Source organism: Solanum lycopersicum, chromosome 2 (genome assembly GCF_036512215.1).
Source record: "Solanum lycopersicum chromosome 2, SLM_r2.1".
NCBI classification, from domain to species: domain Eukaryota; kingdom Viridiplantae; phylum Streptophyta; class Magnoliopsida; order Solanales; family Solanaceae; genus Solanum; species Solanum lycopersicum.
The window spans coordinates 36,967,673-37,039,761 of NC_090801.1; the positions used below are offsets into that span (position 1 = coordinate 36,967,673).

At 33.9% G+C, this 72,089-nt stretch overlaps 2 protein-coding genes and 3 long non-coding RNA genes across 15 annotated transcripts; all 5 read right to left on the reverse strand.

Annotated features, from left to right (window-relative positions):
- Positions 1 to 1,856: 1,856 nt before the first annotated feature.
- On the reverse strand, positions 1,857 to 4,331 carry LOC138341681 (uncharacterized). Its single transcript, XR_011214477.1, has 2 exons — positions 3,606 to 4,331; positions 1,857 to 2,025 (listed from the first exon to the last, which is right to left on the reverse strand). It is a non-coding gene; the product is annotated as an uncharacterized lncRNA (long non-coding RNA).
- A 6,584-nt stretch (positions 4,332 to 10,915) lies between these two features.
- On the reverse strand, positions 10,916 to 13,428 carry LOC138341682 (uncharacterized). The gene is made up of 2 exons (XR_011214478.1): positions 12,780 to 13,428; positions 10,916 to 11,203 (listed from the first exon to the last, which is right to left on the reverse strand). It is a non-coding gene; the product is annotated as an uncharacterized lncRNA (long non-coding RNA).
- A 4,217-nt stretch (positions 13,429 to 17,645) lies between these two features.
- Positions 17,646 to 19,293, reverse strand: LOC101254143 (protein COFACTOR ASSEMBLY OF COMPLEX C SUBUNIT B CCB3, chloroplastic). Of its 2 annotated transcripts, XM_004231477.5 has the most exons (3): positions 19,156 to 19,293; positions 19,047 to 19,081; positions 17,646 to 18,330 (listed from the first exon to the last, which is right to left on the reverse strand). In XM_004231477.5, exons 1-3 carry the CDS (start codon positions 19,196 to 19,198, stop codon positions 17,857 to 17,859), a joined length of 552 nt encoding a protein of 183 aa, XP_004231525.1. In that variant the 5' UTR covers positions 19,199 to 19,293; the 3' UTR covers positions 17,646 to 17,856. The 2 variants fall into 2 exon arrangements, with proteins under 2 accessions (XP_004231525.1, XP_010315589.1); XM_010317287.4 differs by lacking the exon at positions 19,047 to 19,081 and having other exon boundaries at positions 19,156 to 19,286.
- Positions 19,294 to 29,826: 10,533 nt separating this feature from the next.
- Positions 29,827 to 35,360, reverse strand: LOC101254434 (uncharacterized). Of its 4 annotated transcripts, XR_011214480.1 has the most exons (5): positions 34,938 to 35,360; positions 34,307 to 34,381; positions 30,481 to 30,758; positions 30,276 to 30,393; positions 29,827 to 30,166 (listed from the first exon to the last, which is right to left on the reverse strand). It is a non-coding gene; the product is annotated as an uncharacterized lncRNA (long non-coding RNA). The 4 variants fall into 4 exon arrangements; XR_011214481.1 differs by having other exon boundaries at positions 29,827 to 30,185; positions 34,307 to 35,360; XR_011214482.1 differs by lacking the exon at positions 34,307 to 34,381 and having other exon boundaries at positions 34,938 to 35,359.
- Positions 35,361 to 59,179: 23,819 nt separating this feature from the next.
- Positions 59,180 to 64,504, reverse strand: LOC101254742 (pentatricopeptide repeat-containing protein At2g17140). 7 transcript variants are annotated; one of them, XR_011214488.1, is made up of 5 exons: positions 63,598 to 64,313; positions 61,896 to 63,496; positions 60,549 to 60,879; positions 59,978 to 60,091; positions 59,180 to 59,408 (listed from the first exon to the last, which is right to left on the reverse strand). XR_011214488.1 is itself a non-coding variant. In XM_069293264.1 (2 exons), the coding sequence occupies exons 1-2, from the start codon at positions 64,334 to 64,336 to the stop codon at positions 60,807 to 60,809; spliced, it is 2,514 nt and encodes an 837-aa protein (XP_069149365.1). In that variant the 5' UTR covers positions 64,337 to 64,474; the 3' UTR covers positions 60,475 to 60,806. The 7 variants fall into 7 exon arrangements, 1 of the variants encoding a protein (XP_069149365.1); XR_011214487.1 differs by having other exon boundaries at positions 61,896 to 64,504; XR_011214484.1 differs by having other exon boundaries at positions 60,709 to 60,879; positions 61,896 to 64,474.
- Between the last annotated feature and the right edge of the window lie 7,585 nt (positions 64,505 to 72,089).

The following is a 72,089-nucleotide window of genomic DNA, read 5'->3' on the forward strand; positions in this document are numbered from 1 at the left end:
GGTCAACGAGACAGAGATCAGGGTAAGGGTTCAAATACCTCGAAGGTAAGTTGTTAGGCATCCCTCGAGGTCCACAAATGTGGGTCCCGGACGTATCTCATGCAATCTAGGTGGGGGTTACAAGTAGCAAATAGGTCACTTCATTTATTAATTTATTTAAGCTTGCTAAATGATAACAAATATAAAACAATTAAGACTATTTTATTATTTTTTTTTTATTAAATAGATATGAAAGGCTAGGTGATAGCTTAAATAAATAATAAAATTTATTTTTTTATTTATTTTAAAATACGAGACTATGTTATAAACAAATCGAACAAATAGCTTATGTTATTATTTTAATTAATATTAAGCATGCTAGAAGGTGATAGAAATAATAAACACAACAAATACTAATCAATTAGATAAAGATAAGCGAGGAGACAAAAATAGACAAATAGATACGCCAATAAAATTTTGGTTTTTTTATTTTAATCTATCCCAAATAAATTATTAAACAATTAAGATTACTTCAATTATTTATTATTTGAGCATACGATCTATGTGATTAAAATATTGAGCAAATATTAAGCACTTTAATAAAGGGATAAACAAAGAGGCATAATATGCACACAAAAAATTCAATTTGATTTATTATGCACCACCAAACAAGAATAAAATGTGCAAAAAATAATTTTTTTTGAAAATTAGAATAAAATTGGATAGAATTTTTATTTTAAAAAAATGTTTTTTTATTCATAGAGATGATGCCATGATATTGTCAATCGCGCTCCTCCACCATAGATACAATTTTATTTTGAGGTCGGACTTAAAAAAAAATATTTTCGATAATGATTTAAAAGATTCAGTTTGCATATAGGTACATAAATATTTACATATAAATACACATAATTCCTTTAAAAATGGGTAGGTGGTACTTCCGAGTACGCGTCGGTTTAATTTAAAAATTTGAACTAGACCTCGTAATTCCTTTGACTTTCCCACTAAAGATAGGTTAGGAGATAGTGCTTATAATTTATTTTTAAAAGTAAACAGTGTCATAATCAATCCAAAGTTTTAACGGAGGATTGAACAATGACTTTTAAAAAAATGTTGCAAAACTTTGTAAAAAAAGAAAAAACTAGTAGAACATTAATGTAGTAAATTTATTAAATGCAAAGATTTTACTATAAAATATATTCAAAAGCCAAGTAATTTGTTAAATGCATCAAATGATTTTATTTTATTGTTATTATTATTTTAAGAAAACAACATATTGCATCATAAGTGCGGAAAACTTCAAGAGTACAAGTATGATTACTAATTAATAATATTAGCTAATTTAAAAGGGGCCAAAAATATGCACAACAAATTTTATTAGAGTTATTGATATGCTGAAAATTTACAAACCTATTGGCATGATCTCTAGGTGTTTAACATACAGAAATGACAAAGTAAAGAAACAAATCAATTATGAACATGCTAAAATTAGTTAAACATGATTTCTAAGTGTTTTAATAATAAACACATTTAAATAATACCTATAGGCATGATTACTAACTCCAAATGACATATGAATGCAATAAATTCTATAGACATGATTTATTGAATGAGTAACTAAAATGCACACAGATTATTTACTTAAGATTTTAGTGAGTTTAACACGCCAAATTGGATAAAATTAACTTCAAACATAAATTGGTCAAAATTAGCTAAATGATTGAGCGAATATGATTTGCTTTATTTTTTTTTACTTCATTTGGTTAGATCTAAATTTATTTTATCACATAAACATTTATCACCCAAATTATGCATTTAAGCATACTTTTAAACACAAAACAAGTTTGCAAATAAAAATGATTAACACATAATTCCCCTTCCTAGGCGATCCCCCAAACTGCTTCATATATAAAAGTTGCTTTAGAGATATACATATATTGTAATAAAAATAACAAATGAAAATATACACAAATTTAAAATAAACAAAGCTTTGTCCGAAAAGTTTTCTAGGCCACTCTTCATCATCTTAAACTTTAAGTCAAAAACCTGCTAGAATAAATGAGGTAACACGTATACAATGGAAGAATGATTGTAATGTAAAATATTCATAGTAACAAATTTTTCGTACATCATATGTAAACAACGCACATAAGAAATAAAAAGGACAAAACATAGGCATAGACATATCAACACACATAGGGAAAAAGATAAGGAGTGCTTCCTTTTATTTCGAACACACAACAACAACAAATATAAAAAATAGAAGGATGGCCAATACTAAAATGCTAATCAAAAATACTAACCGATTAAGTAGAAAATAGTAGCAACGAGAATAAGTTGATTCAAATCTTACTCGAACAAAAGCAAGGGCAAAGAGAACACTTGCAAGTTATCGGAGTCTTGTTTTGTTTGAAGAGAAGCAATAATATGAGTAGTAAGAGAGTGAGAGCTATTGTGTTAAGAGAGAGTGAATGAGTTGATGAGAGAACTTGTTATGAAAGATGAGTGAGTGTGAATGAATTGAGTATGAGGGAGTCCTATTTATATAGCAAAAGGAGAAAAAAAATAAGGCAAATAAATATTTTTTAGGAATCAAGTAAGTATACTATTTTCCTTATTCAAAAGGAGATTCAAATCGACCAAAATGTAAAATATATCATTTCCAAATATTACAAGTAAGAGTAATTAGGAAGATCAATATTATTTGTCCTTAAATAAATAAGAGTTAAAATCAGATTATATTATTTATTTATTTTTTCTAAATATATGAAATACTAAATATGACTAGAAAACAATTAAAGTTTCAATGAAAACTATTTTTCCTTAAATAAGAGCATGAAGTCAGGTTTATATAAGAATTAACAAATTTAAGCAAGTAAGAAATGAAAGTAGGAAGGGTAATATTTTCCTTAAATAATGAAGAACCAAATTAATATTTTTTTTTACCAAATATAAACAAATAAGCAATCAGTCCTATTTTTAAATAAGGTAAACAAATAAACTCAACAATACAACCAGGTAAAACAAGCATGGAAAGGATTATTTCCAACAATGAATTGATTTAGTTAAACCAATAGACGAGATTATTAAGGAAAGGGAGGAATTACATTTAGATTATAATTTGAAACAATCAAATAAATCACAAAATTGGTGCGAGATATCAATTCAAGTCCAACATCACAGTAATCTTGCCCAAATTTAATAACAAAAATCAATAAACATGTCAAAATCACCCAAAGTAGTAAAAAAATAGAGGTTGATAATCTTAATTTGTAAAAGCAAATTATCGATTATTCCCAGAATGAAGCTTCTATTATTGATCCAAATTAGTTCATATTATGCATGAACAGAAGTCATTCCAGAGCCTTCCAAGATTATATATCTAGATTTTCATTGAAATAACGAAAGGATAAACGTGCTGAAATTACTTCATAATTCAGAAGACATTGAAGAAAAATTCAAGATGTAAGTACATATAGCTAAGCAAAACAAATACAAACACAAATCAATATAATAACTGTACGAAATAAAATGAAACCAATCCAATCATGCAAAGCTTGAATGCCCACGATAATTGAAATCAAGAACAAAGAGTTGGAATGATGTACGAATTAATTAGAACGTACTTGGACGGGTCTTAACCAATCCATACTTAGCGAACTTGAAGAGCCTTAAAAGTTGTTGTGGGAGTTCACTATTGTTTTGTTGTTTCCGCTGCCGAAAAGCAAAGAGAGGAGGGAAATCACCTAGTTGTGCACCATCTTCGTGCAGTTGTTGGTCAGTTTCTCGCGTCTCTACTGCTTGTTGTTACAGGTGTCGGAGCTGCTTGTTACCTGCAGTTGCTGCTGGTTTGCTGCTACCTGGAAGCTCGCCTGAGCGCTGCCAGCAATGGAGAAAAGAAGGCGGGAAAGAAGGAAAGAGAGAAGAGAAAGAAGAGGCGAGGAGATACAGGAAGAGAGCGCCTCTCGCTGGTTGCTGCAGCTTCTTGCTGCTTTCTTTGGAAAAAGGAGACGAGTAGAGCGAGGGGGTTGCGCTGCCTCGCGCCGGTGGCTGCTGGCTGTAGGGTTCCTGCCAGTCAGGAAAATTAGAGAAAAGGGAGGGAGAAGAGAGGGGCGGATTGGAAGGCGAGAGGAGAGAGGCACCGCGGGAGAGGAAAGTGACCGCCTCCGGCGGCCTTCGTCGGAAAAAAGAGATGGAAGAGAGGGAGGGGCAGCTGCTGGAGATGGAGAAGGGAGAAGAAGAGAAAATTTTAGGTTTTGATTTTTTAGTGCATTGAAATCAAGAAGAAAATGGAATTTAATTACAACCGTTGATTTAATAAGAAATAAAGGGTTAGGATTTGATTTAGGAGTTATTTTTTTAAACGGACGAATGAGATTAAAAGATGACATTCAACAAGCAGATTTGGTTGGATATGAAATGGCTAAAATTGCAATAAAATTTGGCTAGAATTGGAATAAAATAGGGATTATGATTGAAATAAAATCAAATTGAAGTGGCTAGAATTGAAAGAAATTATAATAGAATAGGCTAGAATTTTAAATTTAAGAAAAGTGTAGGAATTACTATTTAATTAAAATACTATATGTATTAAAAGATTTTTATTTAACTGAAAATCATTTAGATTTTGAAACATTTGAAATTCATTAATAATTTTAAAATATTTTTAATAATATTTACGATAGTCTTATTAAGTAAACAAAACTAAAATATATAATTTTTGAGAAAAATCGACTAAAACTTCAAAACTTCAAGTAAATTTTAAAATACGTATTTAATCAAATATAATCATAAAAATGGTTAAAGGTCGATCAAAATTGGGTGTCAACAGCTGCACCTTGGTTGATTAAGAATGAAGAATGAATTGTCAGGCAACTAACGTTGACTTAGTAACCTATTTTGTCTGACCGACGAGAGATGTCAGTTGGATTAAGTCGCCTACATATCTCTGGTTATACGAGAATCAGGTCGTGTGTAATTCTAGATTCAAGATCAAATGAAACTCTTAATAATTGAAAGAGCCCTAAGGTATTTGAAAGGCACGATATCGGCTTGAATGGATAAGATTAGAGTAGCGAGAAAAGAGAGATTGAGAGGTTAGAAGAGCATGACAGAGAAGCAGGAAGAGCATGACAGAGTGATGTTATCAGCCTTTGAGCAAGGTTCGGATCAAAGAAATGATAAGATCTTTGATGTGATAGGTGATAGTATAATAATTGTAATCAAGGGGCAATCGATCATATCTGCAAATTTCTAGATAAAATGTTAGCTTATAATAAATAAAGTATGAACAATAATGATAAAATATGAGTTCTAAATAAATGACAAGAGGTGATAAGAAGCGTATCTGTTTTGATACGTAGTGCAGGCCTTGGTAGTCTTTTGCTTAACTTCTTGAAGAATTAAAACTCATCTTGGAAGAATAACGTCAAACTACAATAGATCTGATAGTATAACGATATAATAATATAAACGAAAATGTTTGGTTGTAAGGTGGATGTATGTAAGCATCCTGTTGTAAGGCAGAAGAGTCTAAATGTCATATTGTAAGGCAGACGAGCATAAACATCATATTTTAAGGCGGAAAATCCTAAACATCGTATTGTAAGGCAAACGAGCCTAAATATCGTATTGTAAGGCAGACGAGCCTAACATCGTATTGTATGGCAGAAGAGCCTAAATATCCTATTGTAAGGCGTAAGATCCTAAATGTCGTATTGTAAGACAGATGAGCCTAAATGTCGTATTGTAAGACAGACGAGCCTAAATGTCATATTGTAAGGCAGACGAGCCTAAATATCGTATTGTAAGGCATAAGAGCCTAAATATCCTATTGTAAGGCGGAAGAGCCTAAACATCCTATTGTAAGGCGGAAGAACCTGAACATCCTATTGTAAGGCGGAAGAACCTGAATGTCGTATTGTAAGGCAGACGAGCCTGAACATCATATTTTAAGGCGAAAAAGCTTAAACATCCTATTGTAAGACGAAAGAGCCTAAAAGTCGTATTATTATAAGGCGGGAGATCTTAAATATATATTCAGTCAGTCGTAGTAGAAAGTTGATAATAGCCTCTTCAAAAAATAATCTGAGGATAGTATGACTTACATAGTAGATCCTAAATATGACAGTACACTCATATATAATTTATTCCTACCTCCAAAGAAAAATCGTAAATTCAAATGGCGAGAGATGGTCATATCTTTGCTTGTTTTGTATTTAGAGTTGCATTCCGTTGTGGTGAAATTTTTGAGGATTTCTCAAAAATTTCTTCCCCACTTTAGAGTATAAGATATATACTCACTTTGTTAAATATCTCTATGAAAATTTTTGAGGTTTCCTCAAAAATTCTACCCCAGTTTTTTAGTGGGGAATTTTTTATCCTTTTTCACTCAAAGAAAAATTGTAAGTTCCAAAGAAAGTGATTGTCTTGTATTTGGACATTAAGGCTCGACTTTGAATTCAAGTGACAATTATGTTCATGGATTGTTAATTACCCTAGATTTGAATTTGTAAAGGAGTGTTTTGAATGACCATGGGAAAGAAAGAAAATTTATTTGATAGAGACTGGACCCATCTAGAATTGCCTACGTATCCAAAAAGGAAATCAGGTCAAACGTAGTTCAGAATTACAAGGAAAATGAAAGGAATGAGAAAGGCTTTGGGCATAAAGTCTGAGAACAATAAAGCCAACTTTGTTCATAAGAGTCTTCTCCTTATCAATTTCTCTGATGTGATTTACTCTTCCTTGTCAAGTGCCTAACGTACATCTTTGTAGGTTCTCCTTGAACGATGAATGTATTCGCCATAGAAGGATTGCAATTGTTATTTTGTGGTCCTTGTTGCACTATAATTTTGCTTTTTTCAATCATATTCTGAATCTCATTTCTCAATGCTGCACATTCTTCGGTGTCATGACCTTGAATGTTTGAATGATAGGCACAATTTTTGGATAGATCAAAGTTTGAAGTAGATTGTTTGGGAATCCAACCATTTATTGGTCTTAGAAGTCCTTTAGCCCATAATCTCTGGAAAATGTCGGTCAAAGTTTCCTTAAGGGAGTGAAGACACGAGGTTTCCTCACCTTATGTTGAGATACCTGAGGGTTGGAAGGCTCAAGAATAGCATGAATTTGCTCAATATTCTGATTTCTTTGTTTCGGAGGTATATAGGTAGATGCATCTTCGTTCCTTTCATCGAATAATTTTTTCAGGACTCAAAGAGAAATCTGTGTATCAGCAATTCTTCCAGATTGAATGCCATATTCTAACTCTTTTCCAATTCGAATAAAACTATCAAAACTTTGAATACCAGGGAAGAGCAGGGTTTTGTAGTATATACCCTCAAGTGACATGATGAGAGTTTGGACCAACTCCTCTTCATGCGGTAAGTGACTTGTCTTGGAGGATTCCATTCTCCACCATATGACATATTCCTCGAAAGACTCGTGACTTAATTTCTTCATTTTGAACAAATTGAACATTGTAGGGTCAACCTTCTTATTAAACTTGTATTGTTCCACAAAGTCTCGGGCCATGTCTTCCCATGCGAGCCATTTGTCAAAGTCTTGTTTGACGTACCAAGTGAAGGATATTCCTAATAAGCTTTGAATAAATAACCTCATTAGGAGAGGTTCATTGTTTTCTAAGCCAACTAGCCTGCTGCAAAAATCTTTCAGATGTGCCATTGGATCCCCATGTCTGTCGAACATGTTGAATTTTGAAATTTTAAATCCCGACGGCAATTCCACTCCTAGGTATAGACATAAATTTTTATACCTCAGGTCATGAGCAGGCATTGAGTTTAGTCCTCCATTCACCTTTTTCTCCAAGTCATGCATTTTTCGCTGTAGTGCATCTATCTTAGACTTCTCTATTTTGTCACCTATTCCCTCATATTGTGAAGCATCAAAGTTGAGGCGTGTGGGAGACCTTTGTTGTGAGAGGGTCTGAGTAGGATGAGGAGAGATGGTCCAAAAGGTACTTTGTGTTGGACGAGAAGAGGTGTGATTTTTTCAAAGGTTGAACATATTTGTCATATTGTAGGTTCTTAGTTGAGCCTAAAATCCAAATACTAGACAACCATTAGTCAAAGAAGTAAATCAAACACAAAACCGAGTTATTATATAGTGAGCCAAAATTATAATTTCAAATGAATGACACAATAACTCAAAGTGGGACAATTATAACAGTAAATAGAATAAGGTCACATAATCGATTCAAGTTATACTTTGCCAATTTGAACTTAAGAGTCAAAGAAAGATTTTAACTCCATTTTGACATAATGACTTGATTTAAAATATGATGATCAAATTGATACATAAGTATGCAATTTGTCTAAAGGGTGTTGGGACCATTTAGACAAATAGGATGGCTACTAATTATGTGGATCGACGCCAAGGGTCAAACCACCTAAGGTTTATGCAGCATGTATGACCTAACAAGGACTTTTAAGAGTAGCCTTGACGCGGACTTGAAAGGGATTCTATGCGAGAGGCTCGTGGTTTCGCGGTAGTAAAACTATTTGTTACGTCCACGCATATGCCGACTCTCTATAATGGGTGTCTGAATAGAATAGGAGTAGTTTTGAGAGGTGCAAAGGCACAACATCACGAGAACAAAAAAAAAGTAGATGGTCCCAATTGGGGGAATTTTGAACGGAATGCAGTTATCAAAGCAACACTTAGCATTTAAATTGAAAAGTGGCAACATATAGGCAGTTTATGAAACAATAAGTAAATAAGCATAAACAAGTAAAGGAAATTAAATATATAAATACATTAAAAAAATCACGTGAATAAGAAAAGAGGGTATGAGATTAAACATGTAAGTAAACAAACAAGGAAAAAAGGAAAAGGTGAAACGTGATAATAAAGAAATAAGGAAGAGGGCAAAGGGTGGAACATTGAAAGAACACAGTAAATAAGGCAACAAAAGGATAACTAAACATGATAAACATCTAGCAAAAAATGAAATAACCAAAATAAAGTAAATCCCACATAACTAAACATGAAACACGTAATGATAAGAGCCTAATATCTCCAGCAGAGTCGTCATTCTGTCGCGCCCCATTTTTCGTAAAAACGGATTTTGTGCACGACCTAACAAATCTTTTGGGATTTTGAGTTTGGAGTCGCCACCTAACGAATTAAGGCGTGCTAGGACACCTATCTAACCTAACTAAGTCTAGCTAAGGTCAACGAGCCAGAGATCAGGGTAAGGGTTCAAATTACCTCGAGGGGAAGGTGTTAGGCATCCCTCGAGGTCCACAAATGTTGGTTCCGGCCGTATCTCATGCGATCTAGTTGGAGGTTACAAGTAGCAAATAGGTCACTTCATTTATTAATTTATTTAAGCTTGCTAAGTGATAACGAATATAAAATAATTAAGACTATTTTATTATTATTATTTTTATTAATTTAGATATGAAAGGCTAGGTGATAGCATAAATAACTAATCAAATTTATTTTTTATTTATTTTAAAATACGAGACTATGTTATAAACAAATCGAACAAATAGCTTATGTTATTATTTTAATTAATATTAAGCATGCTAGAAGGTGATAGAAATATTAAACAGAACAAATACTAATGAATTAGATAAAGATAAGCGAGGAGACAAAAATAGACAAATAGATACGCCAATAAAATTTTGGTTTTTTTATTTTAATCTATCCCAAATAAATTACTAAACAATTAAGATTACTTCAATTATTTATTATTTGAGCATACGATTCATGTGATAAAAAAATATTGAGCAAATATTAAGCACTTTAATAAAGGGATAAACAAATAGGCATAAAATGCACACAAAAAATTCAATTTGATTTATTATGCACCACCAAACAAGAATAAAATGTGCAAAAAATAATTTTTTTTGAAAATTAGAATAAAATTGGATAGAATTTTTATTTTAAAAAAATGTTTTTTTCTTCATAGGGGATGATGCCACGATATTGTCAATCGCGCTCCTCCACCATAGAAACAATTTTGTTTTGAGGTCGGTCTTAAAAAAAATTACATTTTTGAAAATGATTTAAAAGATTCAGTTTGCATATAGGTAAATGAATATTTACATATAAATACACATAATTCCTTTAAAAATAGGTAGGTGGTACTTCCGAGTACGCGTCGGTTTAATTTAAAAATTTGAACTAGACCTCGTAATTTCTTTGACTTTCCCACTAAAGATAGGTTAGGAGATAGTGCTTATAATTTATTTTTAAAAGTAAACAGTGTCATAATCAATCCAAAGATTTAAAGGAGGATTGAACAATGACTTTTAAAAAAATGTTGCAAAACTTTGTAAAAAAAGAAAAAACTAGTAGAACATTAATGTAGTAAATTTATTAAATGCAAAGATTTTACTATAAAATATATTCAAAAGCCAAGTAATTTGTTAAAGGCATCAAATGATTTTATTTTATTATTATTATTATTTTAAGAAAATAACATATTGCATCATAAGTGCGGAAAACTTCAAGAGGACAAGTATGATTACTAATTAATAATATTAGCTAATTTAAAAGGGGCCAAAAATATGCACAACAAATTTTATTGGAGTTATTGATATGCTGAAAATTTACAAACCTATTGGCATGATCTCTAGGTGTTTAACATACTGAAATGACAAAGTAAAGAAACAAATCAATTGTGAACATGCTAAAATTAGTTAAACATAATTTTCAAATGATTTAATAATAAACACATTTAAATAATACCTATAGGCATGATTACTAACTCCAAATGACATATGAATGCAATAAATTCTATAGACATGATTTATTGAATGAGTAACTAAAATGCACACAGATTATTTACTTAAGATTTTAGTGAGTTTAACACGCCAAATTGGATAAAATTAACTTCAAACATAAATTGGTCAAAATTAGCTAAATGATTGAGCGAATATGATTTGCTTTATTTTTTTTTACTTCATTTGGTTAGATCTAAATTTATTTTATCACATAAACATTTATCACCCAAATTATGCATTTAAGCATACTTTTAAACACAAAACAAGTTTGCAAATAAAAATGATTAACACATAATTCCCCTTCCTAGGCGATCCCCCAAACTGCTTCATATATAAGAGTTGCTTTAGAGATATACATATATTGTAATAAAAATAACAAATGAAAATATACACAAATTTAAAATAAACAAAGCTTTGTCCGAAAAGTTTTCTAGGCCACTCTTCATCATCTTAAACTTTAAGTCCAAAACCTGCTAGAATAAATGAGGTAACACGTATACAATGGAAGAATGATTGTAATGTAAAATATTCATAGTAACAATTTTTTCGTACATCATATGTAAACAACGCACATAAGAAATAAAAAGGACAAAACATAGGCATAGACATATCAACACACATAGGGAAAAAGATAAGGAGTGCTTCCTTTTATTTCGAACACACAATAACAACAAATAAAAAAAATAGAAGGATGGCCAATACTAAAATGCTAATCAAAAATACTAACCGATTAAGTAGAAAATAGTAGCAACGAGAATAAGTTGATTCAAATCTTACTCGAACAAAAGCAAGGGCAAAGAGAACACTTGAAAGTTATCGGAGTCTTGTTTTGTTTGAAGAGAAGCAATAATATGAGTAGTAACAGAGTGAGAGCTATGTGTTAAGAGAGAGTGAATGAGTTGATGAGTGAACTTGTTATGAAAGATGAGTGTGTGTAAATGAATTGAGTATGAGGGAGTCCTATTTATATAGCAAAAGGAAAAAAAATAAGGCAAATAAATATTTTTTAGGAATCAAGTAAGTATACTATTTTCCTTATTCAAAAGGAGATTCAAATCGGCCAAAATGTAAAATATATCATTTCCAAATATTACAAGTAAGAGTAATTAGGAAGATCAATATTATTTGTCCTTAAATAAATAAGAGTTAAAATCAGATTATATTATTTATTTATTTTTTCTAAATATATGAAATACTAAATATGACAAGAAAACAATTAAAGTTTCAATTAACACTATTTTTCCTTAAATAAGAGCATGAAGTCAGGTTTATATAAGAATTAACAAATTTAAGCAAGTAAGAAATGAAAGTAGGAAGGGTAATATTTTCCTTAAATAATGAAGAACCAAATTAATATTTTTTTACTAAATATAAACAAATAAGCAATCAGTCCTATTTTTAAATAAGGTAAACAAATAAACTCAATAATACAACCAGGTAAAACAAGCATGAAAAGGATTATTTCCAACAATAAATTGATTTAGTTAAACCAATAGACGAGATTATTAAGGAAAGGGAGGAATTACATTTAGATTATAATTTGAAACAATCAAATAAATCACAAAATTGGTGCGAGATATCAATTCAAGTCCAACATCACAGTAATCTTGCCCAAATTTAATAACAAAAATCAATAAACATGTCAAAATCACCCAAAGTAGTAAAAAAAATAGAGGTTGATAGTCTTAATTCGTAAAAGCAAATTATCGATTATTCCCTGAATGAAGCTTCTATTATTGATCCAAATTAGTTCATATTATGCATGAACAGAAGTCATTCCAGAGCCTTCCAAGATTATATATCTAGATTTTCATTGAAATAACGAAGGGATAAACGTGCTGAAATTACTTCATAATTCAGAAGACATTGAAGAAAAATTCAAGATGTAAGTACATATATCTAAGCAAAACAAATACAAACACAAATCAATATAATAACTGTACGAAATAAAATGAAACCAATCCAATCATGCAAAGCTTGAATGCTCACGATAAATGAAATCAAGAACGAAGAGTTGGAATGATGTACGAATTAATTAGAACGTACTTGGACGGGTCTTAACCGATCCATACTTAGCGAACTTGAAGAGCCTTAAAAGTTGTTGTGGGAGTTCACTATTATTTTGTTGTTTCCGCTGTCGAAAAGCAAAGAGAGGAGGGAAATCACCTAGTTGTGCACCATCTTCGTGCAGCTGTTGGTCAGTTTCTCGCGTCTCTACTGCTTGTTGTTATAGGTGTCGGAGCTGCTGGTTACCTGCAGTTGCTGCTGGTTTGCTGCTGCCTGGAAGCTCACCTGAGCGCTGCCAGCAATGGAGAAAAGAAGGCGGGAAAGAAGGGAAGAGATAAGAGAAAGAAGAGGCGAGGAGAGACAGGAAGAGAGCGCCTCTCGCTGGTTGCTGCAGCTTCTTGCTGCTTTCTTTGGAAAAAGGAGAAGAGGAGAGCGAGGGGGTCGCGCTACCTCGCGCCGGTGGCTGCTGGCTGCGGGGTTCCTGCCGGTCAAGAAAATTAGAGAAAAGGGAGGGAGAAGAGAGGGGTGGATAGGAAGGCGAGAGGAGAGAGGCGCCGGGGCAGAGGAAAGTGACCGCCTCCGGCGGCCTTCGCCGGAAAAAATAGATGGAAGAGAGGGAGGGGCAGCTGCTGGAGATGGAGAAGGGAGAAGAAGAGAAAATTTTAGGTTTTGATTTTTTAGTGCATTGAAATCAAGAAGAAAATGGAATTTAATTACAACCGTTGATTTAATAAGAAATAAAGGGTTAGGATTTGATTTAGGATTTATTTATTTAAACGGACGAATGAGATTAAAAGATGACATTCAACAATCAGATTTGGTTGGATATGAAATGGCAAAAATTGCAATAAAATTTAGCTAGAATTGGAATAAAATAGGGATTATGATTGAAATAAAATCAAATTGAAGTGGCTAGAATTGAAAGAAATTGTAATAGAATAGGCTAGAATTTTAAATTTAAGAAAAGTGTAGGAATTACTATTTAATTAAAATACTATATGTATTAAAATATTTTTATATAACTGAAAATCATTTAGATTTTGAAACATTTGAAATTCATTAATAATTTTAAATATTTACGATAGTCTTATTAAGTAAACAATACTAGAATATATAATTTTTGAGAAAAATCGACTAAAACTTCAAAACTATAAGTAAATTTTAAAATACGTATTTAATCAAATATAATCATAAAAATGGTTAAAGGTCGATCAAAATTGGGTGTCAACAGCTGCACCTTGGCTGATTGAGAATGAAGAATGAATTGTCAGGCAACCAACGTTGACTTAGTAACCTATTTTGTCCGACCGACGAGAGATGTCAGTTGGATTAAGTCGCCTACATATCTCTGGTTATACGAGAATCAGGTCGTGTGTAATTCTAGATTAAAGAGCAAATGAAACTCTTAATAATTGAAAGAGCGCTAAGGTATTTGAAAGGCACGATATCGACTTGAATGGATAAGATTAGAGTAGCGAGAAAAGAGAGATTGAGAGGTTAGAAGAGCATGACAGAGAAGCAGGAAGAGCATGACAGAGTGATGTTATCAGCCTTTGAGCAAGGTTCGGATCAAAGAATTGATAAGATCTTTGCTGTGATAGGTGTTAGTATAATAATTGTAATCAAGGGGCAATCGATCATATCTTCAAATTCTAGATAAAATGTAAGCTTATAATAAATAAAGTATGAACAATAATGATAAAATATGAGTTCTAAATAAATGACAAGAGGTGATAAGAAGCGTATCTGTTTTGATACATAGTGCAGGCCTTGATAGTCTTTGGCTTAACTTCTTGAAGAATTGAAACTCATCTCGGAAGAATAACGTCAAACTCCAATAGATCTGATAGTATAGCGATATAATTATATAGACGAAAATGTTTGGTTGTAAGGTGGATGTATGTAAACATCCTGTTGTAAGGCAGAAGAGTCTAAATGTCATATTGTAAGGCAGACGAGCTTAAACATCATATTTTAAGGCGGAAAAGCCTAAACATCGTATTGTAAGGCAAATGACCCTAAATATCGTATTGTAAGGTAGACGAGCCTAACATCGTATTTTAAGGAAGAAGAGCCTAAATATCCTATTGTAAGGCGTAAGAGCCTAAATGTCGTATTGTAAGGCAGATGAGCCTAAATGTCGTATTGTAAGGCAGACGAGCCTAAATGTCATATTGTAAGGCAGACGAGCCTAAATATCGTATTGTAAGGCATAAGAGCCTAAATATCCTATTGTAAGGTGGAAGAGCCTAAACATCCTATTGTAAGGCGGAAGAACCTGAACATCCTATTGTAAGGCGGAAGAACCTGAATATCGTATTGTAAGGCAGACAAGCCTGAACATCATATTTTAAGGCAAAAAAGCTTAAACATCCTATTGTAAGACGAAAGAGACTAAATGTCGTATTATAATAAGGCGGGAGATCTTAAATATATATTCAGTCAGTCGTAGTAGAAAGTTGATAATAGCCTCTTCAAAAAATAATCTGAGGATAGTATGACTTACATAGTAGATCCTACATATGACAGTACACTCATATATAATTTATTCCTGCCTCCAGAGAAAAATCGTAAATTCAAATGGCGAGAGATGGTCATACCTTTGCTTGTTTTGTATTTAGAGTTGCATTTCGTTGTGGTAAAATTTTTGAGGATTTCTCAAAAATTTCTTCCCCACTTTAGAGTATAAGATATATACTCACTTTGTTAAATATCTCTATGAAAAATTTTGAGGTTTCCTCAAAAATTCTGCCCCAGTTTATTAGTGGGGAATTTTTTATCCTTTTTCACTCAAAGAAAAATTGTAAGTTCCAAAGAAAGTGATTGTCTTGTATTTGGACATTAAGACTCGACTTTGAATTCAAGTGTCAATTATGTTCATGGATTGTCAATTGTCTTGTTTTAGACATTTATGCACTGCTACATTCACTTTGGGGAATGGTCCTGCTTCAACGAGATATATTTCATGACTAATTTTATCAAAATCTCATTATTTCCCTTAGTCATCATTATATCATTAATATGGGTGCATTGAGACTCAAACCCAACATCTTATGCCATAAATCAATGAGAGACTTGAGCCCAACATCTTTCATCACAAAACATCAAGACTCCTGATATCTTACCCTCTTGGTGAGATCGGACGTAAATCCATCATCTTATTCTTTTGGTGAGATAAAACTTAAATTTATCGTCTTACCCACTTGATGTGATTGGACATAGATCCATTGTTTAACTGTTAATTGAAAAACATTCTAGAGTTCTTAATGATTATTTTTTTTCACTTTATAAGCTTTCATATTGATACCCTGAATCAATAAGCTTCTTGAAATTTAATGAGCAAATGAATTACATCACCAGCAAGTAACGGTAATAATAGTAAATGATTAACAAGCTAAAAAAACGATCCATACTACTTTACCTGTGTAAAGTTGACCATTTCAATTTTTTCCCATACATATATATTATCATATTTAATAAGCTACAAACCTCTTAAACAAAAATAATTATACTTGTAACATGAACTGGTTAATTTCGATTATGAGCAGGAGGAATTTTTTTTCTACTATAGTCATCTTAATTAACTAAGTAACATCTCCCAACAGATAAATGTGATACATACCTTCATTAACGTTGGCACCGTTAATCACACAAAGGGAACACTACGAGCTTAATTAAAAGATTAGAGACTCATGTTGATAACGTGTTATGAAATAATATAAATTATAATGAAGAATAAAGTAGGGAGAAGAGAAAAGATTTCTTATTCATCTTGAAGTATAATCACCATTCATTAATCTTTCACCAATCTTATTGACAATGAATTAAAAAACCTTTTATTTATAGGGAAAACCTTACTTGGTCTCAAGTAGGATTCCTAACCATGTCCTACAAGGACTCCACATAATTAGACATTCATTATAATACAAATTGTTTATAACAGTAAGAATAAATTCAATTAATTATTTGAATTATTTTCATAGTAGAAAGCCTCAGTAATTAATTTTGTGGTCCCTATAGTGCCCATATTTAACTAGAACTTGGAATCCTATTTCTATGGAAAAAGAAAGAATAAAATGGGTTTTTCTAGTCTTCAAGAAAAACTAGTTTTCTAGTCTTTTTTGGAATAGAAAGAAATCTTTATAAATAGGGATTCTCATAATTTAGAAAATAGATGAATTGTTTTCTATTCATGCTTGCCCACCCAAGTATTGAGAGAGTTCCAATGTGAACTTGGGATCACTGTAGAAGACCATAACTATTGTCTATCTTGTAGATTCACTTGAAGTTTGTCCAACTTGAATATTCGCTTGAACGTATTTGCTCACGCTACAAGAGTTATTTATCGAATTAAATTTGAGCAAGTTTATGTGTTCTAGCATGATTATGTGTTCTAACATAAACAATATTGCTTATCTATTATTCATGCAAATAGTAAAATCCTAATATGCTTTCACTGTTCATATATGTTTTCTAACATTAAATGCCCCCTTAAAATGTGATAACCAACCATCTGCCTTGTGGTGAGGCACACTTTACACGTGCATTTCACCAATTAAACTTTTGAAAAAAACTTTTTCTCCTTCTTCATCCTTTAAGAATTAAGGGAGAAAATTATTACACATATAAATATTTCAGGTGGGTGATAGAATTTTTGTAAAGTTAAAGTATAGTTGAAAATTTGAATATAGATTAGGGGGACTTTTGACCATTTCTTATATATGTATAAAAGGGATGGAGGAGGTTTCTCTCTTTTGCAACAATTGAAAACTTCTCCCTTCAAAACAGATTCTACCAAGACCTCACACTTTTCCATCCTCCATACCACAGATAACATATATATATAGAAGATAACTCACACTTTTCCACAGATATCATATTCACATTCACATACATAGAAGATAATTCACAGGGACAAGGGATCTTTTATTAAAATATGTTGTATGTGCTCAGGGAAATGTAAAAATTGTATGGATGAACCACAAGCTGCACAGACTCCAATTATACAAAATAGGGGTCCTAGTAGTTAATTTCATCTGGACAGATATTATGTGCAATTGAACAACTACAATACAAAAGGATTTCTTTCTCTAGGTGACAGAAAAATATGAAGGAGCTAAACCTGTTTTTGAGATAGGAGGACAAGAAGCCCTTGAGGGCCTAGTAAAATCTCATTAAGGAAACTAACTAATCCAAACCAAACGACAGGAGTCACGTCAACTCCAGCAAGCGGAGGAATCAATTTTCGTGTTGCGCCAAGAAAGGGCTCTGTGGGTGCATAAGCTATGACATATGGGAACTTGCCAACTGGAAGCTTAGGATACCAGGACATGACTATTCTCAAAATGAACAGAAAGGCAAATGCTGATAGGAATGGGCCAAGAAAGCTGATTGCCAGTTTTGCTGTGCCAGGGTCTAAATCTAACAGCACCAATCTTTGCTCCAGTGGTGAGGTATCTATTGCACCGTGTTTCAAGACATTAATAACTTCTTCTGAATTGAGAGGACCATTTGACTGAACGCCGTCCAGATAAGAACATGCTCTTAACCTTTGTAAATATCTTCTTCTCACGGGTATTAGGGAGTTTCCCTGTAAAGTTGATCAACTTATCAAATTACAGAAATAATATAATTGGCAATGTTTCGTATCACTATCTTTTCTTCTTATTCTATTGGAGAGCAATAGAAATTAAATGTGGTCGATCAAGTCTTGCCTCAGTTCCATGAATCGACTTGTAGAAATAATACTGTTTCATCATTCCATGAATCGACTTGGAACAAATTCAAGTAATAGAAACGAATTTCAGAACATTAAAATGAAAAATTACCTTGAGAAAGAAAGTTGAAGTAAGATATGACACTTATGATAATTCCATTTCAATGTGGAACAATAAAAGATGCAGAATTGCCCAAATGGATAGACAGTAAATTCAAGGTAGATATATGATAATTTCCCTGACTCTACTTGCAAACATATTGTCCCATCATTTGCGGAGCCAGAATATTTATAGAAGGGGTGTTAAAAAGTATTTGAATAAAGTTAAAAAGTGCTTATAAACACTTATTTCAAAGTCAAAATAATGAAAATTAGCCAAAAATCATAAGTTAAAAAATTCAAACTTAAAGTTAATATCCTAAAGCTTCAACTTGTATCAAGAATGTCAAATTTTGATCTATATAGAGAGAGCGTAATTATCGGACTGTCCAACATCAGTCGCTTACAGAGTCATGACTAATGGGTTTTGGATTGAACCGTTTTACCCTAATCTTTTCTGCTGAAATTATATATATACAGAGAGAACTTACATTGGTATGGGAGTGTAACAAAGCAGATGGGTATCCTAAATCAAAGATTCAAGAGTAAGTAGAAACCAAAAAACTCAACCAAAAAAAAATAAAAAAATAAAGAGATTACCATTCGATAGAGGTGGCCTGCAAATAAGGGAAGATATAGTCATTTCTCTCTCTCTCTCCTTCTGAGAAGCTCTTGAGGATATGAGAAAGATATTACACACTCAAATTTCTATATCCTCAACTTGGTCTGGTCCCTACCCTTTTCAAATCTTCCACTTTTTTATTTGATTTTTAATATTCTCGATTCCATTTTCTTTTTAATTTGTTTGAAAATGGATGACCTCATTCCTTTTCTGACAACACTTTATTTTTAAATTTTCATGTGATATGTTTAAGATTATAAAATTAAAAAACATTTTAGTATATTAGACATAACTTTAATTTTGAATCTCAAGATTAAAAAATGTTTTTTTCCTTAAACTCCATTTCAACTCAAACTAGGTTATTCTCTTTAAACAAATGGAATAGTTCAAAAGGATTTTTTTTTTGTTTAAAAATCAAAACTTACCTAAAATAAGGTGTACTTACATTGAGAAGAAATATTTTGAATGTTTTTTTGAACCAGTAAAATCTTAAAATTTCTTTTATAGCAACTAGTAAAACCTTATTTAAATTCTGCTCCCAAAAATGTAAAATTTTGAAATTTATTTTGAAATAGTAAAAATATGACATCTATTTATGAAATAGTAAAACTTCAAATTTACTCTAAAGAAGTAAAATTTCTACATTATTAATGAAATAATATTCTTATATTTGAGCAAAATAATAAATTATGATGAACGTTTAATATCAAGCATTTTTGAATGATCAAGTTTAATTCCAAAAGAGAAAAAAAATACCATAATTTACCTCCTTAAGAATTAAAATAATTAAAGATATATATGTTATTTTAATGTATGAAAGTCACTGCAACGCGTACAAGTATAACATCTAAGACAACTTTATTAGGTATCATTCTAAGGCCAAAAGAATCATATTTGTAAAATGCTTTCTACTTTAAAGTTTAACCATATTTTCATTTTTTAAAATTAATTTATTGTGTAAATAGGGTTCACATTGATATATTCTGATTAGTTATTTTTTTCAATGAAAATAACAAAAATCACATTTTTCTTTGAAGGATGTAATAATAGTATGATTTCGCGTTGATACAAAATATTCAGTTGTTAATAATAATTTAGGTCTCATTTGTTTTCATTAAGATTAAGAATCTTCAATCTGAATAAAAATATTTGAGTATTTTGATCTGAATACACATTTGAATATTAAGATGTGATCTCTAAATCTGAACACTCAATAATAATGTTGTTTTTTTTCAATATTTGAATGTGCAAGTGAATTAATAGAATATTATAAAAAAATCATTTCAATAAAATATATCACTTTTAATAAAAAAAAATTAAATTTTCTAATAATCATAATTTGGGTACTTTTTTTTAATTCAAAAACCTTGATAAACAACAATACACTAAAAACTTTATTGCAACCGTTCTTGACACACGTCAATACAAGAATATTATTAATATAAAAAAATACTTGAAAGAATTTATGAAAACGTACCAGTTCAAGAGGGAAAAATGGTGTTTGATTGAGAAAAGAGATAAAAAAAGTTTTTAGTTATGAGATAGTAAGGCAAAACCAAAGCAGAGAAGAAATGATTTATTATTTAATAGCTTATCAAATGAGTCTGAATTTGTTAAGAGTCTCCTACAGATTTGATCCATTCAGACCTCTTCAGACCCATTAAAAGTGTTTTTAAAAAATATTAAACAAACGAACTTAATGGGCCGAATCTGAATGATTCACATTCAGACTTAAAACCAAACGTACTTAATGGGTTGAATCTGAATGATTAAGATTCAGGCCTCTACTAAGTGCAAACAAATGAGGTCTTATTGTGTGAAGTTTAGAACTCAATATAACTTATTTATTTTATAATACCAGTATCTTCTATGCAATATATGATAGTATACAACAAATAATTAAAGGCTACAAAAAAAGCTAATTACTTTACGTATATTTACAAAGATCATGACACTAGTATTGTCTAAACAATATTGACTATGGAGGATAATTTGAAAGCTCTCAGAGAGGTTACATTCTCGAAGAGGTTAATTATACATTATCTAATTTATTTATTGGAAGTTGAAATTTTTTAAGGGTATTTTTTATTAATAAATATTTACGGGTGATCATAAAAAAAGAAGAAGATAAATTGATCGGTTACACTTTTTTACAATTTATTTTCTATAAATTTATTTTTAGGACTATCGAAAGTTATAAACACTATGTGATTGGTTGCACATTTTTTTTCCGAACAAGTGAAAAGTAACAAAATACACCTAAGACTGAGTGTCACAAATACAAAATCATCCAAGATCGAGTACATTTGTTTCAAAAGCTACAATATTGTCTAAAATGGTAAATGACAGGTAATTGAGAAAGTCAGACATCACTCTGAAAACCTAGTAGCTCATCAAGACTTTCGGAAGGCACAACCTCGGGCAAAGAATTAATTGGGACGATAGCACTAGATTCTACATCAAACTGTGAGAAGTATAGTATGAGCATGAGAACACATATACTTATTAGGCATCATAGACCAACCAAGCAAGAGTAAGACAATTATCTCATAATAAGCACAAAATATACATATCTTAGCTAAAACTTATTCCTCAAATCTACTATCTCATGAACAACGGGGAGAAGATAGCTAACCAGAATCACCTGATGAAAAAATACAATACCATCAATTAAGATAATAAGATAAGATAAAGTGCAAGATAATTCAATATGATGATATTCAATGCAATAGCCATATGATTTTACCGATAAACACCCATCACCCGCTCCATCAATTTCTTGCGGGGAACTGAAACTTGTAGGAGCTGATTCGCAAGATTCATATACTCGCAAAGAAATATTGTTCAAATTTCTGAGGAATCTTTTTCTTGTCCTCACATCAAAAGTGTCTCAGTCATAGGCACATGAGGTTCCTTTCTCTTGGTCATCCTCCCATTCCCTTCTCTCCATTCTGTTTCGCCTCTCGCCTCCTCTTCTAATCTCGTTAGCCGTCTCTCTTCTCTTTTTCAATCTTACTCACCAAATTTAGAAATATATATGTATATCATTTAGATATATATGGTTATCTCTGGTATACATATACAATTGGTGGAACTCATAAACAGTTCCTAAACTTGTTAGGTTTTTTTCCTCAGGCATATTCCTATTAAATCTTTGAACCATCCATAATTTGTTCCTTTTAAATATTGTTGGCTGATGTGGCACAAAATGTGATATCATGTCACTTGAGCGCGTGAAGATGTTTTGAAGGTGCTGATGTAAATCCATGAACCACCACCAACGATCTTCTTCCCCTTGTAACCGTAATTTATCCTTTTTTCTTTATTTCTCCTATTTTTTTTCTCTTCATCATTAAGTTGGAGCTACTCATCAGAATATATCTCTTCTTCATTGATTTTTTTCTTAATTATCAAGTTCCAATGTCTTAGTTATCTTGTTCAACGATTTCTTCTTCTTCAACAATAAAAATGATATAGAAATTAGGAATGAACTTACTCACTAGATTAAAATCCAAAATCGTGATTGAACTTTAAAATTATCTTCAATCTTTGATGATACTAGGGGTGTACAAAATTGAACCGAAAATCAAATCAAATCGCAAATCGAGTCAAATAAAAAAAACCTGACTAGTGGTTTGATTTGACTTGGTTTGGTGTTGAAAAAAAACCCGGTTATATTTGTGTTGATTGGTTTCAACTAAAAAAACAATCCGAGACCAAACCAACCCGACATTATATATATAATATTAAAAGTTTTATTCTCTATGTAAAAATATTTACTTTAATATATTTTTAAATATTTGTTATACTTTTTCATAGTTTTATCTTTTAATATATTTAATTTTTTGTTTGAATGTTAGAATTTTTAATGATCCAATAAAGATTATAGTCCATACATTTTGATAATTATAATATAATTTAAATCAAAATCAAATTAATAGTAATGCAAAAGGAGAAAATCAATTCAACTCTAAGAATGACAATAATATTGAATATTTATTTTTTGGTTTTACATTGGTTTACACAATTAAAATACATAATCTTGTAGACACACAAATTTTATTAGATTTAATTCATACAAAATTTGGGTTAAATCCATGTTTATTTGGGTTGAATGGTTAACTTGGGCTCTACAAATATGTAAGCCCATTTTTATTAAATTCAAGTCCAAGGTCCATTTCACCTTGAAGCCCAAACTCATGCCACATGTCACAGTGACTAAGCATCTAAGACCAACAAGGGGACGCCACGTGTCCAAATGAGGTGGTAGTCCCAGTCAAATGCAAGAATGAATCACAATGCCTCAAGTGTCAAAATGACATCCTTTGGCATATCACAAGCAACCTTGTCCACTCCTTACATATATAAATAGGGGATGACCATGACATTCAAGGGAGGAAGAAAACACTTCAACAAGCATTCTGCAATTGGAGAAAGTTACAACATCAATGACATAGCTCTTCGAAGGAGTGATCAACAGGGTTCTTTCCAGAGAACAGTTTGCAACGATGAAGCGCTTCCCGACGTTCTCAGAGATCAAATACATCTCAAGAAGGTTTACATAAGCTACAACATCAACTCCATAGCTCTTCAAAGAATTGATCAACAGAGTTCTTCCCGGAGATCAACTTGCAACGACGAAGTGCTTTCGGACATTCCTGGAGATCAAATACATCTCAAGGAGGTCTACATCATCCTACATTCGAAAAATACGCTATTGAAGGCCCTCAAATCACGGAGAAACATAAGAGAGAAGAATCAAGAGAACAACAGAATTGTACTCACGCGATTCATTAATAAAATCACATTTTTCTTTTATTTATTTTGGTTGCAGTGGATTTTTCGCGCTTACAAAAATTTGTTGCGAAAAAATTTGGCACGCCTAGTAAGACCAATTTATCTCTTCATCTGTTCCTCCTACAAAAAAAACAACTATTTCAACTCTGCAATGCCCTTAAAAAAGTTCAATCATATTTCATGCAAGGACTCTAGTGTTGCCACATTTGTTGATTTTAGTGATGTTGATCTAATCACTCGGCGCAAGTTCAAGACAAGCATCTTGAATGAATCTGAATATTTCACCTCTTTGGTGATGCCAAGAAAGACCAAGTCTCGAATGACACCGACAACTGCAATCCCTGGGAGCAACATTGCATCAAAATTGTTTGATGAACTTTCTCACTCTGGCTTCAACTCTGGGGAATCTAATATTTCAAAGATTCTTCAATTTCAACAACGGCTAACTCTTTTTCGGTTAACGCAGCTGATATGGTCGAGAAGTTTGCAATGATAGAGCAAACCATTGAAGCCTTGAAGAAGTCTATTGATGACAAAAGTTTTCAAATTGTGCAACTTATGAGCAAGTTAGATCTCTACAACTGTAGAGAGTCACATCACAATCTAAAAACTCAAGAAAAAGTTGATATTGATTTTCTAAACAAGTCAGTTGACTCTCAAATCGTAAAACAATCTGCTTCAATTGCCACTTTAACAGTTCAACAACTACAATGTATGATCACAAACACAATTAAAGCTCAATATGGTGGTTTGTCACAAAGTTTCTTAGGATATTCAAAGTCATATTCTAAGTGAATTGAGGGTTTACTTATGCCAAATGGATATCAACCACCATAATTGCAGCAATTTGATGGAAGGGGAATTCCAAGGCAACATATTTCCCATTTTGTCGAGACTTGTAGCAGTTCCGGTACACATGATGATCTTCTTGTTAAGTAGTTTGTCCGTTTTTTTAAAAGAAAACACCTTTGATTGGTGTAAGACCCCGAAAATGACTTAGGTAAACTAGAGACTAACATTTTGATCATGATGGTATAAGATCCTAAATAAGACCTATAATATGGTATTGAGGCAGTTTCTAAGAGTTTAGGTGCATTGGAAGTCAAACGTCAAGGGACGACCAAGACGTTTGAAATGTTTGCCTTGAAACGACCTTGTGTGTCTAAGCATGTTTTGTTGAGTTTTACGTGTTCAATTTGGATTAAATTCATGTGAGAGGTTCTAAAATCATATAAGATCATGTTTGGGTTGGAAATGTCTGGGAAAACATCCCCAAGGACCATCGAAGGGTCCTTGAGGAAGGACCCAAATTTGGTGTCAAGACTGCCAAAGACAGCCCAAACCACGGAGGCAATCGACGCTTAGTGGGTCAGTCGATGCTCCGTTGGTGGTGGCTCGTCTATTGGGTGTTATTTTGGGTAAAGGAGAGAACAAAGGTGGGTCTCTGAACCAAACAACGGGAGGAGAGGACGGTCTATTTGTGGACAAATGGTTCGTTGATTGCCAACCGTCGATGGTGTTGTGTCCCTGATACGTTCTTCATCAAGGAGCCCAACTTTCAAAGATGTTTTCCAAAGTTTTCAAAGTTGAACTTGACCAATTTTATGATCTACCATGCGTTCTTGCATTAATGATTTTTAAGCATTGAATATGAATTAAATTATTATTGTATTGATGATTTTAACTCAATTAACCTATGAACCCATGTAATTGATGAACCCTAGTTTTGACTAAGTTATGAGTTACTTGATATTGATCTAATAACTATGAATTATAGTGTAGTTTTCTATGGTCTATCTCATGATGTAATAATTGTATTCAATTGATATATAGGTTGTATTAGATTGATGAATTTACATTGAATTGACCTATTTTCATTGAGTCTGACAGTTTTTACATTGAATTGATGTTCTTGACCATTTGTAAGGGCTTTATGGTATTGAATTAGATGATTTAGCATCGAATTGAGGTGTTGAGGATGGAGTGGTGGTACGGTGCCCTAATTCCCTTATTTTTATTTATTTTAGAATTCAATTATATTATGATTGGTATGGTAAACTTATGGTGGTGGTTTTATGTACTTTACTTACAATTGATATGACCTTGTCGGGGTTACTTTATGTATTATAATGATCATGACCTTGTCGGCAACTACTTGAAGTAATGTGGGTATTTGTGTAGTTGATTATGTGAAGCATGAAAATATATATCTACATGTGAAGTCATATGAAAGTATATGTGTTCTTCTATTGATGCTACTTAGGTGATCATGTTACACAATGACTTTAACATTGTGCGTATAGTCTTAGGGTGATGCTTGGTTATTCCTAATTGACTATATGAGTCAATGATTAGTCACATTGATGATGGTATGATACTGTATAGGATGACTTAAAGAGGATATGGTTTATGTCTATATGTTTCTAGAATGACATATAATATGTGTTGATGTGAAGTATATGGTGTCTTGTCTTGGTTGACTTGTGTCCCTTACTTGATGCATATATGAATGTGAATATGTGATGTCTTGACTTATTATGCTACAACCTCTTAGTCTTGTATGTATGAATGACAAGAGACCTTAAATGATGTTAAGAGAGTCTTTTATGTGAAACCTTGAACCTAGTGGTAAGGTTATGAATGTTGAAGTAGAAAGCCATAATGGTATCCTTCAAGTAAATGAATAATGGACTTATGGTTAATTCGATGGAACGATGTCATATCAAACCTTAGGAAAGTCATCATGAGCCTCTTGTCGCCATTGTGAAGTAACCCTAGAATACCTCTTTGGTAGGGTAAATATAAATGGGTTATGAACTTGATATGGAACCTCTTTATATGAACCTTAATGTGAATTACTCTATGAGAACGAAGGCTAGCACCGAGTGAGTATGGTAAGGGAAGTAGTTCTAGTTAAAAAACGAGACTAGAATACAAAGCATGCCCTTCATATTCATTAACCATGTGCCTACATGGGATGTGTCCAAGTTCTACCATTGACAAGTAGGACACCCTCATCAGAGTAGGTTAGAACTTCGGATTCCATGTCTTGCTATCATGGTATATATCGGTTAATGCCTATTCTCATCATGTGGGATGCTTACTAGCATTACAGAAGTTTTATGAAGTTTAGATTGTGGTATGAGACGCTAACTAGAGATTGCACAATAGCTAGAGAAGTTCTTTGAAGGTGTTAGTTAGAATCTTGTCCAGGACCATTGCTTGAATGTCCTATATGTGATGAATGTCTCTTAATGAACTAATGTTGTATGTTATGAATCATGTAAACGAATGAGTACCTAATCTAAAGTGACTTAAGGTTTCCTTAGTTAAAGCGTGAAAAGGGCATAAGGGATGATCTCTTCATGTCTTACCTAGGTAAGTCTTGAGAATGAATCTAGTTAGGGAAGATAGTTGGTGTTGTGGACATGATCTAAGCCTTAGGAAGTCTTAAGAATTACTTAGGTAATCTTGAAGAGGTCAATCATGGACGTTATCTTCTTGATTTACTTAAGTAGGTCTTTTGATAGCCCTTGGAAACAGAAAGTCATATTATGTATGTGTTAATTTATTAAGTGAGAATGATTCTATCCTAGGGAGTCTATAGGATCTCTTGAGTGTGTGTAAGAGATTCTATGGGTGGTCGCTTCATAACTCACTCAAGTGAGACTTAGAATCACCTTTTGTAGATGAATCTTACATTGATGTGTATGATGTATTGTGAGTATGTATGTGACTTAATATAAGTAGTCTCGAGGGTAATTTAGGCATGCCTATAGAGGTTGTATGTGCGGTCTTTCTTTATGTTGCTTAAGTGAGTCTTAGAATAGCTTTTAGTGAGGGAATTAAATGCTAGAAAGTGTCTAAATAAATGGTAAGACACTTCACTGCACAGTGAAGGGGCTTCACTGTAACAGTGAAATGAGTTCACTTGTAAAGTGACTTGAAAAATGGGTTAATTAGTTTATATATTTTCTCATGTGTTTCTAAGTTGATAAATGTTTTTCTTATGATTACATTATGATTTTTATATAAAAAGATGCATACTTCCAATAAATGTTAGTTTTCATGATTTTTATGCATTATGTCATACTTTGTACATGTGATTGTATTAATCTATGTGTTTATCTGTCTCTACAGTTGTTTGCAGGTGAGGAGAATTTGGGAAGCAAGACTTAGACCATAGCATCGTTTAAGAGAAGTTGAAGTATGCCCTCATTTGACTATAGGGCATATATGTCTTTTATGTTTCTATTATGAAGTATTGTAATAGACTAAGTATTTCTATTTTCATATTGTGTATGGGCCGTGTCCCAAGTATTTTCGTGTCTAAGATTGATGAGATTGAGACTTAGTATTTTCTATGATTTTATATGAAAGAGTTTTTAAAGACTATGATGTTTTTTGTGAAAAGTTTTAATTCCGCACTACTTTTCACTATGTTTATGCGATGAACGATATGTAAGGGCTTGTACAAGACCTCAGAGAGGTCAAGTAGGCCAGTTGCAATCCGAAATTGACTCTAATTCCTAGGGTGTGATTTCGGGATGTGATAAGCTTGATATCAGAACATAGGATGTGAAAGTAGTTTTAGGAATCAAAAAGTCTCATCACGTCACGTCTAGTAGAGTCTCGATCATATGTGTGAGTCGCGACACATCTATGGGCGAGAGTCTATAAGACGATAGAGTTTCCATTCATTTCTACTCCTATTTCGTGTAGTAGAGTAAAAATTTATAAGTACTTTTTTCTTATGGTTTTCCTTGTGTTTCTAGGAAGATGAATACGTGGAGGACACTGACTAGGAGAGTTGAGGAGAATGATGTGCATGAGGAGATTCCTCCTCAAGTTGAGCAAGTTCCTCAATATCGGAAAGGAGTCCAAGATGCTCAAGGTGCTCAAGTGCCTACCGAAGGTGATCAAGTCCCTATTGTGGAAGGAGATAATAATGCCGCGGAGTTGAGCAATAGGGATCACTACTAAAAAAATAGTGAATACCGACCTAGAAATACCGACCTCCAGAGGTCAGTATTCCTGAAATACCGATCAAAAATCGACTTTCCAACTTAAGCCAGAAAAAGCTTGGTCGCTATTCAATTCCGACCTTTGGAGGTCAGTATTTACTAACTAGCGGAGGTCAATTTTAATTTATGTCGATAAAATTTTTTATTTATTTTTTGACTTCCGGAGGTTAGTTTAATATATTTGTTTATTTTTTATTTTTATTATTTCTATCTTCTAGAGGTCAAATTTTTAATTATCAAATTTTTGAATACCGACCTCCAAAAGTCGGTATTTTTATTTCCTATTTTTTAGATTCTGACCTCTGGAGGTCGGTATTTTCATTTCTTATTTTTTTGATTTCAACCTCTGGAGGTTGGTTTCTATTTCTTATTTTTTAGATTCCAACCTCCGGAGATCGGTATTTCTATTTCTTATTCTTTAGATTTCGACTTCTGGAGGTCTGTATTTATATTTCCTATTTTTTAGATTCTGATCTTCAGAGGTCGGTATTTTTATTTCTTATTTTTGAGATTCCGACCTCCAGAGGTCGGTATTTATATTTCTTATTTTTGAGATTCTGACCTCCGGAGGTCAGTATCTCTATTTCTTATTATTTAGATTCCGATCCTCGGAGGTCGGTATTTTTATTTTCTTATTTTTTAGATTCTAACCTTCGCAGGTCGGCATTTCCATTTCTTACTTTTTAGATTTCGACCTCCGGAGGTCGGTATTTCTACTACAAATATGGCAACAGCTGCAATTTGAGTATCCCACCTGTATATTTATATAAAAATAACCCAAATAATTTCAAATAAGCTATTTCAAAATAAACTTCATCCAACTCAAAGAATTTCAAATGAGCTATTTTAAAATAAACATCATCCAACCAAAACAACACAGTATTTTCAAAATATACATTAAACTATTTCAAAATAAACTTCATCCAACTTCAAATTAAACTAAAATGATCAAACAATCCAAAAATATAGCAGTCTAAAATGTCACACCAATACAACTATTCGTTATCACCGATACTCTCCTTATCACCCTTATCATTCTCATCACCCTCCTGATTAGCTCCATCATCACTACTTGCGGGACATGGAGGAAGAATATTTCACGATTCTCACTTTCTTCTTGTGTAAATGATCTATCCCGGCTCTCAAGAAGTAGAGTACTACGGTATTCCTGAGACATTCGTATAAACCTATCATGTATTTTAAACAAAGAACTTTACAAATAATAATGTAATATATAAAAGAAAAAGAAAAAAGATTAACTTGAATAGAGTTCTTACATATATCTCTTGCACGTGGCTCAATCCATCTTTCTTCTTCTTCGGGATTCGTACTCTTCTTGACATGAGTAACCTTGAGCATCTCTTCTACAACTACCGACCTACCCAACTCTTTTTCCTGCAAATGAAACAAGTATAATTTCATCTCCAAAAACTACTTAACAGAAAATAAAAACAAATATTTTACAAAATTAATAAAGTTTACCATTCTTTCCTTCCTAGAAATTAGGCTAATAGCTCCACCGCTGTGCAAAGAGCCTTTTCTGATGCGCGAGCCATCTTCCCAATCACACTCCTCTTTATAAAGTTTTCATCAATATCACAATGTTCCATTAATAGATCCCATCGGTTTGGTACCATAAAGTAAGAAATTCTATTATTTTTTCGACATTCACTAAATGTGCTAGACAACAGCTTTGAAGCTTTAACCTTAAAGTTTGCTTGAACTTCTTCCTCACGATCGGGAGCCCAGACATAATATTTCTGAAATGAAAATGACTAAATTCAAACACTATATTCACCAACTAAATCACATTAACTTATTTGAAGAACTTAACAATTTTTCTTAGTCTAATTAGTTAAGTTTTAACTTACTTCTAACACTATTCACCAACGAAATCACATTACTTGTTTGAAAAACTTATCAACTTTCTAAGTCTAATTAGTTAAGTTTTAACTTACTTCTAACACTATATTGACCAAATAAATCACATAAAGTATTTGGAGAACTTAAAGATTTTCTAAGGTTAATTAGTTTAGGTTTGACTTACTTCTAACACTATATTGACCAACTAAATCACATTAAGTATTTGGAGAACTTAAATACTTTCTAATTATAATTAGTTAAGTTTTAACTTACTTCCAAACACTATATCCACCAACGAAATCACATTGCTAATATGGAAAACTTAACAACTTTCTAAGTCTAATTAGGTAAGTTTTAACTTACTACTAACACTATATTCACCAACTAAATCACATTAAGTATTTGGAGAACTTAAAGACTTTCTAAGTCTAATTACTTAATTTTTAACTTACTTACAAACACTATATTCACCAACAAAATCACATTACTAATTTGGAAAACATAACAACTTTCTAAGTCTAATTACTTAAGTTTTAACTTACTTTTAGCACTACATTCACCCACTAAATAACATTAAGTATTTCGAGAACTTAAAGACTTTCCAAGTCTAATTAATTAAGTTTTAACTTAACTAAAACACTATATTCATCAACTAAATCACATTAACTTGTTTGGAGAACTTAAAGACTTTCTACGTCTAATTAGTTAAGTTATAACTTAATTTAAACACTATACTCACCAACTAAATCACATTAACTTATTTGAATAACTTAACAAATTTTCAAAAGTCTAATTAATTAAGTTTTAACTTACTTCTAACACTATTCACAACCGAAATCACATCACTTGTTTGGAAAACTTAGTTACTTTCTAAGTCTAATTAGTAAAGTTTTAACTTAACTAAAACACTATATTCATCAACTAAATTATATTAACTTATTTGAAGAACTTAAAGACTTTCTAAGTCTAATTAGTTAAGTTTTAACTTAATTCAAACACTATATTTTCCAATTAAATCACATTAACATATTTGAAGAACTTAACAATTTTTCTAAGTCTAATTAGTTAAGTTTTATTTTACTTCTAACACTATTAACCAACGAAATCACATTACTTGTTTGAAAAACTTAACAACTTTCTAAGACTAATTACTTAAGTTTTAACTTACTTATAACACTACATTCACCAACTAAATCACATTAAGTATTTGGAGAACTTAAAGATTTTCTAAGTCTAATTAGTCAAGTTTTAACTTACTTCTAACACTATTCACCAAAGAAATAACATTACTTGTTTGGAAAACTTACAAACTTTCTAAGTCTAACGAGTTAAGCTTTAACTTACTTCTAACACTACAATTCACCAACTAAATCACATTAAGTATTTGGAGAACTTAAAGACTTTCTAAGGCTAATTAGTTTAGGTTTAACTTACTTCTAACACTATATTGACCAACTAAGTCATATTAAGTATTTGGAGAACTTAAAGACTTTCTAAGTCTAATTATTTAAGTTTTAACTTAAATAAAGCACTATATTCACCAACTAAATCACATTACTTATTTGGAAAACTTAACAACTTTATAAGTCTAATTAGGTAAGTTTTAACTTACTTCGAACAATATATTCACCAACTAAATCACCTTAAGTATTTGGAGAACAAACATGCTTTCTAAGTCTAATTAGTTAAGTTTTAACTTTCTTCCAAACACTATATTTACCAACGAAATCACATTACTTATTTGGAAAACATAACAACTTTCTAAGTCTAATTAGTTAAGTTTTAACTTACTTATAAAACTATATTCGCTAACTAAATCACATTAAGTTTTTGGAGAACTTAAAGTCTTTCTAAGGCTACTTAGTTAAGTTTTAACTTAACTAAAACACTATATTCATAAACTAAATCACATTAACTTATTTGGAGAACTTAAAGACTTTCTAAGTCTAATTAGTTAAGTTTAAACTTAATTCAAACACTATATTCATCAACTAATTCACATTAACTTATTTGAATAACTTAACAATTTTTATAAGTCTAATTAGTTAAGTTTTAACTTACTTTTAACACTATTCACCAACGAAATCACTTTACTTGTTTGGAAAACTTAACAACTTTCTAAGTCTAATTAGTTAAGTTTTAACTTAACTAAAACATCATATTCATCAACTAAATCACATTAACTTATTAGAAGAACTTAAAGACTTTCTAAGTCTAATTAGTTAAGTTTTAACTTAATTCCAACACTATATTCACCAATAAAATCACATTAACTTATTTGAAGAACTTAAAGAATTTTCTAAGTCTAATTAGTTAAGCTTTAACTTACTTCTAACACTATTCACCAACGAAATCACATTACTTGTTTGGAAAACTTAATAACTTTCTAAGTCTAATTACTTAAGTTTTAACTTACTTCTAACAATATATTCACCAACTAAATCACATTTAGTATTTGGAGAACTTAAAGACTTTCTAAGTCTAATTAGTTAACTTTTAACTTACTTCTAACACTATTCACCAACGAAATCACATTACTTGTTTGGAAAACTTAACCACTTTCTAAGTCTAATGAGTTAAGTTTTAACTTACTTCTAACACTATATTCACCAACTAAATCACATTAAGTATTTGGAGAACTTAAAGACTTTCTAAGGCTAATTAATTTAGGTTTAACTTACTTCTAACATTATATTACCAATTAAATCACATTAACTATTTGGAGAACTTAAAGACTTTCTGAGTCTAATTAGTTAAGTTTTAACTTAACTAAAACACTATATTCACCAACTAAATCACATTAACTTATTTGAAATACTTAACAACTTTCTAAGTCTAATTATTTTAGTTTTAAATTACTTCTAACACTATATTCACCAACACTAGATGGACACAAATCGATCTTGCAAGAAAATTAATTTTTTCATGAATAGGATCAACTAGGATTGATACTTATCCTTAACAAATATATTTTTTAAAATTTAAAGCTAAGTGTCAACACTAGATGAACACAAATCAATCTTGCAAGAAAATCGATTTTGTCATCAATAGGATCAATTAGTGTTGGTACTTATGCTTAACAAATATATTATACCTAAATTTAAAGCGAAGTGTCAACTCTAGATGGACACAAACCGATCTTGCAAGAAAATTTATTTAGTCATCAATAGGATCAACTAGTGTTGGTACTTATGCTTAACAAATATATTATATCTAAATTTAAAGCTTACTGTCAACACTAGATGAACACAAACCGATCTTGCAAGAAAATTGATTTAGTCATCAAGAGGATCAAGTAGTATTGATACTTATCCTTAACAAATATATTATTTCTAAATTTAAAGCTAAATGTCTATACAAGATGGACACAAATCAAGTAGGTGGATACAAACACATTATATAAAATAATTGTACTTAAACTTTAGAGATTTATATATCACCAAACCTTATCTCCAACTTTGATGAAAGAAGCAATATAATGTTGTATCAACTTTATTATATGTTGAGCTTCCTGAGTTGCCTAGCACGAAAAGAGGTAAAAAAGATAACACTAAAAAAATAAAGTTTGAACTTATACACGCACATGTTACATACAAGAAGATCAAGTAGAGCATTAAGTCATACTCTTAAGTCATTTGTATTTTTATTTCAAAATAGTTCGATTTGATTCACTAACATCAATAGCTCAACTCAAGTATGGATTCCCACCAACCTACTCATTCACCCCAAACACGAGGATGTATGATTTTTTCTTTATGATGAAACCATTTATTAACAACAAAAATATCTTCAAGTACTTCAATAAATAAAATTGGAAATATGTTTTCAACTAGAGATTCTAATAACACTTCAAGCACGTAAATAAAAATCTTTTAAGGGAGATGTGCATACAAAAATGCAAGCAGAAAGTAGCAACTCCCAAAGTCAGAAAACTATTTCTCTAGGTGGTCCTAAAGACTGATGAACATCAATACAAAAAATTATGAGGTAATAATAAAAAAGGGGTAACAAACTGTTAATAACTTATGAACATCATTAAGAAAATTATGAGGTAATAATAAAAAGGAAAAACAAACCTGCACAGATCCATTTGGTACGAAATAACAAGCATTTGAGCCTCAGCTTGAGCAGTTGATGTTGTTCCTATCGCTCTCTAGCCGAGCTGCTGGCTGCCTGGGGTTATGCCAGAGTTGTGGCTGCTGGTGATGCTGTCGGATGCTTGCCGATGGCTGGCTATTGATCCTCGCCGGAGTTCGCTGTGGAGAAGATACGAGAGGGGGATAGAGGAAGAATGAAGAGAGGAGGGGGAAAGAGAGAGGGGTCGAGGGAAGAGGAGAAGAGGAAGATGATAGGGAGAGAGAGGAGTCATCGGGGCTGCTGCTCGCCGGTGATCCGTTTGGAGGAGGAGAAGAGGAAAGCCGGGCGAGGGGAGAAGAGATGAGGAAAAGAGAGAGAGGCGGGTGAAGGGGGTGGGTATGAGAGAGATGAGTTTGAGTTAGGGTTTTGATATTGTCCTTTTTATTTAAGAGAAGTATTTAGTTTACTGATCACAGGATGTTAGTATTTTTTAGAATAATTAATTTATCGATCACGAAATGTCGATATTTATTAAAATAATTATCTATATTTAATAAATACCAACATCTTGAATTCAATATTATTTAAATAAAATAATAATTTAAATAGATCGGTATATATATATATATATATATATATATATATATATATATATATATATATATATATATATATATATTATATCAATAGAAGTTTATTAATAAATAAATTTAATTTGTCGATCAAGTTAATTTTATAAATTGAAATTATATTCCTCCTAATTATATAAATTCAAATATAATATATAAATCTCGCCTTAAAATGATCATCGATATCTCTTTCATTTATGATGTATTTCGTACATAATTATTCAATGTAATTCATACTTAGATGAAATATCCTTTACATGTCATCATAATTAGAAAGTGATCCCTAAACTTGACATACGCTCAAGATCGAAAGAATATAATAGTACTATGTCGTATTTCATATTCAAAGTTCACGATTAGACTATGGACTAATAGATTTGTATATTACTCTAGAAATATAAGTATAATTATATTATATCCTAATTCATAAAAACATAGTTTCATACTCGAAATATAAATTATAGATACTTTTTATTTATTCCATAGAGTCTAACTTGTTATTTATAAAAGTATACAATACAGTTTTTGAACAATTAATTGTAAGTTTCAAATGAAATTTTAATATTATGCTAAATAGCAAAAATTATGATTAATAGAAATACTTTAAACAAACCAATCTCTGTATGTCGTTTTTATTAAAAGTAATTAGATATAATAAAAAAAATATCGACCTCATGAGACCGGTATCACATTAAACTTTGAGAAAAATAACAAGTAATCACGTTATATATATATATATATATATATATATATATATATATATATAGAGAGAGAGAGAGAGAGAGAGAGAGAGAGAGAGAGAGAAGTTTAAATTTATAATTTATATATATATATATATATATATATATATATATATATATATATATATATATATATATATATATAGAGAGAGAGAGAGAGAGAGAGAGAGAGAAGTTTAAATTTATAATTTTAATTTATCCATCAAGTTAATTTTATAAATCTAAATTATACACCTCCTAATTATATAAATTTAATTTTATCTATGAACGAAAGTTTATCAATATCATTTCTAATATATAAATCTCTTTAAATAGATCATCGACATTTATTTAATTGATAATATATTTCATACATAGTTAATTAACGTCTTTCATACTTAGATGAAGTATCCTTTACATGTCATTCATAATTAGGAAGTGATCACTACACTTGACATACATTCAAGATCGAAAGTATATAATAATACTATCTCGCATTTCATACTCGAATAAATTATATGTTAGCTCTTCACCTCTACAGCATAACATGAGATATTAAGTTCACGATTAGATGACACACTAATAGAGTTTTGTACATTACTCTAGAAATATAAGTATAATTATATCCTAATTCATATCAACGTATTTCATACTCTAAATATAGATTAGACATATTTTTTTTAATTTTTTCACGAAGTCTAACTTTTTATTGATAAAGTATATAAAATTATTACACTTTTTGAACAATTAATTGTATGTTTCAAATTAACTTTTAGTATTATGCTAAATAACAAAAGTTATGATTATTAGAAATATTTTAAATAAACCAACCTCTGGATGTCGCTTTTGTTAAAATGAAATTTATTACAAAAAAATACCGATCTCATGAGGTCGGTATCACATTAAATATTAAGAAAAATAAAAGGAATCATATTAAATAAATAATATTGACATCGAGAGGTCGGTATATTATATTAGTTTATTTTTTAACTGATATAAAATTGTCATCTAGAGTACTATTTATTTAAAGTTAATTGAACGATATAAATATTTATATTAAAATAATTAAATTGCATGATATTTAATTTTACAAATTTTTGGAAGTCGGCATTATAATATTTTTTGTTTTTTAGTTTACGCAAAACCATCCTCATGAGGTCGTTATTTAACAAAAATAACATCACCGACCTCATGAGGTCGATATTTAGAAGATGAAAAGATACCGACTTCATGCAGTCAGTATTTGGATGAAATACAAATACCGACTTTTGATGTCAGTATTTGGTTGAAATAAAAATACTGATCTCATGATGTCGATATTTGGATATGGATGAAATAAAAATACCGACCTCATTAGGTCGGTATTTAGATGAAAGATAAATATAGATCTCATAAAGTCGGTATTAGATGAAGTAAAAATACTGACCACATGAGGTCGATATTTGGATGAAGAAAAAATATCGACTTCATGAGGTCGGTATTTGGATGAAGAAAAAATACCAACTTCATGAGGTCGGTATTTGGATAAAATAAAAATACTGACTTCATGAAGTCAATATTTGGATGAAATAAAAATATCGACCTAATGATGTCGGTATTTGGATATGAATGAAATAAAAATACGTACCTCATTAGGTCAGTATTTAGATAAAAGATAACTATCGATCTCATGAAGTCAGTATTTAGATGAAATAAAAATACCGACCTCATGAGGTCGATATTTGGATGAAGAAAAAATACCAACTTTATGGGGTCGGTATTTGGATGAAATAAAAATGCCGACTTCATGATGTCAGTATTTGGATAAAATAAAAATACCGTCCTCATGATGTCGGTATTTATACCGACCTCATTATTTCGGTATTTAGATGAAAGATAAATACTGATCTCATGAGGTCGGCATTTAGATGAAGTAAAAATATGGACCTCATGAGATCGATATTTGAATGAAGAAAATATACCGACTTCATGAGGTCGATATTTGGATGAAATGAAAATACCAACTTCATGATGTCAGTATTTGGATGAAATAAAAATACCAACCTCATATGTCGGTATTTGGATGTGGATGAAATAAAAATACCCACCTTATTAGGTGGGTATTTACATGAAATATAAATACCGATCTCATGAGGTCGGTATTTAGATAAAGTAAAAATATCGACCTTATTAGGTCGATATTTGGATGAAGAAGAAATACCGACTTCATGAGGTTGGTATTTGGATGAAATAAAAATACCGATTTCATGATGTTAGTATTTGGATGAAATAAAAATATCAACCTCATGATGTCGGTATATGAATATTGATGAAATAAAAATACCAAAAATAAAATATTCTTATTCACTTATTTTATTTAATACCGACGTCAAGAAGTCAATTTTTATTGTAATTAATTTTTTCTGTGAAAAATACCGACCGTTTGAGGTCGGAATTTTTTTCCCTCCTTATTTTGCCTAAAATCCAACTAGTTTTATTATTTTTAACAATACTGAGCTCCGGAGGTCGAAAATTACCGACATCATTTGAAGTCGGTATTCACTATTTTTTTAAGTAGTGGATATTAGAGAGACTTTGCTTGCTTTAGCCCAAGTCGTGACTACTCAAGTGAATTTGAGCATAGTGCCTAGGGTGAATGTTGGAGAGCACTATGACCTCTATATTGAGAGACTTTATGAGTGTATAAGGTGTTGAGTGCTATGGGGGTTACATCTAGGGAGAAGGCGGAGTTGGATTCATACCAATCGGAGGATGTTTCTCAAATATGGTACACTCAATGGAAGGATAATAGGCCATAGGAGTCGAATCCTATTGAGGGGGAAGAATTTAAGGAAGCTTTTCTTGGTAAGTACTTTCCCCGTGAAAGGAGGGAAGTTAAGGTGGAGGAGTTTATCAATCTCAATCAAGGCAATATGAGTGTTGAGGAATACTCTTTGAAATTCTCAATGTTATCTAGATATGCCCCATCTCTTGTTTCTAATCCAAGGGATGAAATGAGTCGCTTTGTGATCGGGGTTGCCGACTTAGTGAGGGAGGAATGTCGTACTATGATGTTACATGATGATATGACCCTAGATAGACTCATGGTATATGCGCAATCAATTGAAGAGTCTAAACTTTGAAGGATTAATTGGAATTTGAAAAGGGGTGGTTATATAATCAAGGGCAACCTAGGTTCAAAATCAGGGCTCAAACTCAAGATGGACTTATTGCTAAGGTGAAATGGGAGAAAAGAGACGGTTCTAAAAATATCAAACTGTCACGACCCAAATCGGATCGCGACTGGCACCCACACTTACCCTCCTATGTAAGCGAACCAACCAATCTAAACCTTAACATTTCAATGTAATAACAACAGAAAGTAATGCGGAAGACTTAAACTCATTAATAAAATCAATAACTATTATTATCCCCAAAATCTGGAAGTCATCATCACAAGAACATCTACTTTAAACTACTAATTCTAAGAGTTTCTAAGAAGCTAAAAATACATAAGAAGCTAGTCCATGCCGGAAGTTCAAGGCATCAACACATGAAGGAGAAGATCCAGTCCAAGCTAGAAGCGTTAGCTCACCCTGAAGATCCGGTGTGACGAAGACTGGCTTGAGTTACTGTTGAGTCGAAGATGACGGCACGTTTGCTGCACTCCACAAATAACAAGAAGAAAAACATAAAAGTAGGGGTCAGTACAAAACACGGGTACTGAGTAGATATCATCGGCCAACTCAAAATAGGGAACAGTATATATCAAATATTATCGTAAATCCACTATAAAACTCAACATGTAGCAACAACAAGTACTATAATCATCAATAAGTGCCATCAAGTTCATCCATGAGGGCTCAAGCCTCAATGCCATACTCATTTGGGAATTAAGTATATTAAGTTGAGTATATTATCATCTTTCAAGATTCATTATCTTTCCTCCTCTTGTGTCGGTACGTGACACTCCGATCCCCTACTACTATGTGTCGGTACGTGACACTCCGATCCCCTAATTCTATGTGTCGCAACGTGACACTCCGATCCCCTACATGTGTCGGTACGTGACACTCCGATCCCCTACATGTGTCGGAACGTGACACTCCGATCCCCTACATGTGTCGGAACGTGACACTCCGATCCCCTACATGTGTCGGTACGTGACACTCCGATCCCCTAATTCTATGTGTCGGAACGTGACACTCCGATCCACTAATACTATGTGTCGGAACGTGACACTCCGATCCACTAATATCATTCTGTAAATCATCAAGCCTTCTCTATTCCAAGGCATCATCAATCCCATTACTTTAATTCATCAAGCCTTCTTCTATACCAAGGCATCATCATTAATAATGTATATTAAAGTTTCTTTTCAAGATTTGGGATTCAATATTTTCATCATGCTTATCTTATCACAATCACATAATCATATTCATGCAAACATACCATTAAGCATATAGTAGGGTTTACAATACTACCAATACATATCATTCACTATTAAGAGTTTACTTATGAAGCATGAAAACCATAACCTACCTCCACCGAAGATTAGTGATTAAGCAAGAAATTCCCAAGGCTTTCGTTCCTTTTTCTCGTTCGATCCTCTCTCAATTCGTTTCTCTTTCCCTCTCTTTGTTCTCTCTAATTTTCTTTATTCAACCCCTCTTTCTTTTACCCTAATTAGTATATAATTAAGAATAAAAGATGGCAATAATACCCCACTAATTAACTTAAGGTTAACTCTTTTAACCCCCAAGAATTTGAGTTATTAATATATAACCCCACGAAATCTATAATTAAGGAAAGAATAGTCCCAAAACGTCCCTTAAAACGTGTAAGGAAATCCGATTCTGCCTGGGATTTGCGCAACCTGTGACGGGCCGTCGTGCCTGCGACGGTCCATCCTGCAGGTCGTCGCAAGGGTCAGAGAGTCAATTTCCACTGAACAATCTATGACGGTCCGTCACGCCTGTGACGGTCCGTCCTGCCATTCCGTCACGAAGTTCAGAGAGTCGATTTTCAGTACCCAATTTCAGATTTTCTAAGTGTTTTGAAACGAGACCCTGCGACGGTCCGTCGTGCCCATGACGGTCCGTCGTGGGGTCCGTCGCTTATGCCAGTTTTTCCAGAATTTGAGTCTGTTGCTCCAAACGACTGAACAGGTCGTTACAATAGATACTAATTTACCCATCGTTCGTCCCCGAACGATTACAAGACTGAAAACAAGGGAGAAAAGGAGTACCTGAATCTGTAAACAGATGTGGGTATCTTTCTTGCATATCTGCCTCCTTCTCCCAAGTGGCTTCTTCAACCGGTCGATTCTTCCATTGCACCTTGATGGATGCAATCTCTCTTGACCTCAACTTGCGAACTTCTCTGTCTAAGATAGCAACAGGCTCCTCCTCATAAGACAAGTTCTCATCAAGCAAGACTGAATCCCAACGGATAATGTAATTTCCATCCCCATGATATCTTTTCAGCATAGACACATGGAATACCGGATGCACTCCGGACAGCCCTGGAGGCAAGGCTAACTCATAAGCCACCTCTCCTACTCGCTTAAGTACTTCAAATGGTCCAATGTACCTTGGACTTAGCTTACCCCTTTTACCAAACCGCATCACCCCTTTCATTGGTGAAACTTTCAACAAGACTTGTTCACCCTCCATGAACTCTAAGTCTCTGACCTTTCGATCTGCATATTCTTTTTGTCTACTTTGCGCCGCTAGAAGCTTTTCTTGAATAGACTTCACTTTCTCTATCGAATCCCTCAAAAGGTCGGTACCCCAAGGCCTAACCTCAAATGCATCAAACCAACCAATGGGAGACCTACATCTCCTACCATACAATGCTTCAAATGGAGCCATATCAATGCTTGAGTGATAGCTATTATTGTATGAAAACTCCGCTAAGGGTAAGAAGCTATCCCAATGGCCACCAAACTCTATCACACATGCACGAAGCATATCTTCCAACACTTGAATCGTTCTCTCAGATTGACCATCGGTCTGAGGATAAAACGCAGTACTAAGGTCCAACCTAGTACCCAATTCCGCATGCAATGTTTTCCAAAACTTAGAAGTAAACTGCGTACCTCTATCTGATATGATGGATAGTGGAACCCCATGCAATCGCACCACTTCCGAGATGTAAAGTTTGGCTAACTTTTCTGCATTGTAAGTCACCTTGACCGGAATGAAATGAGCAGATTTAGTTAACCTATCAACAATCACCCAAATGGAGTCATACTTACCCATTGTCTTCGGAAGACCAACCACAAAATCCATTCCAATTCTTTCCCACTTCCATTCCGGAATGGGCATTCTCTGAAGTGTTCCTCCGGGCCTTTGGTGTTCATACTTTACTTGTTGACAGTTTGGACATTTGGCAATAAAATCCACAATGTCACGCTTCATTCTACTCCACTAAAAGTGTTGCTTTAGGTCACGGTACATCTTGGTTGCACCCGGATGTATCGAATACCTCGAACTATGAGCCTCTGTCAGAATAGTGTTGATCAAATCATCGACGCGGGGTACGCATACCCTTCCCTTGATCCTCAAAACACCTTCCTCATCGATTTGTGCTTCCTTAGCCTCTCCTCGCAATACCTTATCTTGAATTCTGCGCAGTTTCTCATCATCAGACTGTCTTCCCTTAATCTTGTCAAGAAAGGAAGATCTTGCCTCCACAGAAGCCAACAATCCTCCCCTCTCATTTACTTCTAATCTCATCAAGTAATTAGCTAGAGTTTGAACCTCTCTAGCCAGTGGGCGTCTAGAAGCTTGCAAGTGAGCTAGACTTCCCATTCTTCCCGCCTTCCTACTTAAAGCATCCGCTACAACATTCGCCTTCCCCGGATGATACAAGATAGTGATGTCGTAGTCCTTCAGTAGTTCCATCCATCTCCTCTGTCTCAAGTTCAAATCTTTCTGAGTAAAGACATACTGTAGGCTACGATGATCCGTATAGATCTCACACTTAACCCCATATAAATAGTGTCTCCATTGCTTTAATGCAAACACTATCGCGGCCAATTCCAAATCATGAGTGGGATAGTTACGTTCATGCACTTTTAATTGTCTTGAAGCATAAGCAATCACACTCTTCTCTTGCATTAGTACTGCACCCAAACCAGAATAGGATGCATCACAATAAACAATGAAGTTCTTACCCTCTACTGGCAAGGTAAGGATAGGTGCGGTAGTCAACAAAGTCTTGAGCTTCTGAAAGCTTTCCTCACACTCATTCGACCATACAAATGGAACATTCTGCTTAGTCAAGTTCGTCAATTGGGAAGCAATAGAAGAGAATCCCTTGACAAATCGGCGGTAGTAGCTTGCTAACCCAACAAAGATCCTTATTTCCGATACATTAGTAGGTCTTACCCAATTCTTCACTGTCTCAATCTTAGAAAGATCCACCATCACTCCATCCTTAGAAACCACGTGTCCCAAGAAGGACACTGCATCTAGCCAAAACTCACACTTAGAGAACTTGGCATAAAGCTTTTTCTCCCTCAACATTTCCAATACCATTCTCAAATGCTCTTCATGTTCCTTCTTGCTCTTTGAGTATACCAATATATCGTCAATAAATACGATCACGAAGAGGTCCAAATATGGCTTAAAAATCCCGTTCATCAAGCTCATGAACGCAGCAGGGGCATTCGTAAGACCAAAGGACATCACTACAAATTCGTAATGCCCATACCTCGTTCGAAAAGCAGTCTTTGGCACATCCGTTGCCCGTATTTTCAATTGATGATAACCGGATCTCAAGTCAATCTTAGAAAAGACACAAGCACCTTGTAACTGATCGAACAAGTCATCAATGCGGGGAAGAGGATACTTGTTCTTTATGGTTACCTTGTTTAGTTGTCTGTAGTCTATACACATTCGAAAACTCCCATCCTTCTTCTTTACAAACAAAACCGGAGCACCCCAAGGAGATGCACTTGGTCTAATAAAGCCTTTGTTTAACAACTCTTGAAGTTGGGCTTTTAACTCTCTTAACTCCGCGGGAGCCATTCTATAAGGGGGTATCGAAATGGGGCGAGTACCCGGTTCAAGGTCAATACAGAAATCAATATCCCTATCTGGTGGCATACCAAGAAGATCTGCAGGGAACACATCCAAAAACTCGCGGACTACCGAAACCGACTCAATCGAAGGTACTTGGGTAGTGTCATCCTTGAGATGTGCCAAGAAAGCTAAACACCCTTTACTAACCATTTTCTTAGCACGAAGAAAGGAGATGATACGCACCGGATTGGAAGTGTAGTCACCCTCCCACACTAACGGATCTGTCCCAGGCTTGGCTAACGTCACTGTTTTAGCATTACAATCCAAGATCGCAAATTGCGGAGAAAGCCAAGTCATACCCAGAATTACATCAAAATCATCCATTTCTAAGATAACCAAATCTACATAAGTGTTGCTCCCCACAAAGTTCACCAAACAAGACCTATACACCTTTTCAACTACCACAGACTCACCCACCGGAGTAGAAACACGAATAGGCATATCAAGTAATTCACAATGTAAAGTTAGACCATTAGCAAATGAGGAAGATACATAAGAAAATGTGGATCTAGGATCAAACAATACAGAAGCCATGCAATCACAAACCAAAAGATTACCTGTGATGACAGCATCAGATGCCTCCGCTTCAGACCGCCCAGGGAAAGCGTAACAATGGGCCCTATCGTTAGTCTGTCCGTTGCCCCTACCTTGTTGTGATGTAGTGGCTCCAGTTTGCCCATCACCTCGGCCGTTTTGGTGACCACCATTACCTCGACCACCACGTCCTCCAGAATAACGGCCTCTACCATGACCACCTCTACCTCTAGCTATTGGGGGTCTATAACTTTGTCTGGGACAATTTTTCCTAATATGTCCAATCTCCCCACATCCATAACACTCTCTGGAGTCAAGCATAGGCCTCTCGGAGAAGTGTTGACCGGTCTGAGGTGGTCCCCCAACTACAGTCTGTAGTGAAGACTAAATTGGTCGGACTGAGTAACTTCCCGAACCCTGTCCTCTAGTGTAAGAACCATTAAACTCACCTCCCTTTCGAAACCTTTTTAATGTCGATATCGTAGTGAAGTCATCTGGCTTAACTCCTTCCACTTCTATCACAAAGTCTACCACTTCTTGGAAGGATTTTGCCGTTGCCGCTATCTGTAAGGCCGAAATCCGCAATTCTGACCTCAACCCCTTCACAAACCGGCGAATTCGCTCTTGAGGACTGAAACAGAGTTGAGTGGCAGATCTGGATAGTGCACGAAACTTAGCCTCATAAGCATTAACCGACATCCTACCTTGCTCTAGGCTCAAGAACTCATCTCTTTTCCTATCCCTCAAAGTCCGGGGGATATACTTCTCCATAAACAAGCTAGAGAATGAGGCCCAAGTCATAGGCGGTGCCTCTGTTGGTTGACACTCAATATGTGACCGCCACCACATTTTGGCGTTCCCTTGAAACTGATAAGTCACAAACTCCACACCAAACCGTTCTACTATACCCATCTTGTGTAGTAGCTCGTGACAGTCAACCAGAAAATCATAAGCATCCTCCGATTCAGCACCCTTGAAGACTGGAGGTTTCAATTTCAAGAACTTACTGAAAAGTTCATGCTGATCACTTGTCATTATAGGCCCAGTAGTCAGACGTGGAAACGTGCCTATTTCCAATGGAACATCCATGCGGGGAGCCATAGTAGCCGCATGTTGTACCTCCGGAGCCTGAGGTGCTGGTGCAGAAAACACTGGGGGTGTCCGGCCCTGATCAGATAACCCGCTAAGATAAGCCAGAACCTGATTGATCATCTCTGGGGTAGGTTGGGGTGGCATTTCCTCATTTTGCACTTGTTCAGTTTCCCCATCCTCCCCTTCTCTTATTACTTCCTCAGTCGGTGGAGGAGTCACTGCCCTAGTATCAGATGGACTAGGTGTTCGTCCTCTTCCCCTAGAGGACGTCCTCCCACGACCTCTACCACGGCCCCTTGCCGCTGTTCTTCCTCGAGCCACAGCCCCAGTGGCTGGCTCAGTTGTTTCTTGTCTGGCCGGTGTTGTTGTTGGCGTAGTCGTTGCTCTAGTTCTAACCATCTGCGAAAGAGAGTGAAGATGGTCAGATACCAATTCGTATCGCCTAGATACCAATTGGACTCAAGTAGTAGCACGAAAGAAAGAATGAAGGAGTGAAATTTTTCCTAAAGTCTTATAGCCTCTCAAGGAAAAGTAAAGGCGTCCCCCTACCGTTCCTTAAGACTCTACTAGACCTGTTCTTGGGTGATGAGACCAGTGAACCTAAGGCTCTGATACCAAGTTTGTCACGACCCAAATCGGATCGCGACTGGCACCCACACTTACCCTCCTATGTGAGCGAACCAACCAATCTAAACCTTAACATTTCAATGTAATAACAACAGAAAGTAATGCGGAAGACTTAAACTCATTAATAAAATCAATAACTATTATTATCCCCAAAATCTGGAAGTCATCATCACAAGAACATCTACTTTAAACTACTAATTCTAAGAGTTTCTAAGAAGCTAAAAATACATAAGAAGCTAGTCCATGCCGGAAGTTCAAGGCATCAAGACATGAAGGAGAAGATCCAGTCCAAGCTAGAAGTGTTAGCTCACCCTGAAGATCCGGTGTGACGAAGACTGGCTTGAGTTACTGTTGAGTCGAAGATGACGGCACGTTTGCTGCACTCCACAAATAACAAGAAGAAAAACATAAAAGTAGGGGTCAGTACAAAACATGGGTACTGAGTAGATATCATCGGCCAACTCAAAATAGGGAACAGTATATATCAAATATTATCGTAAATCCACTATAAAACTCAACATGTAGCAACAACAAGTACTATAATCATCAATAAGTGCCATCAAGTTCATCCATGAGGGCTCAAGCCTCAATGCCATACTCATTTGGGAATTAAGTATATTAAGTTGAGTATATTATCATCTTTCAAGATTCATTATCTTTCCTCCTCTTGTGTCGGTACGTGACACTCCGATCCCCTACTACTATGTGTCGGTACGTGACACTCCGATCCCCTAATTCTATGTGTCGCAACGTGACACTCCGATCCCCTACATGTGTCGGTACGTGACACTCCGATCCCCTACATGTGTCGGAACGTGACACTCCGATCCCCTACATGTGTCGGAACGTGACACTCCGATCCCCTACATGTGTCGGTACGTGACACTCCAATCCCCTAATTCTATGTGTCGGAACGTGACACTCCGATCCACTAATACTATGTGTCGGAACGTGACACTCCGATCCACTAATATCATTCTGTAAATCATCAAGCCTTCTCTATTCCAAGGCATCATCAATCCCATTACTTTAATTCATCAAGCCTTCTTCTATACCAAGGCATCATCATTAATAATGTATATTAAAGTTTCTTTTCAAGATTTGGGATTCAATATTTTCATCATGCTTATCTTATCATAATCACATAATCATATTCATGCAAACATACCATTAAGCATATAGTAGGGTTTACAATACTACCAATACATATCATTCACTATTAAGAGTTTACTTATGAAGCATGAAAACCATAACCTACCTCCACCGAAGATTAGTGATTAAGCAAGAAATTCCCAAGGCTTTCGTTCCTTTTTCTCGTTCGATCCTCTCTCAATTCGTTTCTCTTTCCCTCTCTTTGTTCTCTCTAATTTTCTTTATTCAACCCCTCTTTCTTTTACCCTAATTAGTATATAATTAAGAATAAAAGATGGCAATAATACCCCACTAATTAACTTAAGGTTAACTCTTTTAACCCCCAAGAATTTGAGTTATTAATATAACCCCACGAAATCTATAATTAAGGAAAGAATAGTCCCAAAACGTCCCTTAAAACGTGTAAGGAAATCCGATTCTGCCTGGGATTTGCGCAACCTGTGACGGGCCGTCGTGCCTGCGACGGTCCGTCCTGCAGGTCGTCGCAAGGGTCAGAGAGTCAATTTCCACTGAACAATCTATGACGGTCCGTCACGCCTGTGACGGTCCGTCCTGCCATTCCGTCACGAAGTTCAGAGAGTCGATTTTCAGTACCCAATTTCAGATTTTCTAAGTGTTTTGAAACGAGACCCTGCGATGGTCCGTCGTGCCCATGACGGTCCGTCATGGGGTCCGTCGCTTCTGCCAGTTTTTCCAGAATTGGAGTCTGTTGCTCCAAACGACTGAACAGGTCGTTACACAAACCTATATGTGTCACTTGTGGAAAGAGACATTATAGTGAGTGTCTAAGGGGTACCGGGAGTTTTTATAGTTTTGGTAAGGAAGGACACAAGGCGAGAGATTGTCCTATCATTGCTTCTAGAGGAAGAGAGGGTAAGGAAGTTGCTCTTAGTGTTACAAAGGATGATGCTCCAACAAATAGGCATTTCTATGCACTCCGGACTAGAGGAGAGAACCCGGATGGTGATGATGATGATGAGGGTAAGTCCTTGCATTCTTTTTAGTGATATGAGTTCCTTCTAAGTGGGGGAGTATGGTTAGTAGAGATGGGATAGAAAGTCTTAGAAGCATGTTGCATGTGCATGGGGTGTTTAAGAGTTTGGTTGAAATTGAATTTCATTAACTTCTTGCATTGTGTGTTTTATGAAGCCATGATTATGTTTTGAAATGTTTTTATGTGATGTTACCTTGCATACTAGCATGTTCCTATCATGAATTGCCTAAAAATTGCCTTTTTATAAAATTTATTGAATTAACTATAAGGTGCTGCCATTTCATTGTTAAATTTTTTGAAAATTGACTAATTGATTCTTTGGTCTAAATTGTTGTAATATGGTTAGAACTGATGTATATAAGTATTATATTGAATATAAATTGATTTCTACTTTTTGGAATGAAGCATGTGAGTATTGTAGCATAATGAGTTATATAGAATTCTCTTCTAGTTTTCTTGTTGTGTTGTGAATCTCTTGACAATGTGAAATTGATTTTTTATTCTTTATTATGTGTTGTATGGTATGTTTATGAGCTTATATTTGAATTTCTATTCTTGGAAGTGTTCGGAGAGTGACAAGTGTCATTCGAAGACGAATGTTGTCCTAATGGGGGAAATTGTAAGACCGTGAAAATGACTTAGGTAATCTAGAGCCTAACATATTTGTCATGATGGTATAAGGTCCTAAATAGGTCTATAATATGGTATTGATACAGTGTCTAAGAGTTTAGGTGCATTGGAAGTCAAACAAAAGGTTTGCCTTGAAACGACCTTATGTGTCTAAGCATGTTTCGTTGAGTTTAACATGTTTGTATTGTATGAAATTCATGTGAGAGGAGATAAACTCGTATAAAATCATGTTTGGGTTAGAAATTTCTGGTCATATATCCCCAAGGACCATCCACGGGTCCTTGAGAAAGGACCAAAAGTTGGTGCCAAGACTACCCAAGATAGCCCAAACCACGAAGGCAATCGACGCCCAGTGGGTCAGTCTACACCCCATTGGTGGTGTCTCGTCAATTTCAAGTTAGTATGAGGAGAGGAGATACCAAAGTTGGGTCTCTCAACCAAACAACGGGAGGACAGGACGGTCTGTTTGTGGACAAACAATACATGACTGCCAACCGTTGATGGAGATGTGTCCCTGCGTGCATTTCATTGTCAAGTGAGGGGTGAACTTGTAAATTCACCCACTTTAAAATAAGAGTATTGGAGGGTATTAAGGGTTAATTTAGGTATTTTAAATATGTATATAAGTCTTTAACACTTATAAGAATTCATTCTTCTAAATCAAAACCTCAAAATCCCTTAGAAATTCCTAAAGACTCCATTGAAGCAAAAAGTCAAGGAACAACTCGGATTGGAGAATTGAGTGGATATTATTCATCAAATTGATGTATTAAAATCATTTAGGTATGTTTTTTGATCCTTGAAACTCTATTCATCAAGGATCCCAACTTTCAAAGATGTTTTCCAAAGTTTTCAAAGTTGAACTTGACCAATTTTATGATCTACCATGAGTTCTTGCATTAATGATTTTTAAGAATTGAATATGAGTTAAATTTTTATTGTATTGATGATTTTAACTCAATTAACCTATGAACCCATGTAATTGATGAACCCTAGTTTTGACTAAGTTATGGGTTACTTGATATTGATTTAATATCTATGAATTATGGTGTAGTTTTCTATGGGCTACCTAATGATGTAATAATTGTATTCAATTGATACGTAGGTTGTATTAGATTCATGAAGTTACATTGAATTGACCTATTTTCATTGAGTGTGATACTTTTTACATTGAATTGATGTTCATGGCCATTGGCGAGGGTCTTATAGTATTGACTTAGATGATTTAGCATCGAATTGAGGTGTTGAGGATGGAGTGGTGGTAAGTTGACCTAATTCCCTTATTTTTATATATTTTAGACTTCAATTATATTGTGATTGGTATGGTACACTTATGGTGGCGGTGTTATGTGCTTTACTTACAATTGATGTGGCCTTATCGGTGTTACTTTATGTATTATGATGATCATGGCCTTGTCAGAAACTACTTGAAGTAATGCTGCTACTTGTGTATTTGATTATGTGAATCATAAAAATATCTATCTACATGTGAAGTCATATGAAAGTATATGTATTCTTCTATTGATGCTACTTAGGTGATCATGTTAGACTATGACTTTGACATTGTGTATATAGTCTTAGGGTGATGCTTGGTTATTCCTAATTGACTATATGAGTCAATGATTGGACACATTGATTATGGTATGATAGTTTATAGTATGACTTAAAGAGGATATGGTTATCTCAATGTAAATCTAGAATGACATGTAATATGTGTTAATGTGAAGTATGTCGTGTCTTGTCTTGGTTGACTTGTGTCCCTTACTTGATGAATATATGAATTCAAATATGTGATGTCTTGACTTTGGATGCTAAAACCTCTTTGTATTGTATATATGAATAACAAGATACCTTAAGTGATGTTAAGAGAGTCTTTTATGTGACTTGAACCTAGTGGTAAGGTTATGAATGTTGAAAGAAAGCCATAATGGTATCCTTCAAGTAAAGGAGTAATGGACTTAAGATTGATTAGCTGGAACGGCATCATATAAAACCTTAGTAAAGTAATCATGAGCTTCTTGTCGCCATTGTGAGGTAACACTAGAAGACCTCTTTGGTAGGGTAAATGTAAATGGGTTATGAACTTGATATGGAACCCCTTTATATGAACCTTAATGTGAATTAATCTATGAGAACAAAGGCTAGCACCGAATGAGTATGGTAAGGGAAGTATTTCTAGTTAAAGAACGAGACTAGATTACAAAGCATGCCCTTCATACTCCTTAACCATGTTCCTACATGGGATGTGTCCTAGTTCGACCATTGGCAAGTAGAACACCCTCATCGGAGTAGGTTAGAAATTTTGGATTCCATGTCTTGCTATCATGGTCTATGTCAATTAATGCCTATTCTCATCATGTGCTATACTTACTAGCATTAGAGAAGTTCTATGAAGTTTAGGTGGTGGTATAGGATAATATCTAGACTTTGCACAATAGGCTTTGAAGGTGTTAGTTAGAGTCCTTAGATCTTGTCTAAGACCATTACTTGAATGTCCTTTATGTGATGAATGTCTATTAATGAACTAATGACGTATGTTATGAAACATCTAAATGAATGAGTACCTAATCTAAAGTGACTTACGTATCCTTGGTTAAAGTGTGAAGATGGCATAATGGATGGTCTCTTCATGTCTTACCTAGGGAAGTCTTGAGAATGACTCTAGTTAGGGAAGATATTTGGTGTTGTGGACATGATCTAAGACTTATGTAGTCTTAAGGAATACTTATATAATCTTGAAGAGGTTAATCATGACCGCTATCTTCTTGATTTACTTAAGTAGGTCTTTTGATAGCCTTTGGAAACAGAATGTCATATTATGTATATGTTAATGTATTAAGTGAGAATGATTCTATCCTTAGGAGTCTATAGGATCTCTTGAGTGTGTGTGTAAGGGATTGTGTTGGCGGTCGCTTCACAACTCACTCAAGTGAAACTTAGAATCACCTTTGGTAGAAGAATCTTATGTTGATGTGTATGATGTCTTGTGAGTGTGTATGTGACTTATTATAAGTAATGTTGAGAGTCATGTAGGCATGCCTATGGAGGTTTTATGGGCGGTCTCTCTTTTTGTTGCTTAAGTGAGTCTTAGGATAACTTTTAGTGAGGGAACTACATGCTAGAAAGTGTCTAAATAAATGGTAAGACACTTCAACTATACAGTAAAGGGACTTCACATTAATAGTGAAATGGGTTCACTATAAAGTGACATTAAAAATGGGTTAATTTGTTTAAATATTTTCTTATGTGTTTCTAAGTTGATAAATGTTGTTCGTATGATTATATTATGATTTTTAAATAAAAACATGCATAATTCCAATAAATGTCTGTTTTCATGATTTTTATGCATTATGTCATACTTTGTACATGTGGTTGTATTAATCCATGTGTTTATCTGTCTCTACAGTTGTTGGTTGGTGAGGAGCATTTGGGAAGAAATGCTTAGACCGTAGCATCGTTTAAGAGAAGTTGAAGTATGCCCTCATTTGACTCAAGAGCATATATGTCTTTTATGTTTCTATTTTGAAGTATCTTAATAGACTAAGTATTTCAATTTTTGTATTGTGTATGGGTCGTGTCCCAAGTATTCTCGTGTCTAAGATTGACGAGATTGAGACTTAGTATTTCCTATGATTTTATATGAAAGTGTTTTTAAAGATTATGCTATGTTCTGTGAAAAGTTTTAATTCCGCACTATTTTTCACTATGGTTATGTGATGAACGATATGTCAATGCTTGTACAAGACCTCCGAGAGGTAAAGCACGCCGGTTGCAATCCGAGATTGACCCTAAGTTCTAGGGTGTGGCTTTGATATGTGACAATTGGTATATGGACTTGGAGCCTGAATCAATTGATAGTTAGGGACAACTAGAAAATAAATTTCTCAATCATTTCTACAGTTTCCGTCGTACAGTGAGTGTGATGGAATTGACAAACCTAAAACAAGGTAAGTATGAACTCGTTGTGGACTACATCAATCGTTGGCGAATGTTGAGCTTAGATTGCAAGGATCAACTTTCTGAAATCTCTACAATCAAAATTTGTATACAAGGAATGGATTGGGGCCTTGTATATATCCTTCAAGAGATTAAGCCTCGAACTTTTGAAGAATTAGCTACCCGCGCTCATGACATGGAGTTGAGAATTGCAAGCCATGGAAATACATCACATGTATTTGATCCAAAAAAATAAGACATACAATTCAACGAGTCGTTACACTACACAACTAATGAGTCCATGGCGGTAACCACAACTTCTATGAAAGACTCTGGGAGATAAAAGTTCAAAGAGAATGTAGCACATCAAAAAATGCGAGAAGTGAAAAATCAATCTACTTTGAAGGAGTTACAAGCAAAAGAGTATCTCTTTCCGGACTCTGAAGTTCCTGCGATTCTTGACGAGTTGCTAACCAAGAAAGTCATTGTAATCCCAGAGTCAAAGCGACCCGAAGAATCCAATAAAGTCGATGATCCTATGTATTGTAAATTTCATAGCATCATGGGTCATCACACCACAAAATGATTCATTTTAAAATAAAAGATCATTAGATTGGTACGAGAGGGAAAGATCATCATTGACGATGTTGAGACAGCTTAGATAAAACCATGCTAGTGTCAAACTAGATTATGAATCAATTTCAGAAGTTCTACATCATGTGGCATCGCTAAAAATTGAAGGAGATGTCATCATTCTGCAGTTTGGGAGCTGTGAACCAGTTGAAGTTTCCGTCTTGAAGAAAACAACAAACACATCTAAGGTAGATACCTTCTTCAATGAAGAGGGTGATGACACTTTGACTTTGGTCGCTCGCAAAAGGCAGAATCATCAAGGTACTTCTAAACTCCATCTTTCAAAAGTTGACACAAAATCAATTATGAATCAACTTCGGCAATGCAAAAGCATGAAATACAACTCCAAAGTGAAGTACATTAATGATTCATCATAAAAGGTTAGAAGAACAATTACATTGATGGAATTCTTCCCTGAAATGCTCCTCAACATACGAGCCTAAACTGCAAGTTACAACTCTCCTTAAGGTATGAGCATAAACTGCATGTTACTTCTTGCCTACAAGAATATAAACTGTGTATGGCCTAAAAAACATTTTCATACACTCTAATTTCAGTCAAATGAATAAACAAAACTGGTGGCACTGCGGGATCATCATTACTAGCTCTTTTAAATCATACATCTAGCAAATGAGTTCAAACGTGTCACAAATGAGAAAAAGAGAAAGTTGAGAAAGACATCTTAGCTGACTTCAAAGGCGTATTTGTAAAAATTCACAAAAGTTTTGACCATCATTTTCACATATATTGCAATTCTTGGAGTCTTCCTCGCAACGTAAAAGTTGCCTTGTGATTCAGAGGTTTTTTATGCCAAGTTATGGAGTCTCTACCACGACCGCTCAAAGCTGTAAAATAGACCATCAGATTTCAAAATTAAATTGAGCAGACATATTTGTGAAAATCCGTATAGGTTTTGGCCATGATTTTTACACATAGTGTAGTTTTTTGAGTTGTTTTTCCATCAGAAAAAAGAAAATCCCAATTTCAATACTCCTACTTTGAGTTATGAATTTTATAGTACAGACGCGCCAAGATGAATAGTCGAGAAGGATAAAATTGTAAGCTGATTTCAAAGTGACAAGTAAATTCCACCTATGCCGCAAGGAATCTGAATTCTCCAAGTAGTATCTCACCAAGTCTCCAATGAAAGCTAAAGAAGTCAATTTTCTCAACCAACTTTGGGATGAAGGTTTAAGCTGAAACATTAAATGATTGTTTGCGAAATCCTCGTTTGAAAAGGTAGATGTCGCGCTAAATTGTAATATGCAAAAACTACAATCATAAGTGTAGGTACATCATGTGTTCCTTTGCAATTACGAATGTTATTTACATCTTCTTGATAAGATGTCGAGATTGGTGATGCTTCTTTGGAAACCTGAAACAAAAAAGGATAATAATTGGAGTCATCGGTGCCAATTACTTTTCAATTTTTCTTGGTTGATATACTTCTGATATTACATGTAGTAAGTGCATGACCCTTCAATATGACATGACAAATATGAGTAGCAGCACAACAATTATGTTCGACATAGCGGTGCCAATATCACGAAGTTTTGTACGGTCAAATTGAATCTTGAAAATCAATCTCCTTATTTAAGAAAAATTTTAATACAAAACAAATATGCAAAACCAAAACCATTACCTACAAGAAAAAGAAACAAGAAAAATCCAAAAGACGCAAATCCATGAGGAAAACTACCAGATTTGATGGCCAACTTCAAAATTTGATTCCCGTCGATACGGAAGGAGTTTTACATTGATTTTTGAATATGTTGTATAAACAAAAGTATAGTTTCATCAGAATCAAGTGTCTCGTCATTTGAATTCTCCTACACCAATAAAGTGATGTTTTGGTGAGATTGCACATAGCCGTGAGAAGAACGTCTCCAACTTCAGAAATTGATTTCCGTCGATTCGAAAAGGTTTATAACTGTGATTTTTGGATATGTCGTAATAATCAATGTCTATTTTCTCTAGAATCAAGTCTCTCATCGTTTGAATGTTCATACACCAAGAAATTGATGTTTTGGCGAGATCGCGCATAGCCGTGAGAAGAACGTCCAAATTTACAATCTAACTTCAAAAATTGATTTCCGTCGATCCAAAAGGTTTCTAACTGTGATTTTTGGATATGTTGTATTCCTCGGAGTCAAGTTTCTCAAAAACCAAGCCGCTCATTGTTTGAATGTTCCTACACCAAGTAACTGATGTTTTGGTGAGATCGCGCATAGTTGTGAGAAGAATTGACAGATTTGGGGTCCGACTTCAAAAATTGATTTCCGACAATCTAGAAGGTTTTTATGGATGATTTTTGGATAGGACACAGTACTATGAATCTTGTTTCTTTCAAATCAAGCCAACGTCATTTGAACATTTTGACACTAAGAAAGCGAAATTTTGTTGAGACTGCACGAGATTGAGAAAAGAAGACACCAAATTAAGAGTTCTATATTGATTTGGTTAGAAGAATTATCTTTCCAATGATTCTTTGATCAATCCTTTGTACATGGGAGATTCTTATATAGAAGTTCTTTTGAATAATTGTTATTTCTTGTACAAGGACATTTTTGGTAAATTTTGAATAATCAAATCATATCAATTCCTAGCATCTAAATGAAAGTTGCTAGCACTCAAAAGAAAAACAGTAAGTCTTGAGATGTCAAGAATGATTCTTACAAAATCAACCAAAGGGAATGATTCTTACAAAATCAAATGCTCACACAATGTTACTACTCACTAGACCTATCTACTTGAAATCAATATATGGGGTCCACGTGGTTGTCAAGCAAGAATGTTTAAACAAATAAAAAAATTTGAGATCACTACAAACAAATCATTTGTAGTGACCTAGTTAGAATGCGATGACAAGAAATACTCTTGAAGTCTCAACAATGTCTTCATAAAGACTTCAACTTTCGTCGTCAAATTCGACAAGCCTACACGTTGACATGTCTAAAATATACACATACATGAATACTTCAAGTCTTGTCACCAAGTGTTGGCAAACCTACACTTCAACAAGGCTTGAAGTAGGGGGCATCTGTAGACACACAAATTTTAATGGATTTAGTTCATATGAAATTGGGATTAAACCCATGTTTATTTGGGTTGAATGATTAATTTGGACTTTACAAATATATAAGCCCATTTTTATTAAATTCAAGTTCAAGGTCCATTTCACCTTGAGGTCATAGTGACTAGACATCTAAGACCAACAAGGTGATGCCACGTGTCCAAATGAGGTGGTAGTCTCAGTCAAATGCAAGAACGAATCACAATGCGACAAGTGTCAAAATGACATCCTCTGGACAAGCAACCTTGTCTACCCCTTAAAACTATAAATAGGGGATGAACATGACATTCAAGGGAGGAAGAAAATACTTCAACAAGCATTCTGCAATTGGATAAAGCGACAATATCAACGACATAACTCTTCGAAGAGGTAATCAACGGAGTTCTTCCCAGAGATCAACTTGCAAAGAAGAAGTGCTTCCCGACGTTCTTGGATGTCAAATACATCTGAAGGAGGTCTACATAAGCTACAACATCAACTACATAGCTCTTCAAAGGATTGATCAACAGAGTTCTTCCCGGAGTTCAACTTGCAACGACGAAGCGACATTCTTGGAGGTCAAATACTTCTCAAGGAGGTCTACATCATCCAACATTCGGGAAATACGCTACTGAAGGCCCTTGAATCAAGGAGAAACATAAAAAAGAACAATCAAGAGAACAACAGAATTGTACTCACACGATTCATTAATAAAATCACATCTTCTTTTATTTATTTTGGTTGTAGTGTATTTTTTGCGCTTACGAAAATTTGTTGCGAAAAAAATCTAATTTTACTTTATTTTAATATTTAGTCATGTAATTAATATTCATTAAACTTATTTTAGCATGATTTAGTATTTTTAAATTATGATCAATTTCATTATGACTAACTAATTTACAATATTTGTTTTACGCGATTTCATTATTGTTTTTTTGTTGGATATTTTAGTGTCATTAATCATTTCATATTTTGTGTTATTTTCTTAAAATACAGCTTAGATAGTTGCATCATGGTAGGACTAAAGAAATATTTGCAGTACAAGTAAATATATGCTTGTATTAATACTTTACCGGAAAAACCCAAAAAAACCCTTAAATTCGAAAAACCCAAACTTGAAACACTCGAATTTTATTGGTTAGTTTTGGTTTATAAATTAAAAAATTTGACACAAATGATTTGATTTGATACTTGAAAAACTCAAACCAACCCGGTTATGTACACCCCTAGATGATGCCTTTAACGAAACACTCAAAATCACTTTAAAATCTAAGAATTTTAGTTGTAAATAGCATAACTGTCACTGAAAGAAGACCGATTTTTAGAATTTTCTCGTGTAGAACCAATGCACTTCGGGTTAGAAGTGTTTTGAGGGTGGAAACGAAGGGGCTTTAGATTTTTAGGTTTGTGAAACGAATATGTGACGCTGACGTATAAATGGATTGAAGTTTGATTGGTTGTAATTTTCACGTGGGAAAGGTGGATCTCACGCGCACAATCAACAAAAAAATATTTGTTAAAAGTTTTGGATCACATCAGCCAACAGTGTGATAATTCAAGGATTCAATACGAAAATGACTTAGTTGAGGTACTTGAAGGAAAAAATCCGACAAGTTTAGGGATTTGTTTATGTTAACAGCCTATACAATTCGATAAATATACAAATACAATTTATGTATCTACTCCCACTGCCCTCTCTTGCTCACTTCTCTCCTCCCCCCTAACATGTAGCAACGAATCGTGATTAATAAATTATACCTATGAAGCCTTATTAAGTTACTTTTAATGGCTATTTGTGAAATTTCCTCAATAATATACCCAATTTCAACCTAACACACACATTTGACACCCTTATATGTGTATAATTTCTTTATGACTTATAACATAATATTCACATCTAAACAGATTCAACACAAGTACACAAAGAATCTTATTTCCCAAATAAAAATAATTATTAACGATTTAACTTGTAGGAGATTCAAACCATTATACTTTCTTACAAAAGAGACTTGGATTATCACCCTTGGGCAAATTTTGTGGAGAGGGTGCATCAACCATATTATTCTACACCAAACACAGTACGAAGATTGTGATGCTATGCAAACAATTCTTTTTGCCAATTTTTTAACAGTTAACGAACAAATTGGTCAATATTCTCCAAGTCGTCACTACAATGAAACTGATAGAGGAAGTATTGACTGGACTGGAAATACAATATGTTGCTTCACAATAGTGCATAGTAACATAGTTCATAATTGTACATAAAAAGTAGTGCACTCAATGGGACAATGTTAAATTAGCTATCTGCCTCTCTCCAACACTGCTGATTTTTCCTCCCATGTCTGGGTTCTCACTTTTCTGCTTCTTCCATAGGTTCTCCAATGGTAGACTTTGACAAGTTACCTAGTCGCTCATCATAAGTAAACAATTTTCTGTAAGAACAAATATCAATCAAGTTTGAGAGTGAAATGAAACTGTAGCTTGAGTGTAAAACAAACATACAGAGAAGATATTTTTCCAATGTCAATGTTCAAAATACCTTCTGAAGTTCAGGGATTCACTCAACTGTTGGAGTACAGTTAAGTTCAGCAGAAATCTAAAGAGGATCAAAACTTTTTAGGAATTGTTAAAAGAATTTATGCTTTCCTTGAATTTATTTATATAAGTCAGTCAGCTTTTCCATAGCTAGTCCAAGTCTACATTTCAATGAAGATTATATGGGTTTCATAATTCAGAAATCTGAATATTGAAAACCCATATAAATTTTGAAAACCATGTGCACTCAACTTGTTATTTGACACAGTGTTAGGTGACCTATTAGGACAAGGGGAAAGGAATTATAGAGGAGACAACCGAGACATAAAACCATCACCTCATCATTCTTTTTCCTTCAAAAATAGTCTTCAAACAGTGAAAATTGAGATACGTTTTTCATATTCGTAACTATAAAAAAGCAGTAATAAAAAACTTACAATGGATTGGCACAAGCACGTGGCCCAGTTATCAAGAGAGCAATATTCCACAATTAATGTGGGCTCAGACTTCTAGACCCAATTTGGGGGTTTCAGCTACTGCAGTTCCGTCAGCTGTTTTAAGAAAGGATCATGTGAATGAAGTTGAAAGCAAGAGGAAGGCAGTATGAAAATGAATGTTGATGGTGATGTGTCGGACAAAGGGATCGAATAGAATATTGAAAAAATGAAATATGTGGAGGAGAAAATCACTACGTAAGAAGTTAATTTGGAGAGATGCTACTAGTGCTTCTCAAAATGAATTGGCCGGTCAAAATTGAAGATCCCATACATCAAAAATTAGCTAGCTGGTGAAGGTTAGCTAACACTTGAGTTCTTTCACCAGTAGCTAAAAATATTATCTAGCTGGTAAAAGAAATCAAATATTTGAATTTTCATGTATGCATCTTCTATCAAATCAATCTCTGGGGTTTTAGTTAAAAAAGGAAGAATCAAACTGATGCAGGTCCAAAATATTATATCAAGGCCAGACCAGGAATGCAGCAGTAGCAAAAAAAGTGACAACGAAAACCTTTATAAACTGCAAATAGTGATTCATTGTCCTGTATTGGCACAGATCTCCATTTGCTTGTATCCATGTCAGCCCCAATAATCATTTATGATTAGAAACTAGATAAGCTTCCTTTAACTGGACGCATTGTATAGCTTTTAAGAGGATCATGTTTAGCTACCTATTCCCTGAACGCAAAATCCATGATCGCGAAGAAAGGAACATCCAATTAATAGTTTCTTAGTCATCCAGAAAACCATTTTTGGGAGTTTATAGACACTATATACTTCCTTGACCCCACCCTTTCTGCACCCGCTTCAAATTTTTCAAGGCTGCTGCACTTCCATCATCTCTGTCAAAACAGGATAGACAGTTCAGGAGATATAATGAAACACTATGAAGAAATTTCATGAAACAACTTAAAAGAATATTCTATTAAAAGGCAGTTTATTCAAGGTATCACATAATGGAATCATGGAAATAATAAGATTCATAGAGCACCACGTCTTTTGTATGCTTTTCACCATCTGTATACCGCTTGTGTACCAGGGTTCTCCATAACCAGTAAATTATCACTTCAACGGGAAAGTAATGGAAAAGACAGAAGCAGGAAGGCAAAAATTGAGCCACGAGAATGACGAGATCCATATTCCAAACTATGTTGGCTTTACCCTACCAAGTTTAGGCTAAAAAGGTAAGGATGACTCATACTCATAGATGATCCTATTAAAAAGAAGTGTGACACTTTTTCCTTTTCATATTCTTCTTCCACAAGATTCATATTTTTTTCCTTCAAATATTCGAGATATGAAATGATTTCTCATAGATCCAGAAGTTCTACAACCTAATCATTTTACACAATGTTGCTAAGGGTTCATTTATAGCGCGCTTAAGCTCTAAGATCCAGTAAAAGCTAGGGTATGAAAATTATCGGTTAAGTAGTTTTTTACTGTAGATACTAACGCGAGTGACTCATCTCCTGTTGGTTTTATCTTTAAGAGAGCCAATAATGGACGATAAATCTAGTTAGTTAAGTTGCTAAATCATCTGCTAAAGAGTGTTACATAAGATTATTTGTTTTTGATAACCAAGGTGTCCGGGCTGACTTACACGCACCTAGACTAATTACATATATTTTTAACTTTTTTACCATCAGCAGTTTTTTTATCAATGCTCCTTAAAAGCTCCAATAGACTTTGTTGATTACTTCATTCGCTTTTGACTAATCTGAGACTACCCCAGGTAAAAGCAGCAACCTAGGAAACTTGTATTCACTTTTTGAGGTACAAACAACTAAGTTTTAAATAATAGAGGACCACCAAATCAAACGGAAAAATATGATAAAGAAGATGAACTTAAACTCCTTACCTGTGAACAATTGCCTGCCAACCATCTCCGCCATATTTACTTCGCTTCATGTGATTTAACTCCCTATAGTTTTGATAAGCTTTGTTACCCACCTTACCTTCTGAAACCATCTCTAGCATCCTCTCTGTTAGTTCATCTGCCACATGCTTTTGTCCCAATTTAATTAAGCCATCAATAACTGGCATGAAGGATGCAGGATCAAACCCATATCCTATGTGCATCATCTTGATGAGAATATCATGAGCACCTTCTAAATTCTCCACCTTACACAGCTTGTCTATAAGATCTTTGTAAAGGAAACTTCCTAGATCAAAGTGTTTATCTATTGCAGTTTCCAGAAATTGCTTAGCTTCCACGATTTCATCTCCAGCAAGGAATTCATTGAACATCAGTGCGTAGAGTGCTTCGGTGTGACCACATATAGTGGAAGCTATATCAAATACCTCTTGAGCTGGTCTGAACTCACCAGTCCTACAATATGATTTAATAAGCAACTCAAAGGTATTCGTATTAGGAATAATTCCTTTCTGTAACATTTCATTCAAAAGAGGAATTGCTTTTTCAGTTCTCCCAGATTTACATAAACAGCCTATCATGATATTGTAAGTGTAAACACTTGGAGAAATTCCTTTTTCTCTCATTTCATCCATCAGGCCACACATTTCAAATATTTGATTTTTATCCCCCAATCCGAGTATCAAAGAATTATAAGTCCGTAAGCTCTTTTTACAATCTTTTGTCTCCATGTCCTTTAGAACTTGAAATGCAGATGATATCTTTCCTCTTTTACACAAATGATGTAAAATAGTATTGTAAATAACTGAATCAGGGTACAACTTCTTTCTCATCATCTCAACAAACTTCTTCTTAGCTTCATCAAGCTTCCCTTCTCTGAATAAACTGTTAATAATGATTGAATAGGTGATCAAGTCAGGCAGACATTTCCTCCCATGATCATCTTCGTTAACCAAACTCATAAGCGAATTTCCAAAATCACCAAGGGCAATACTTCCATGACTCCACATTTCACTCACAATTTCAACAGCTTTGTCCACCTCTCCAATTTGGCAAAGACCATGAATCACGATGTTGCAGCTCACAGTATCCAGGCCATAACCTCTCTCATTCATCTTCTGCAGTAACTGTTGTGCCTCTGACACTTTTCCTTCTTTCCACATGCTATGAAGTAGAGTATTACAAGTGTATTTATTAGGAATGCATCCTCTCTTCATCATCTCACGCAGAATATTCTTTGCCTCAGTCACTTCACTTTTTGTGCAGTAGCCATGGAGTAGAGTGCTATAGGTAACTGTATCTGGGAATATACCATCATTTATCATTAAGCTCATCAACATTTTGGCATCACCAAGCATCCCATGCTTGCAGAGGCCATGAATCAGGATGTTATATGAATATATGGTGGGATCTACTCCATTTTGGGGCATTTCTTTCAGAACTGTTTGAGCCTCCAAGAGCTTTCCATTCCTAACTAGTCCACATAACCAGATATTGTAGCTCTGCACATTGAAGAAAATATCATCTTTCTTCATAGATTCTGTCAGTGTCCTTGCTTCTTCGAGCATCCCTTTCTGACAAAATCCCTGCAACATCAAATTGAAAGTTACAATATTAGGCCTTGGCAATCCGAATACCTCATCTATTTGCATATCTCTGAAAATTCTGGAAGCTTCAAGAATCTTGCCGGAGTTGCAAAGAGCTGAGATCCTAGAATTGAAGGTAACAACATCAGGAAGTAGGCCATCGTCCCTCATCCTCTGAACCAACCTCTCAGCCTCATCAACATCGCCTTTCCTGCAGAAACTTGCTACGAGAGTGTTGTAGATTATGATATTAGGACAAACATTCATCATCTTCATTGTATCCAAAAGTTTTAAACCTTGTAATGAAAGTCCAAATTTGCAATAAGCACGAATCAAAATCCCAAAAGTGAAGTGATTGGGGTGACACCCTTTGTGAGGCATAAGATCAAACAGGTGGCGGGCATCTCGTAAGCGATCGGAATTACAGAGTCCATGAATGAGAAGATTAAAGGTATAAGTTACAGGGGAAACAGAAGCAGAAATCATGTCTTGATACAACCAGGAGATAAAATTGGAGTAATTAAATTTGAAAGATTTATATATAAGAAAATTGTAGAGTGAGAGTCTGGGCGGTGGGTGATGTGAGCGAGTAGAACGAAAGAGAAAAATGGCGTCATGAATGTGGCCATGAGAAGCTAGGAGTTTGACAATGGTGTATTGACAAGTAAGATGAGGGGAGAGAGATAGAAGGAAAGAGTGAAGTGAGTGTATTTGTGGAAGCATATGGTAACGGAGGAGGATACGGGTAAGGGGAAGAATTGAATGGAGTGGGGGATTTGGTGTAGAGAGAGTGCGTCTCAACAGTTGCCACGCCACCACCTTCGAATCCCTGCTCTTCATCTTTCACTTGCTTCTCTTCCTCTCGACCACAAAAGAGTCCAAAAAACCACACCATAACTTGACCTACTCTCAAGAGAAAATTAAGGGAAATGTGTCAAATAAGTCTTCTTTTTGTTTTTGACGACACATTGACAATAGATCGTTAAATTTTTTTGTTACATGGATATAACAAACTTATAGCACAATCTAAAATCAGTCCAAATTGGAATACCGGAATTATATAGAGCATTTGTGACATATAAGAGAATTACTAAAGGAAACCTATTTTATATAAAATTCTATACAGCACCAGCTGAGATATTATACGAGGAGTTAAAATCGCCAATACAAGTTGTAAAGATAGGCCTGACCAGAGTTTATTTTTTTATAAAATACAAAAACACACACTTCTATAATTCAAATCAAATCATTTAAAAAAAAATCTTTTCATCTTCTTCCTCCCTTCTCTCTCTTCTACCTCTCTTCTCTTTTGGTGCATTGTTCTTTTTTTTTTGTAGGAAATTCAGAAATCCCTCGTTACTCTTTCTCTCCAGTCTTCCATTATATTCCTCTCTAGTCGTTACTCTCTCATTTTTCTGAACTGTAATCGTGTTTGACTAGAAATGGGTAAGTTATTTTTTTGAAATAATTTACAATTTTCAAAGTTTTTTTTCTTCGATTAATGAACAATAAAATGTTCAGTAGATGTAAAAATTGAATAATCGACTTAATGGTGTGTATTATTTATTATTTTTGAAAGAAAATCAACCAACCCAAAACATCCTCATTTTGAGGAAATGTATATGTATTTTATCATTCAGTGAAAAGTCATTTTTTGTTACTGTTGTTGTTCTTTTTGTGGCCATTTTGATGATATGATTTTAAAAATATAGTGTTATTCAGGTGTCCAACATATATTTCATTTGTTGAAACATTTAACGTATGTTGCCACATTTTAGTGGTATGTTGGTGCATATTCAAATAGTTATCATATGTTGTAACATCTCACCTTAGGTCAACATCTTGAACATCTGTTGCACATAAGATTCATATGTTGCTACAATCGGTACATTTGTGTCAACATATGATTCATATGTAGCAACATAAGATCTATATGTTGCAATAAAAATTTTATGTGTCGCAACAGCAGGTACATATGTGGCAACATAATGTTAATTTATCGCAACAGACTATCCATCTGTTGCAACATACAACTATCATTATTTTTTAATGAATTGTAAATCTCAATCTTTTTTTATTTACCTTGTAGATGAAATAAATGATACAAAAAACATCATCTTCTAACATCGAATGCTCTTTTTGTCTATGCGAAGAATGTGAGCAGCAACATGATTATTTTATTAGTCGTGTTAAAAAACTCACTGATATTTAAGAAAATGTCTCATAATATTGATGTGCAAAGATCCAAGAAGATTTTATAACCTTTGAAGTGTAGGAGGTTGAAAAAATCTATTTCCCAAACACTTTTTATATTAGTGAGAAGAAAGAAAAGGAGAAGAAGGAAAAAGAGGAGAAGGAGAAGGAGAAGAATGCAAAGAAGAAACAGGAAAAGGAGAAGGAAAAAGAAGACAAAGGAGGAGAAGGAGAAAAAGGAGAAGAAGGCAAAACAGTAGAAGGAGAAAGGGAAGGAGAAGGAAAAGGAGAAGAAGGCAAAGGAGGAGGAGGAGGAGGAGAAGAAGGAAAAATAGGAGAAGGAGGAGAAGAAGGAAAAATAGGAGAAGGAGAAGAAGATGAAGGCAAAGGATATGGAGAAAGAGACAGAGAAAAATAAAGAGAAGAAAGTCGAAGTTGTCAGTTGTGATGTGAAGCGACAATACCATTTGAAGGTTTTAACATTGACGGTGAGGTTCCAACTGAACTAATGTCATCCTTCTCACAATGAATAAACGAGGGTCTTTACAAGCATCATGCAAAAAAGTAAGTAAAGTAAGTTCGTTCAACTATCATTAGTATTTCTTCTTGTTGTCCACTAAATAATTATTTATAATGATTACACGATTGCAGAGGAAACAAGGAGGATCACTATTTAGCCAATTGCTCAAAACTTGATTTTGACCAACTTGATTTTGTAGTTGCATTTCCAAGGAATAAGGACTGGTTCTACGTAATGTCTCAACCCAATAAGTGCTGGAATGATGAGGTAAATCTATGCCCACGTTTAAATGCATTGTTTAGTATTGATACACTTGTTTCATGCATGTGTGTGCAGTATGTGGATGTCATATTTTACTATTTGCGTAAGAAGACGAAGCAACAGATTCAGTCTAAATATCAATATACCATCACTAGTTGTTTTTTTAAACATGCATTGACATTGCTACTGAATATGAGGATAAAATCGTTGGCATAATGAAAGTGTTTGGTATGCCTTGTGGACTGTCTTGACACTTGGCAGATGATGTTTATGTCCCTGTAAATAGTGTTGACACCCAATTTTGACCGACCTTTGACCATTTTTAGGAATACTATTCAATTAAATACGTATTTTAAATTTTAGAATTTTTAATCGACTTTGCTTGAAAATTATATATTTTAGTATGTTTTACTCTATAAAATTATCGTAAATATTATTAAAATATTTTAAAATTATTAACGAATTTCAAATGTTAAAATTTAAATGATTTTCATTTATATAAAAATATTTTAATATATGTAGTATTTTAATTAAATAGTAATTCCTACACTTTCCTTAAATTTTAAATTCTAGCCTATTCTATCATAATTTCTTTCAATCCTAGTTACTCCAATTAAATTTTTATTACAATTATAGCCTCTTTTTCATTTCAATTCTAGACAATTTAATTGCAATTTTAGCCATTCCAATCCTCCAACCAATTTGATTTTAATTTTTCCATCTTTTAATCTCATTTATCCATCTTAATTAATTCCTAGATCTAATCCTAACCCTCCATCTCTATCTAATCGACGGTTGAGATCAAATCCTTCTTTTCTCTATTTTTTGAACTATCAATGATCTAAACCTAAGAAAAAAAAATTTCCTCTCTCCTCTTCCACCTCCCCTCTTTGGCAGCCTCCCCTTCTCTTCTCTCCCTCCATTATTTCCGGCTAAAATCGTCTCTCTCCAGCCGCCTTCGTTTCCTCTCCCTCTCTTCCTTCCTCACTAGCCACCGCCCCTCTCTCCCCTCTCCCTTCTCGCCCTCCCCCTCTCCAGCCGCCTCTCTCTCTCTCTCCTCCATTTTTCCAGCGAGGGAGGCTGCCGGACAGCGCACCAGCAGCAGCTGTCCCTCCCCCGCCTCTCTCTCCCCCTTTCGTTTCTCTCCTCTCTCTCCATCTCCCCTTCTGTCTTCCCCTTCCTCCTCCTTTTCGTTTCTACTTTTTTGCAGGGACAGCACGATGGGAAGCCACCAGCAGCTGCAACAAACAGCGACAGGCAGCATCTCCGACCGGCAGCATCAACAACGGACAGCAGCCGCTCCCCTCCCCCTTCCTCTCTCCAGGTGAGCAGCGAACGACGACCAACGGTAGTGTCAGCGTCTTCTCTTCCTCTCATCTCCAATGAAGTTCATGTTAGAAGATGGATCTCAACAGGTCCATCCATGTTCGTTCCCTCTTTCAATTATCATCTCATTTTGTTTGAGTTCGGTTTGACTTTTTACATATTAAGTATAATGATAAAATCATATTCAAGCGTGGAAATGATATACAAATTGATGCATTTATACTTTTATATATTTTTTGCTCTAACATTTTTTTCCGCAAAATTGAAATATGTCCTTTCTTCTGATGTGACTCTTCTATTTTCCCAGAACTTGCTTAATTATTTCTGTTAATCTGTTCTCATATAGATGAGTCTACTGTTAATATGAATTTGCTTGCTGCTAGTCATGATTTATTAGGAGTTAAATCTGATGCATGATTTAGTTCAATTGGTTTTGTCTTCTATTAGTGATCGCAATCTCTTACCTCCTCAGAAAATCAATATGGTATTATGCTACTAAATTCATTCTGTTTGCTATAACCATGGTGCATTCGATTTCTCAAAGTGATTAGATAGTTACATATATTAATAAGGCAACAGATATTAGGAATCAGTATACGTAGGTATGTAAATATTTTATTTCTTCAATTATATGTTAATATGTCTTTCTTTTAATATATTGTTTGTGTGATTTGATATATTATGACCTTATTAATATCTCTTTACCACAATCAAATGACATATTTCTTACTCATTGTATATTTGACAAGTGCTGGCCATTTTATTTTTTTTCTGTTTTGCATTCCATCTTTAATTATTTTAGTTGCTCATATACTTTGTAAAATAAACCAAATCTGATTTGGCTTTTTTAAAATAAAAATAATAATATCAATCGATCCTTTTTTTTTCTATTCAAAAATATATATGGTCAAATAATATTATTTTAGCTCTTCTTCATCTAAAGAAAAATACTTTACTTTTATTTATTCATATTTGGTAACAAAATATTTTTTGATTTAGCTTTTCTTTATTTTAGGAAAAATATTATTTGTTCCTAATTGATTTATTCTTACTTGTTTATATTTGGTAAGAAATTATTTTAAAACTTTCTGATTTGGTCCTCTTTTACAACAAGGAAAACAATATATTTAATTGATTCCTTTAAATATTTCTTTTCCTTATTTGTTTCCCCCTCTTTGCTATATAAATAAGACCCCCTCCCTTCATTAAAAAAAAAAGACACTCATTCACTCTCAATCACAAAATTCTCTCATAACTCTCCCTTCTCTCTTGCTCTCTTACTACTCTAAATACATTAAGATTTCGATAAACATTCAAGTGCTCTTCTTCGCTACCTTGCTTTTTTGCTTTTGTTCGAGTAAAGGTTGGATCAACTTGCTTTTTATTGCTACCATTTTCTAATCTACTCAACCGTTATTTGACTGCTTTAACAGGTTTCAAACTTGAAGTTCAAGTTGAAGATTAATTGAAGAAAGATTTATTTGTTTATTTGAATGCGTATATATATATATATATATATATATATATATATATATATATATATTATTTTTTGCCTATTTTATTTATTCGAATGTTGTAACAATTGTAACTCTAAAGATCATATATATATAAAATTATTTGGGGGTCGTCTAGGGGAGGGGGATTTATATGCTTACTTGTTCATTAAAATTTCTTAGAAATCATGCCTATAGGTTTGTCTTTAATCACCTAGAATTATTGTTTGTAGGTATTATAATCCAATCAATTGTTTGATGCTTTGTTAATAAGTCTAAAAAATAATAAACTAGATTCCATTAATTTTTAATGTTAAAATAAAATCATATAATTTAGTAGGTTGATTAGGTGTTTTAACAATGTTATAACTTTTAGCATCATCTTGTCATGTAGAATAAGGATTAATTTGTTCATATCATTTAGATTCAAAAAAAGCATGCATATGTGTTACTCCTTCTTTTAAACACCTAGAAATTCATGTCTATAGGCTTGAAAACAACTTTTAACATATCCGTAAAAATAAAATTTGTTTGTGCATATTTGTGCCCTTCCCCCAAAATCGGTTAATATTATTAGTAATCTTATTTGTCTTCCGCATTCATGATGCAATATTTTTTTAACACTAAATTAGAATCATTTCATGCATTTGGCAAATTACTTGGCTTTTAAAAATATTTCATATCAAAACCTTGCAACACAATTTTCTAAAAAAAAAAATCATTATTCAATCTTCCTTTAAAATTTTGGATTGATTGTGATTTTGCTTATTTTTGTAATAAATTATAAAGCACTATCTCCTAACCTATCGTTAGTGGGAAAGTCAAAGGAACTACGAGGTCTAGTTCCAATTTTTAAACCCGACGCGTCCTCGGAAGTACCGCCTCCCATGAATTTCAAAAGAATTATGTGCATTTATATGTAAATGTTATGTGCCTACGTGTAAACTAAATCTTTTAAATCATTTTTCTAAAACATAAACTATTTTAGATCGACCTCAAATCAAAAATTGTTTCTATGGTGGAGGAGCGCGATCAACAATATCGTGGCATCATCCCTATAAAGAAACAAACATTTTTTTTAAATAAAAATTTCATATTCACAACTTGCTCAATTTTCAAAACCTTACTTTCTCACATTTTAATTGTTTAATATTTACAAAATTTTGTTTATAGCATAGTCTCACATGCTTAAATAAATAAAACTTGATTGTTTATTTATTGCTATCACCTAGCCTTGCATGCTTAAATTAATGAAAAATAGTATTAATTGTTTTGTATTTGTTATCACTTAGCAAGATTAAATAAACTATTAAATGAAGTGACTTTGTTTGCTAATTGTAACCCCCACATAGATTGAATGAGATACGGTCGGGACCCACACTTGTGGACCTCGAGGGATGCCTAACACCTTCCCCTCGAGGTAATTTGAACCCTTACCCTAATTCTCTGGTTGTTGACCTTAGTTAGACTTAGTTAGATTAGATAGGTGCCCTAACGCGCCTTAATTCGTTAGGTGGAGACTCCAAACTAGAAATCCCAAAAGAGTTGTTAGGTAGTGCACAAAACCCGTTTTCTGCGAAAAAGGGGCGCGACAGAATGGCGACTCCGCTGGGGATATTAGGTTCTTACCATTATGTGTTTCATGCTTATTTGTGTGGGGTTTACTTTATATTGTTTATTTCATTATTTGCTAGGTGTTTATCATATTTAGTTATCCTTTTATTGCCTTATTAATTGTATTCTTTTCATGTTACACCCATTTTTCCCTCTTCTTATTTGTTTATTACCATGTTTCATATTCTCATGTTCCCTTATTTGTTTACTACATTTAATTCCATATTCTCTTTCCTTATTTGCGTGATTTTTTACACCTTTATATGTTTAAATTTCTTTTATTTATTTATGCTTATTTATTTACTGTTTTATAAAATGCTTATATGTACCACTTTCCAATTTAAATGCTAAGTATTTATTGTTTTGATAACTGGCATTCCGCTCATATTTATCCAATTGGGACCCTCTCCTTTTTTTATTTTTCGTGATGTTGTGCCTTTGCACCTCTCACAACTACTCCAATTCTATTCAAATACCCATTATAGAGAGTCGGCATATGCGTGGACGTAACGGATAGTTTTACTACCGCGAAGCCACGAGCCTCTCGCATAGAATCCCTTTCAAGTCCGCGTCAAGACAACTCTTAGAAGTCCTTGTTAGGTCATACATGTTGCATAAACCCTAGGTGGTTTGACCCTTGACGTCAATCTATATAATTAGTAGCCACTCTATTGTTTAAAGGGCCCCAACACCCTTTAGACAAATTGCATATTTATGCGTCAATTTGATCATCATATTTTAAATCAAGTCATTATGTCAAAATGGAGTTAAAATCTTTGACTCTAAAACTTCAAATTGGCAAAGTATAACTTGAATCAATTATGTGACCTTATTCTATTAACTGTTATAATTGTCCCACTTTGAGCTTATTGTGTCATTCATTTGAAATTATAATTTTGGCTCACTATATAATAACTCAGTTTTGTGTTTGATTTATTTCTTTGACTAAAGGTTGTCTAGTATTTGGATAATTGGCTCGACTAAGATTCTGCAATATGACAAATATGTTCAACCTTCGAAAAAATCACCCATCTTCTCGTCCAACACAAAGTACCTTTTGGACCATCTCTCCTCATCTTATTCCTACTCACACCCTCTCTCAACAAAGGTCTCCAATACGCCTCAACTTTGATGCTTCAGGATATGAGGGAATAGATGACAAAATAGAGAAGTCTAAGCTAGATGC

Bases quoted from the DNA above. Each gene is read 5' to 3' on its own strand.
- LOC101254143 (XM_004231477.5), bottom strand. From the start codon at position 19,198: ATGACTATATCTTCCCTTATTTGCAGGCCACCTCTATCGAATG. The intron at 19,082-19,155 runs GTAATCTCTTTA...TCTTTGATTTAG, and splicing joins CAGGCCACCTCTATCGAATG to GATACCCATCTGCTTTGTTA. The intron at 18,331-19,046 runs GTAAGTTCTCTC...TCAACTTTACAG, and splicing joins TGTTACACTCCCATACCAAT to GGAAACTCCCTAATACCCGT.
- LOC101254742 (XM_069293264.1), bottom strand. From the start codon at position 64,336: ATGAAGAGCAGGGATTCGAAGGTGGTGGCGTGGCAACTGTTGAGACGC. The intron at 60,880-61,895 runs GTAAGGAGTTTA...CTGTTTTGACAG, and splicing joins TGGCAGGCAATTGTTCACAG to AGATGATGGAAGTGCAGCAG.